The 72089-nt window shown below is 41.5% G+C and overlaps 1 protein-coding gene and 1 pseudogene across 1 annotated transcript; both read right to left on the bottom strand.

The window, feature by feature from the left end:
• Positions 1–5405: 5405 nt before the first annotated feature.
• On the bottom strand, positions 5406–10152 carry LOC147465260 (uncharacterized). The gene is made up of 14 exons (XM_086519179.1): positions 9797–10152; positions 9553–9632; positions 9319–9481; positions 9168–9247; positions 8927–9080; positions 8742–8828; positions 8471–8647; positions 8061–8349; positions 7789–7950; positions 7479–7694; positions 7304–7341; positions 7056–7219; positions 6856–6960; positions 5406–6768 (listed from the first exon to the last, which is right to left on the bottom strand). The coding sequence occupies exons 1-14, from the start codon at positions 9960–9962 to the stop codon at positions 5605–5607; spliced, it is 3045 nt and encodes a 1014-aa protein (XP_086375305.1). The 5' UTR covers positions 9963–10152; the 3' UTR covers positions 5406–5604.
• Positions 10153–67407: 57255 nt separating this feature from the next.
• On the bottom strand, positions 67408–68116 carry LOC147465259 (uncharacterized; annotated as a pseudogene).
• Between the last annotated feature and the right edge of the window lie 3973 nt (positions 68117–72089).

Here is a 72089-nt window from a genome sequence, read left to right as displayed (position 1 = left end):
ACTCAAAAGGTCAACCCCCTCTCTCTTCCCCTTGTCCTTTCTCCTTTCTCTCTCCCCTCAAGCTACCCCACCTCTCACCAATAATGCATTATAACTCACCAATAATGCACCCTAACTCACATGCAACTTACCCTATCTTCCAAAATAGTATACCCCACCCCCTCTTTCTCTCTCCTATCATATCCCATGACCCAAATACCCCCCTCTCTCTCTAAAGGGCGCCATGTCTCTTGTCTTGTAGCTAAATAACCTCCCCCACACTCACACACTCAGTTTCACTGAAAAAGGTGCCCACAGACCCATCCCCACCCGGTGGTTACCTGATTTTTCTTGTGTTCACACACATCTGCACACAGATTCACCTCTGAACACACTCCCCTCTTGTAATTACTTTATTCTCCATGTCACCTCTCACTTTTTTTCATCAACCCATCTCTCTCTCTTAGTCTCTCTCTCATGAGACTGCTGTTCTGGCACATATACACACAGCCAGACAAGTGGGGCCCACAGTCACATGGCCTATGTAGATAATGATTTCTTCATTTCTAAATTCTAGAATTTCTCCCCCCTCCTCCCCTATATAAAGAGGGGTAACCATCACACTAAACACACACACCATCACCAAAGAGTACACTATGCACTGTGTGTGCCTAGTGCACACACACACACCCACACCATCACCATCGCCGCAATCACCATGCTCGTCTTGAGCATGACCTCTACACCCTTGGGCTATGGAAGATGAAGGGAAACTAAATGAAGGATGATGGCCATAACCCTCGTGTGAGTCTTCGCCATCAACTCCCACCTATCCGCCATGTGCTCTACCACGCTCTCCCTTCTCATTCCCCTACCCTATGCTCCCCATTTCATCGCCTTATTCTCTAAATAAAGCTTGAGGTTTTGTGAGTATGTTTTCTTGCAATGTTTTGCCCATGTGAGGTGTGCGGAATCGCCACCTAGTCTTGTGTTTGGAGTGAGCTTGTGTATGTGTGAAGGGTGTGCGGATTCGCCATCTTTTTGTGGTGCCTAAGTACTAAGCCGCTATACCCCCTCCCTCACTCTCTCTCTCTCTCTCTCTCTCTCTCTCTCTCTCACTTGATCTCATTCCCTTTCCTCTTCATCATTACTCCCAAGCATCCATCTCTCTTGGATGAAAACTTTGTTATGGTGGTGTGTTGTTTGCGTCCTAGCCGCTGAAGCTAGGTGGTGCCCCATGTTTGCTTTACCATGACAGGCTCGAGGCGCGCCATTCGGTCCCCGGTGTTTTAGAGGCCGTCGGGGTTCGGGGTTCGCTTTGCTCCCATCACTGTCACAACCCCCCTTTCGTGCACGTCTCTCTCTTCCCCTGCACGTGCCATGTCGCCCCCTTTTTTCACTCAAGCCCAAAGGCAGCATCTCATGAAGACCACTTTCTAAAATTTGACAGACATACTCAATGGGATGTGAATAGATTTACTAGTCGTTGTAATGAGTGGCAATAGATTTACTAGTCTTTGTAATAAGTGGCATTTAGTCCCACCAACCAATAAAAAAATTGTCTTTAGCCAAAACATCCTTGTACTGAGTGTCTGCAAAGCTTTATCTTTATAAATCTTTATAATGAGTGTCTGGTCTGACAAGCAACCAATAAAAAAATTTACATTTTTTTTAAAACAACCTCTCCTTTTTCTTAATGAAAAAGGGAACACGTCACTATGGCCTTAGCCCTTTGGGCAGGCCAAAAATGACCAACCCCCCCCCCCCCACCTTTTTGACTTATGGTGCCAACCTTCTCGATCTACTCTCATTCGATTAGATGGAATCTCATCAAATTCGCCCCCTCCTCTCATTAGCCAAGGATGCAAAGCAGAAGTTCACGGATCTCGAGCTCACAACCTTGTGGATCCAAACCAGCCATCGTAGCTAACCAACATGCCACAACAGCGTACCTGTCTCTCAAGCGATGCATAAATTTTGTTCTTAAATCAATTTCGTGTGCTTGCTCTGCTGCACGTCTCTCATTTGCCCTTCCTTCAGCCCCCTCCCTCCCCAACAAAAAAATCATGTTTCATTAATAGGAATCTATTTATATTCCCTCCTATTGTCTTTCTGAAGTCCCAACATGTTCACTTGGATGGCGTTCATGCCCTCTCAAGACATTCCGAGCTAGAGTCTCTATGCACAGACCAAGACATCGCTTGTCTTTTTCCTTTCTTTTTTTTTTTAATTCAAACTTGATTTTCTTTTCCTTTTAAATGGAAGTAGTTTAAATGGAAGTAGAAGCAAAACTCAACTTTCCTTTTCCTTTTACAAGTCCAAAGGGATCTCCCGAGATATTACATAATACTAATGAAAAAACTTTTTGGCCACATGCTCATTTTTTGGTTTTTTTTTTTCCGGATTGTGTGGGGGTTTCTTTGGTTTTTGTTTTTTCTTTTTTTTTTGTGGTGGGGGGGGGGGGGGGGGGGGGGGGGCCTATAGAGAAAAATCAAGTAATATCAAGGCTCACGATAGCCATGACAAACTTGACAAGAGTGGAAAGAAAAAGAGCAAGAGCAACTACCTAGCCACAATAGCCTGCATAAGGATGACGAGTTAATGCCCCTTTAGAGAAAGGATTTTTCATAATTAACTTTACCACATGGCGCTAACTAGAATTCAAAGCCTGATTAAGGTTTTATGTCTAGAGTACAAGTGCATGTAGCGAGTCTCTCTCTCATTCTCTCTCATCGTGAAAGGTCATACGTTGAGAGAAATAGCCTTCATTAAAAAGAAGAGTTTATATTACATTATTTGAAGTTTAACAATGTCTTTGAATTAACTAACATTAGTTCGGCCGGCCCTCTCTCTCTCTCTCTCTTTCTCTCTCTCTCACACAGAGGAGCTTGTTTTGGACTTTAGCTTTCATTTTTTACACATGTAAAGAGCACTCGCTATGCTGTTATAGAATACATATAGATTTACAAACAATTTTCGAACAAACATTGAAAAACTAAGGCTGGCACCTCTAGGTGCCACACTTAATATCACACTTTTTTTCAAAGCATTAAAAGAGAAAAAAAAAGACACAAATGTACTAATGTGAAGTCCATCGCCTCTTTAAGTCTACCACTTCTTTATAAAAGTCCTTTGTCTTTTTACTTTTCACTTGCGTGGCTCTTTTTATTTTTTAAACTCGTCTTTTATTTATGCACTTAATAGGTTTTCACGCGGTTGGTTTCAAAACCCACGCTTACCAAATAAAAGGGGCCAGAGGGAATAAAGGAGAAGAGGATGCGTTCAAAAACTTTTGCAAATATGCAAAAGTTAGCATAGTTTAAGAACATGAAGGCTTTTTTATAATGCAAAAATAAAAAGTGAACTTTATTTTCCTTTTTACATGCCATTTGAGAATTGGGAACGCAACACCAAAAGTTTTTGGTGAGCTCACCATGTAAGCTCTCTAAGATGTTTTAAAAAGCAGTCCGCTTGAAGTCTACTACTTCTTCATATGCACACAAAAATCTTTTGAGTTTTGACTTTCCACCTTCGTGTGTTTTTTCGTTTCTTAAACTCACCCTTTATTTATGCACTAAGGATGTTTTAAAAGGCTTTAAATTTGAAAAAAGCAAGAGAATCTCAATAGATGTGAGGGGTGCGACAAGAGGCGGGCCTCGGGTGAGGTAGAGGACAGGCAAAGAGGAGATGCGAGGGGTCGTACGTAGAGGAGGTAAGGGTGAGCGTGCAGAAGTTGCCTACTACGAGCATATGCTCGGGATGATTTTCAAGCTTTTTTAAAAACATGAGGTGTTTTGTGTTTACAACATCACATGGATGGTGGATTTGCTACTTGAGCAGTCACAAATTGTTGCTTGGTGGAGCCCATCCAAGTTTGAACCTTATATCACACCTTTTAAAAGGTTAGAGATGAGATAGGTTGTGCATATGCTGACTAACGATCGTTTGCGAGTAACACAATCTCCACCGGACTGTTTAGGCCAATTCGCGCACATGCTACAGCAGTAGCTGCTCTGTCGGCCTGCCACTGGTCGTTGATCAACGCACATGCAACCCGACTAGCATTGAACTTCACCTACAACGTCTGAGTCCGCTCTACAAGCCTATTTTTGGCAATCCACCGGCGACACATCGCTGCAATCGGGGAGGGAGATGGAGTGACTTTCCGTTAGAAACGGTGGGCAAACGATACAAAAACGTCCAAGGTTGTGGTAGGCCATGCAAGAATCTCCACCGATCGCAACTCACTTTTTGAGACATGTGCGCATGCTAAGAGTTCCAAGGTTGACACACGCATGGGACCGGTTACAAGAGGAATCTTTGCAATGAATGAATATAATATGAAAGGAGCCATTTAGGAGATAGCCTCATTCAAATATCTCAAAAATTGACATTTTATTGAAGGTTGTGCCATAATGAAACAAAATAAATGTCATTAAAATATTTCAATCACGTTTAATACTTTTTGGTGTTTGAAAATGATGAATTTAGGTATGACCTTGTTTATCCACAATTTTTAAAATATACACTCTCTTCTATAATTTTGGTGAAGCTACAAAAGAAAGGCAAATACTTGCGCTAGGAATTGAAGGGCTCCCTATTCTTTCAACGATGGCCCCCAAGGCGACGTCTTCTTCCCAATGGATGGGTATAATCTCATTTTTCCTTGCTAATGACTGATTAGCAATACCTTATAACAAGTTAATTGTTGTAATTAAGCAACATTTTTGGCCTAGAGTAAAATTATGACGTGGAAGCATGAAATGGATCGTCGCTCTTCCAAGTAGCGTAAAGGGGCCAAGAAAAAACCGGGTCCCTGTTGAGGGACCCTGCTACCCGCAATTTTATAACCACCTTGCACCACTTTAAGGTCACAAAGCACGCGTTGGTAGAGTGGTTAGAGTGGGCGTTTAACTACCACCATCAGATCACGAGATCAATCACACTACTCTCGCTGGGCTGTCTCGCTTCAAACCCCCAAATTCGTTATACTACAAATCTCCGACAATGTCGTAAATCGTCGCTGTACGCTCAATCACGCTCAAAATTTTTCGATGTATAATTCTCATTTTCAGCTTCGTTTTGTGCTCCTCCACGCATAAAATGGTGCAATGAGCTCTCTGCAATCCTTGACGCAGCTTAGATGGCCTTAACTTGGTCCCTTTAGCCTAATGTGGACATTGAGAAAAATAGGGCAATCACTAGACTCTCACAAGTATATAATGCTGATGGAGACTATTCCCAAGGTTACATTATGATTAACCCTAATTACGAATGGTTAGATTGTTGACTAACGCTAAGAGGCCACATATTACACTCGAGCTTAGAAAAGCAGCCTTTCAAGACAAATATCAGGGAACTAATGGTGCCATAGACACTACCGTCTTACAAGGCCTTTCAAGTTTCAACAATCTCGAGCTCCCACATCAAGAAGAGTAACCTCTGTAAAAATTTTGTATGTGTGGAGATAGCATCCCCCAGGTGCTTTAATAGAGCTCTGAGGCATACAATTTGAAGCTAAGCTAAGCTAAGCAAAGCCAAAGTGTTTACATGACCTTAAGGCCTTTCTTTCTTTGTTCGAGCACAAAAAATGTATTGACCAAACAATTTAACTGCCTCCCTCTTCTACCTCATTAGAGTCCTTGAGACAGCACTCTTTTTGGATGATAGAGGCACACGCCGGGCTTCCCCTAGAATAGGTATGCCAACAGGAGTAGAAGCTGTGGTAGACGGCAGCAATGCTGCCCCCCAGGGATTCTCCCATTGCGAACAAGGGGTCATGCTCAAGCGTCCAGTGGAGTTCGTTGGCGGATGATGAGAATGGGGGCCTCCTCCAACCAGGACAGGAGCAGGAGTGGAAGGCAATGCACAATTCATCATTTGTGTATGAGGAGGAGGAGGGGGCGTTGCTGCGCTTAAGCGCCTCACCTTGTTCAGCGGGCGACCCATGTCGTCTCCATTCTGTCCAGTTAGAGGCCTCTTGGGTTGATACTGCAGAACCATTGTCACAGCTTGATGCGGGTGTTGTGGAGGCTTTCCTCGAGGTACATTGATGTTACCGATGCGCCTAGCTATGAATGCCCCTCCACTACAACCTGGCTGAAGGAAATAAGGAGACTGGAGATGGATCTTTTTAGGTGCTTCCATAGTTGACCTGGGAGTAGTCAGCCTGCTGTCACCCACTTCTAGCGAGGCTGGGTCAACACGACACGCCTTTGACATTCTTGTCCTAGGTTCTGCAAACTTGAGAGTGGGAGGAGCAGGGGCTACTGAAGCTGCCCATTGGGAGGGCTCTCTCTGTGGAAAAACACACAACGATGCTCTACCCTGGTGCCTTGTATTTATCTGTGGCAAAACACACAACGATGCTCTACCTCGTCGCCTTATATCCGTAAGCTCTTCAGTTGGGTCCTCTTGAAGAACAGCCCCCTTTAACGAACCTCGTCTGTGATAGTTTTTCAATGGATGTGTGCCTGCAACAACCTCATTGCAAACGTTTTCTTTCTGTAGATACCCCACTGCAGCTCGCTTTTTGGTGTGATGAACAGTTTGTTCTCTATTATCTGTCAGCCTTTCCTGCAGTGGCGGCCTTCTTGGTGTAAAGGGTAAAGGTATCTTCTGGTCTGCAGGCACTTGCGAAAGACCAGATTGTTTGGCTCTAACCTCTGTTGATAATTTTTCAATCAGCAGCCTCTGTTTATCAATAAGTGTCTGCTGCTCCTTCAGCTTTTCCTCTGCTGTTACTCTGGCTTTTTTTTCATTTGCAAGCAAGCGTTCGTTTTCTTTTACCTGTGATAGATGAAGCAGATGTTTTAATGTGCGAGTTGCTGGTTTGCTTTTCTTTCTTACTCAGTGGTACAAGCTCTATGAGCAAACCTTTACAGACAGAGCTTTGCAAGTTTGTTCCTTCACTTTTGCAGCAGCCTGTAGTTCCACAATGATGGCATCCTTTTTTAGTCCATCTTCTCGAGTTTTCTCGACCTGAAAAGGGTAGCACATGTTTATCAGATTTATGAAAGCAAAAGTGCTATCTATCATGCTCACAGCTCACAAGGTTTTCAGCGAAGGGCACAGACCATCTTCTTGTATTTAAGCAGTTCTGCAGGATCAAGCTGTTTCCTGACAGCACCCAGTTCTATGCCCCTCACTCTACTTGCGAAATTGAGTGAGCACAGCGTTTCTCCTACATCGTGCTCACAAGGGCTTATTTGGACAAACATTAAGGTCTTAGACTGCCCCCCTGCAACATCACAACCTGTGAGCTTGTGACCGAGCCTGTGACCCACAGCATCTTTAGCGAAAAATGTATCTTTGCCATACTTACCTAGAGAATCTTGCAAAAGATGTGTAATTTTCGAGTTTCTGCGCACAGAACAGGAGACAAGAAACTTTGTGTAAGCATATATCTGGCTTTTCAAGACTGATGATTTCAGAAATTGACACCTCAACTGAGGCTTAGTTAACTAAAGCGGTCAGTTTTGCATTACTATGAACGGTACCTGTATGGTATGTGACTGTTTCTACTGGCAAGAGCGTGTATGACATCACCTAAGGCTGACAAAGATTTGTTTATGTTCTGAGCCTCCTTCAATTGCTCACCACAGACATCTGTCTTTCCTATTCTTTCACTGCCTGCCAAATCTATGAGCCACAGCTTGCTCTTGGTAAACTCTCCAGTTAGGAAGTTTTCACCTTTCACCATGACACAAAGCAAGCTGCACCACATCAAGGAAATATAAGAGCTCAACCTCTTGAGAGATATGTGTCGTCTTTATTGCATGTCTTGAATCCAGCTACAGGGGCAGTTACCAATGTGATCTGCTACTATGCTTGTTGGCATTAGTGCTTCCAACCGTCCTTGCTCTACTACCAGTCTGAAGAACCTTCCAAACTTCCTTAATGCTCTGGACTGGTGCTTCCACAGCCCCAAGCACATGATGAATCCCCTCTGCACCTTGCTTTATCTCAAGTCTGGCAACAAAAACATAGGTAACAGAAGCACAAAATTTAGGGAGACGGCCGAACTAAACGTCAGGTCAAATTGCAGGCAGAAAGCAAACAGTTATGCCACTGAGAATTACTTCTTGCAATTTTGGCCCAAAGAAGACGATGAAGAGGTGAGAAGATCGCGTATTTCCTCATTGTAAACCTCCAGGACACTCACCGATATCTCATACCGGCACTGTTCCTTGCGCTGAGATGCCAACTGAAAAAGTTTTTCCAATGTACGGTAATTAATCCCTCGATTGGCCTCTGTCCCCTCCATTGTGAATGTCTTACCAGTTCCAGTTTGTCCATATGCAAAAATACAGACATTAAATCCATCCAAGACGGACACAACCAGTGGTGCTGTCTCTAAAAACACCTCCTCTGCAAGGAAAAATTGTGTTTTTAGCGTAGATCTCTTCCCATGATGCTGTCTCTGTAATACCCATTAAGAGAGTTTCTACTGTGCTGTGTTAGCGAGGTAATCAACGACCATTACGTGTACCTTGACTATGTGATGGAGTGAAAACACGATCAAACTTGAATGTTTTTCTAACCCCATCGTGTGTACACACATAAAGGTCATGATTATGCAACGGCCTGAACTCAATAACAGATGGACTTCCAGCTATCTCTTCATTTAGAGTCGGTGGGCGGCAGCGACAGAATACACGAATGTTCCCTGTTACAAAAACCAATGGTGATTACGCGCATCTCCGAAGGGAAAATTGATGAGGTCTCTTTACCTTCAGCTAAAATTAATCAGGTCTCTTTACCTTTCAGCTCTAGAACCTGATCATGGGAAGCCTTTAAATCTTTAGACTGCTGTAATAACTTTTCTCTCAGATCACCTATTTCTGTCTCTGCAGATTACAAACCTTGTATGATATGAGTGAACTGTTGCTTGTTTACCTTTTCTGGATGTTTTTTAAGCATGCAAAGCAAGTGCAAAAAGACTCACCAAGGACAGTTATTTTCCTGCTTACGTCTCTTTGAAGTTTGACATCGTTCCAGTTTTCTTTTATCATGTCATCTTGATTATAGAGCACCTCATTCTTTAGCTCTTCCAGCATCAGGTTATTATCACAAACAGAAAGCTCTTTCTCAATTTGCACCTGGTTCAGTTCAATGTAGAATGCTAGAACTCAATCACTGCAGAACATTCACCATTTAGGACTGCATTATGGAAAACAGGTACCAACCATAGTCCCTTCAGCATCATTGTCAAGGTGTTGAAAAAGTGGCATATAATTCAGCAAAAGCTTATCAGGAACAAAGTGGTCTACAATGTTATAGAAAGATTTTAGGATTGACAGGATGGCTACTGACAATTAGGAAATCTGTTATACTCACGAGTACAATAAGAAGGTGTTTTAGGGGGATAGGCTCCGCTGGATAGAAGACTTCTGGAAACACTGCATGTCAAGAGCGTAAGATCACTGCCAATGATGGACAACTTCACATCAACGAAAGCTGCACTTGCTCTACTTGTTTGAAATTGTATCTTTCCTGCCATCTGCATAAGTGCAATGATGAGTCATCACATATAAAGTTGAACAAAAGATGTACCAGAATTCTGCTTCATACCTTGCCATCTCTCCCATACACATTCAGTGTCCGTGCTGCCAGGGTGTTCCATGGAAACATCTCATGGATCCATAAACCGTCTGCATATGGACAGAAACGCAGGCATTAACAAACCCTACAAATCAAGCTTGAGATTGAATGATTCAGAAAGCAGCTAACAGTTTGGAGACTTTGAGCCAATAATACAGCATGCAAGCATAGATCCTGCTTGCAGTGGAAACCAGAAGATCATCAGATTCCTTACTTGAATTTGTTCCATTATTTGATCTAATGTCGCTTGTAGTTGGCATATGAGACGATGGAGAACTGCTGCACAGTTGACTCGAAACTGATCTTTCACGGTGCATATCACAATCTCCATCTTCATCCTCCATGGAGAGAAAATGCGCTCTCTCGACCAGCAGAGCCATCAGAAAAAGCAGCGGAACAAGAAGAAATCCTCTGTCTCGAAATATCCAGCAATTCAAGCGAGGATGAAGAGCTAGAACAAAATGTCCAAGAGAAAGGCAAACAGGAGAGCTGGTTTCAGGTTTCCCACTTGGAGACTGAGCCGTTGTAATTTCGAACTTTCTGGCCACGTAGACGTCTTGAGTTTAACAGCGAGTTCAGGTCTCCGGATTGGTCCTATGAGCCAGTTCACATGGCACCCTCAGCACTATATGGCATGGGCATGTTCAAATGGGTGGAGGTGAAATTCATGAGGTGCGTGCATTGTAGATCGTGCACCAATTTACAAGTCTCACATATCAAATTTATAAACTTCTCCCAAATTTACAAATCGGTCCACATTTACATTTTGATGCATTGAAATGTCACATCCTTTAGTGAATGCAAGCAGGCGTGGTGGTAGAGCATATGCATCGCACGAGGGAGGTCATGGGTTGGACACTCAAGGTACAGGACAACGTGAACTTAACTATCGGCAAGAATTTACTTTTACACCCTCAATTTATTCATTGACCCAAATTTACAAAAATGCATTCGATGCCCACCGTCGATCCCATTTGAACATGCTCGTGCCAGACAGTGCGGAGGGGTGGCCACTTGGTTGCAACATGTTGGCAATTTTTTGTGTTCACATGAAGTATTTCCAACAAAATATTGGCAATATGAATACTTTTTAATCTTTTGCTCTCTAGAGCTTCTTGAGCAAATCAAGAAAATGAATGCAACTCAAATAGCATTTGAAAAGACATGATGTTTTCTCTTCAAGAATTTTCAAGCTTTCTTGAGGGACACATGTCAAACAACTAAAATTGAACGACCTTCACCCATATGGATACTAAGGCCTTTAGCAGGCCAAAAAGAATTCTTTCTCCTCTTCCTCACTTGTTGCACCCTCCAGACTATTATACTTCCTCACTTGTTTGTACCCTTCACACTATAATGAAAGATCAGAGGGGACTAGATCGTGCAATTCACCTCCCAATCGTGTCCTATATAGGCACTTCGCCCAGCTAAATATAGGAACCCCCTTAATGTACGTCCGTCCTGGCCCTTGGCCTTGCCCAGTCCTACCCTTGGTATGACATTACTCCCCCCTTGGAGAAGCGTTTTCTTCTTCGAAAACAAGAGTGATGATACACTAATGTTTTCCACAGTGGCATCCTTCATGGATCCATATGTTTGCTTGACCGGAACACGATTCAGTAGGAGATTCAGTGAAACCAAGAGTAACATGTTGATTTTCCACATCGTTGTCCATTTGCAACCATTTTGTGTTACCGGTTCCTATCCAATCATAGTGTGTAGACTCCATTTATAACACACATGAGCATGAGTTATCACAACAAAAATGTATCCGAAAAAGTACCTCTTTTCACTTTCCATGAAAGTAACTTGCTAACATAACTCATCAACCGAGTTTAAGTCCTTTACTTGTTCTCAAATTTCATCAGTAAACAACCCCACCATAATTAGTGTTCAAGGTTGAGAACCTGACTTATACATGAAGTGACCAAACCTACTCGCAAGCATGCTTAAACTTATGGTAAGCAAACTCCAAGTAGAGCAATAAATGCTTACTAATTGGATTGCTTGGTGCTAACGTACGCAATTTACATATCCTTTAGCACAAGATTAGACTTTGTAATCTGCCTATCCCCTTGGATAACTGACAATATTAAGGTGTTTTTCCCCACGGTTTATAGACGGTCTTCCCAGATGACTAGTAAACAGGGATCACAATATCTTACAACATTGTTGATGAATCAACAATGTACTGAATAACCATCTTGGTTAATTGGAAAGATCCACAAGCATCCAAATCGAGCCATGACCTCTATTGGTGATTGGTAGATCCAAGCATAATCTCATAGAGATAGTGCACATAGAGTGCAAAATGGTTCATAGCACTAATGTGATGAATATGCATGCCGCTCCAAATCAGCCTTTGCTAAACAGTAGGGCCCATACACCTAGTGTGCATGCATTTAGCACAAAACAGATCCAAACCTATATATCCATGAACATCCTTGCCAATATCGATGGCAAGTGTGATGCTCCTAGCACACATTAAAGAGGAATGTAAATAGCTTTAAAAAGAAATTAAATACTTTCTGCTAGAATCTTTTGCAAGCCTTGCTGAAGCGTTTGAACCATAATAGAAGGTGAAACATTAATCACTTCTAAGTACAAACAATGAAACCTTTTCATTAACAACTCATAGCCTTGCTATATGCATTAACAACCATTCGGTAATGTTGTTTAGTAGCAATTGTACCTTAACAAGTCATTCTGAGTATCCGAAAATTTCTGGCCACTGAAATTGTTCCTAATACGACGTGCTAAAAATGGTCTAAAAAACGGATTTGACCAGCACCTAGGGATTTTGTCGTGTGACACATAATTGAAATAGTGGACACAATTGACGGTCTTAGAGACTCATATGCTCCACATGTGGAATATGTCTCATGTAAGGGTGTCTGAAAAAAGAACATCCTTCAAGTGCGATATGTACTTGTGCGTGGAGGTAACTGCAAACACTCTGCGAAGGGAGTGATAGGACCCTCATTAGCCTTGCTCCACACTGGCTAAACCGAACTCCTTGTGTTCCGAGACCATGTTGTATCCCATGTGACAACATGTGCCAAATAAAACCCTACAAGAGGGTCCATAACTATGTAAGGCAAAAGTTTATTTTGGACACTACAACCCAAATTCTTGGCTCTTACATGACCGTGTCATTTCTCTTAAGAGCAAAAATGGATGACAACCTAGTTTATGCATCCTACGTGGAAAAAGCAAACAAAAAGAAACAAAACCAAATCAAATGCGTACCTAGAGGTTGAACATAGTGTTCACTTATCTATAATGAAAGGCACCTGCCCAAATTTCTCACCGGCAAAGGCTTGGGAGCACTAATTTGAAAATTAGTAAAATGCAAGTAATATTGCACATGTAACCTTGGGTGTTGCCGTTGCAATCCAAACCCCTCGGTTAAAATCGACATTGTCAAACCCCTTGGTTAGACTTTTGTATGGAAACTGCTCAACTAGCAGCCAACAGTATCTGAATTCAACTTTGAAAGTTGAAATTATCCACTAGCCCTTGGCAGCTTATGGACTTCGTTCCTTGAAAGCGCAAGTAAAAAGGTGCCAAGAATTGATCATCAACATTTAATAAGTGAATTAGTAATCAAGACATGGGTCTTACCCCAAAATTGTACTCATATACACACTCATAGTGCTATAGATAAAATAGGAGATCCATAAAAGTTGGAATCGTATTCACAACTAGATCTTTTCTAGACCCAAAATTCCATAATCTTGGGTTTTTGAACAGCCGTGCTAGCTTCATCTATACACCTTGGTAGAGATAAACCCTTACGAGTTTAAGACGTTCAAAAAATCAACTTGATGCTCACGCTTAAAGTGTGTAGTGTTAAAATAATGCCCAAAAAATTGCTAATGGCAAGACTCTTGCTTGTCCATTAGAATCAAGGGGTACTCAACTTAATAGAATTGTTCGATCACTGATGGATTACAAACAGATGGCGCTTAGCCATTCCAAAATAGGTGGCAATAGATGGTGTGTAGCCCTTTCTGTTGGCTCTTAGCACTTCCTATTACCATATTGACATAGAAAGATGTCAATAATATCATGCCTAGTTTCATCTTTCCCACATAGAAGGTGAAAAGAGAGAGAGAGAGAGAGAGAGAGAAAATGTTGGGCTGAGGAAAACTCCGTATGTTGTATGCCCCTTGCATATGTTTTAGTGCAAACGATGTATGTGTCTTAGCTTATCCTATAAGCGTACAACAATGTACTTGTACCATGCCCTTGTAGAGAGAGGTGCCATAAGTCACATCTTGACCCACTTACCGTGTATGTGATTGTGATTGTATCAGGGTGCATATGTATAACACGTTGCCTATGAATAAACATAAAAACAAAATGTTTGAAAACATCAACAACTGAGCCCGTCCTTGATAGACTAGCTAGTGCTATAGCAGAAGCGTATGCAATGATGGGTGTTGTACATCCATCGTACTAGTATGCCATGCATACATATCGAAAAATGGAATGATAAGCCCTTGGCTTCAATGACAGTCTCAACCATGTGAGTTGTTGGTATACGTACCTTGCACGATTACACTAGCATGGATACATCAAAGTGCACCGGTGCGAAAATTGTGAGCTTATATCCACATAGTGCCAAAGATGTGTGCCATTATCATTGATCTGAAGTCAATCGATAATACCTTGGCACATAAGAGAAGTCGTGCTTCACATGAAGACATGCAAAGCACTCTGCTTTGTACAGTGGCTTCTTATGGAGTCTACCCAAGCACTTTTCTTTGCACAACAAAGAGATCTTTTCCAAAATAGAAAGTAAAACATAGACAAAAACAACAATAACTTGAAATTGACTAACCTTGTCACCCACTTGTGGGCAAGTTTCTGGTAGTGCGCTCGAATTTGGCTCATAGCCATATATGCGAATAACTTGAAAATTGTCGGATGTCACGCTCATGCCTTCTTGGCTTGGTTTAATCCAATCTCTAGTGAGAAAACATGTAGACATGTTGCAAAGACTCCCAAGTTCGTATGCTGATAGAATATTTCGAACGTTAAAAGTTGTTATGCCATATGTGAGTGAAGCCTTGCTTCCAGGAAGTCTATTAGTAAGATGAGACAGAACTGATATTGAATGCTCATAGCAAACATGTACGCTTGTTGACACACATGTGTCCAAGTAGAGAGGACTCGACCTTGTCAAAATTTTATAGAGAATCGGCCTTGCCAAATCATGCAGTGTATTGAGAATCATGAGATTGCCCAATACTAATAGAGATATCATCTATAGATTAGCTTTCAAGAGTCAACTATTGCCAAACACTATCAAATGCCCCTGGCATCGAAAGTCATAGCATCTCGTATGTGTGGTGATCACATTGATTTCAGCTCATAGCTGTGGATGTCAATGTGTCTACCACTACTTTGTATACTTATGTTGCCTACTCCTTGGCAAGCTACAACATCTAGAGGTAATTATGAATCCAATGCATGGAGCCGTGCTCCTGAAAGCCTTGCTTTCCCCCTCATCTAGATAGCACAAATGAGTCCCATTGAATGTGTCTTTGCCGACGGTCAATTGAGCTTGACCATTCTATCTCTGTGATGTCGGCATGCATCCGACTTTCCTTGAACATGGCGAATCTTTTCACTTTTTGAATTTGTTTACATGCCGATTAAGGCATCCCTTGCAAAGCTCTTCCTGCTTGCAACTTGCACACTTTGCATGGCCCATGCATGCTGGATGTACTTCTCCTAGTGTGCTCTTCGATTTCGTATTTGAGGTTGGGGTCAAAGTTATGGACACCTTCCCTAAAACCCTTTTTTAATAAAATTACCCTGAGCTAGGGTAAGGCAAGAAACAATCTCTCCATGGCGGCTGCCTGCGCTGAGCAACTAGGCCTGGCTCCGCCTGCTACATTGCTCCCCCAGCCTCACTCCAGTTTGCAGGCTTTTCTCAGCATGCCAGCGTAGAGCCAATGACCCCATCTGCGTGCAAAATGGTGGAGGTCGACTCCACTAGGGCTTCGTGTACATGAGGCGGTTCTTGCAGCTTCCAAGCAAGCCCTGCTTCTAGTTCCAAAGCTTCAAATATGACATAGAAAGCGAGCTCGAAGCTTAATCCCTCCATGCATCCTCACAATCCACGCCTCCTTGAGGAGAGAGAGAGAGAGAGAGAGAGAGAGAGAGAGTTAGCGATGCACAAGCCAGGAAAGGCCCCCTTCCTCCATAGCTCTCCCCCCTGAGCTCTGATACCAGTGAAAGACCGCAGGGGACTAGATCGGGCAATTCACCTCCCAACGTGTCCTATATAGGCCCTTGGCCTGGATAAATATAGGAACCCCCTTAACGCAAGTCCGTCCTGGCCCTTGGCCTTGCCCGGTCCTACCCTTGGCACGACATTGTACTTCCATAGAAACTTGACTTGGCATGTTGCGGGATGGGAATTAAATGCGAACCTCACCCCCACATGAACTAGTTGTATGATGTTCAAAAGTGTAAATTGGTTTTGGTAAAGAGGGGGGTGTTATTTGCCCCAAGTTTATGGGCTCAACCCCTTGTTTGTACAAGCAAGTATACATCATACATATATTGTAACTTGCCCACTCTCTCTCTCTCTCTCTCTCTCTCTCTCTCTCTCTCTCTCTCTCTCTCTCTCTCTCTCTCATAAAGGATATCTAGGTCCTCATGAAGCTCTTTCTTCCCCTCTAATAGTCCACATTTCCAAAAAGTTATCATTCCTCTCTCTCTCTCTCTCTCTCTCTCTCTCTCTCTCTCTCTCTCTCTCTCTCTCTCTCTCTCCAGTTCAGTGTAGCACACATTCCATGAGTAGTTGCCCCCTACTCGCTACACCTTCACGCAGGCGATAGATTTTTTATACGTAGATGGGATTTACAGACGCCTATCCACTGAGGAGCCAGGGCGACCTCTGGAGGAGCTTACTACTATACTGACACAGACATTACATGATGAAGCAGCAGAGGCATACCCACACACACACAGCCTGAGCAGAGACGTCATTCTGGGAGCATGCCTCAGAACAGCTGGTATGATGAGGAATGTCATCAGACTAGAGCTAAACTTCAGATGGAAGTGCTTTTGGGGGACATCACTCACAGATTGACTTTCGACGCCTAGTGTGGCGGAAGAAGAGGGCATTTTTGGCTCGACTAGGGCAAGATCTATACGAGCTATTCTTGAGTCAGGACTCGTGTGAGGCATGGCGGCTCTTTCATGAGAAGGTCCCCCCCCCCCCGCCATTACCTCTACAGAGACATGGGGTCAGTACCCATCATTTTTGTAAACAATTTGTGGATAGCAACCCCTTCTCGACACACCTAATCCATGCCCACACACGTTCTTTTTTCATCACTGAGATGGTGAAGAAGGACATTGACATGATGAGGACTGGGAGAGCATATGATCATGATGGCTTAGTAATTGAGCATTTCATGCATGCCATAGATCTACTAGCAGAGCTTCTAGCAGTTATGTTTAACCCTGCCATGTGTGAGGGCTTGCCTGATACTTGGAGCCTATCTACGATTATACCTATCTTCAAGTCAGGAGACCCTATGGAGCCTAGAAATTATCGCACTATCATGATTGGACACACATTGGCATGATTGTACGCATCCATTCTTGAGCAGCAATTGAGTAGATGGGCAGAGAGGGAGGGAATGCGTGTTACTGGGCAGGCAGGGTTCAGGGGAGGTTTTTCTACTCTTGACCATATCTTGATACTCAAGGCCATCATCAAGGAGGGCAGATCCCATGGGAGACGGATCTATTGTAGCTAGATTGATGCGCAGATTACAAGAGATGGGAGTACCCACAGAGCTCATTTGGGGGATCATGGAATTGTAAAAATCAGTAGTAGGGCATGTACGCACCTCAGAGGGTCTATCTACACCAATATTGTGTTGATCTCCGACTCTCCGGAGGGGATGCAACATCACCTGGATGCTTTGCATAGGCTTGCCCATGAGAGTGGCTTGCCTGTCAACCTTGGTAAAACCAAGGTCATGGTATTTAATACCACCCCATAGTGGATCAGGAGGTCAACGCCCGCATTCACATATGGCCATGAGACAATGGAGTATACATATGCTTACACTTACCTTGGAGTGGTTTTTATTGGACCAACATTTTCTTTGAGGAGAGCAGCAGAGACTAGATTGACCAAAGCCCATTCGGCATTGGGGATACTGGAGAGGATGTGTTCACAAGTTCAGTTTCAGGAGCCTCGAATGAAGCTCTGGCTCTTTGACACTTTGGTGTCTTCTACATTGCTCTATGGAGCTGAGATATGGGGGCCTTCATTGGATCATCACGGATGCGGGGACATGGAGAAGCCTCTAGTCTCTATGATCTTGCGGCTCATTACAGCCAAGGATTCAGTACCATGTGCCATTATCGGAGAAGAGCTATCTGCCCCCCCACTAGTAGTTGAGATGCTCACCATATGTGTTTCCTTCAGACACCGCTTGTGGGAACTTCCCAGAGACAGATACGCCCACCTTGCACTTGAGTCCTCTCGACAGTTAGCCAAGCAGGGAGACACATCATGTTGGTATGGGGAGATGACGTCATGGTTCTAGGCACATGGGTTCAGTATAGACAGATTGCCCCCCTTCCAGTACTCACTGGATGCACCCTCTCTGACTTACATAGTCCGAGACCACCAAGCTCATCCGCCAGGACCCGACTCAGCTAGACACCAGGAGGACATGGGTACATCCAGCATAGGAGTTGGGCATGAAGATGGCTTTCTATAGAGAGCATCTTCTCCAGATTACGGTGGACGGTTTTGTGATGAGGCCCATGTACATGGACTCCCACTTGTCTCATGGGATACGGTGTGCTATTGGCCAAATACGCACATATTCACACCAGCTACGGATCGAGACTTGGAGATACAACGGAGTGCCAGCAGAGGCCAGGACATGCACCCTGTGTGACACGGAGCCTGAGACAGAGTTACACTACACATGCCATTGCCCCGTCTACTATGAGATACGAGACCGCTTCCACTGCTTGTTCAAAGAGGGCTTTGGACCACTCTCTAGAGTCATGACGTACGAGGATCAAAGATGCATGCATTTGTTTCTGCTCGAGCTGCACAGACACAGAGAGAGCCTGATGATAGGAGAGGCTATCCAATCTCAGAGACACATCACAGACTTCTTTAGAGCAGACACTGGACACCTAGAGGAGCTAGTACCACAACAAATCTTGTCGCCTCACACCAAAGGCAGACTGATCGATTGAGCGACTAAGCTGGGGAGATCGAGACGCCCATGACTACGGAGGACTACACAACATCAGAGGATTCGAATCACTTTCGCCCGACATGCACGACTCCCGATCAGACTGCTGTCCATGGAGGAGATTGATGAGATCCGCCATCGACTGATGATGGATCTCTTGTGACTTGTGATTTAGCTTCCCCAGCTAGCTAGTTAGTTCGCGCCTACCAGTTTAGGATCCCATAGTACTTTTATTTTATCATTTTATCATTTTGTCATTTCATTTTCTTATACTGACTTTGTATCAGATTCACCATATTGTAACACTCTGGTCTCACAGGTCATTTTGGCCTTCTGAAGACGTTAATATAACGTTTCATTTCATTTCATCTCTCTCTCTCTCTCTCTCTCTCTCTCATTATTACCAATACCAGTTAGTGGTAGGATACGTCTTGGAGGTCTTCAAACGATGGCATTTATTATCTTCTTATCTTGATTAACAGGGTTTGAATTCATGAACACACGATAATATTTCTTCTCTTCTTCTCTTCAGTAATAGGTTTTGAATTCATGGCTTGTTGGATAGATCTTAAAGGTCTCTTGGAATTGTTTCTGTGACAATAAGATTTCTCTTCTTCTTCTTCTTCTTCTTCTTCCTCCTCTCTCTCTCTCTCTCTCTCTCTCTCTCTCTCTCTCTCTCTCTCTCTCTCTCTCTCTCTCTCCCCCCCCCCCCCCCCCCCCCCCCCCCCTGCGTTCTCATAGAGGATCAAAGGCAATTGTTTAAAGTAAAGGATTTTATTGTTGCCTTGTGGACTTGAAGAAAGATTTGTTATGGTTCCCCTAGAGAATCCTTGGATACTCATGAGCTCCGAGTGTACATGCAATTTCTCGTATTTATAGGAAGGTAATATGTCACGTGTGTACAAGAGAGGCAATTTCATAATTTTTCAGAACAACTAGTATTGGTTTCAAGCAAGGATGCTCACTTTCATCGAATCTCTTTGGACTACTCATTGATGAATTGGAACACTTGGTACTCAAGTTTATGCAGCAAGAAGGCATTGAAGAGGTTATGATGATGCTTTTGTTATATGTAGGTGATGTAGTGCTTTTGTCACATATTTTAGAAGATGCATAAAAGCTTTTGATTTTGTCTTATAAAACTTTTGCTTGCATAGTGGGCTAATTGTTAATGGCTCCAAAAGAAGGGTTATGCTTGTGAAAACTGTCAACAAGGAGAAGCCATGCATTGTGTATAGTAAAGAGCCCCTTGAAGTGGTAGAGATCTTCAAGTACCTTGGCCTTCAGGTTTTGGCCATATCATAAATGGAATGATTGGGCTACGTGATGATTGTGCCTTGCTTGATATTGTCTTGGAAAACTTTTGCTTACATAGTAACTAATTGTTGTGAATGGCTCCAAAGCAAGGGTTTTGCTTATGAAAACTCACAACAAGGAGAAGCCACTCATTGTGTATAGTAAAGAGCCCTTTGAAGTGGTAGAGAACTTCAAGTACCTTGGCCTTCAGGTTCTAGCCAAATCATAAATGGAATGATTGTTCTATCATGTAATGCTTGGAATCCAAAAAGAGAGCCTACTATGCATTTGAGAACCTATGCAATACGAGAGAGACTAAGTATTGGGTTCTCAAGTGATACCTATTTGACACCTTGGTGACACCGATGCTTCTTTACAAAGTTGAAGTATGGAGAGGTAGCATCTCTAGGTCTACTTGGAAAGCATTTGAGAATATAAAAAAAGCAATTTTCTCCAAGTGAAGACATAAACACCATACATGCTCTTAATTCTTGACTCTGGATAACTTCCCATTGAGGCTATGACTATAAAGAGAGTCATGGAGTACATGGTTAAGATGTCACAAAACCCTTCACATTGACTTTCAAAATTGCATGGGATGCAAGTAAAAAAGTCCAAAAGTGAAGGGGATCGGGGAGCACCATAAACGAAGAGTGAGAGAGAGAGAGAGAAGGAGACACACAACACGATGTGGGTGGGGAGACTCAAAGACTGAGCAGCCCCCTATACACTTATGCTATGTATAAGGTATACAAGTTAGTGGGCGCCCAGACTCTGGGCGGCCGGGCAAGGCACAGAGAGAGAGAAGGAGACACACAACACGATGTGGGTGGGGAGACTCAAAGAGTGAGCAGCCCCCTATACACTTATGCTATGTATAAGGTATACAAGTCAGTGGGCGCCCATGCTCTGGGTGGCCGGGCAAGGCACATGCGCCTATACCCCAACAACCTCCCACTTAAAGGCGACTGTGCCTTTAAGCATCCGGCTGTCCTGCTCCCGTGTAAGTCCATACACCACCAGACATACCGCACATGTACTACAAGTATGTACGCAATACCTGCATATCTCCCTCGTGCACTATGCCATCATCAGTCAACAAATGACTGACAACCCCAACTGCAAATGCTCCCACTGCAGCTGCGATATCCGGTCTCAAGATCAACATCTCATACATGAGACCACCGAATGCCGATGCAATGCTAGCGGGCCCTACTAGCTCTACGGAGCATGCATCAACATATATATCCCTGGCAATAGGCATCTCTGACTGACAAGGCGTGTCAGCCACATGCATCTCCTGACTGTCCGCAAAAGACGCATCAACCTGTCGTGCAACCTCAAAGAAAACTAGTTGCTCTAGGTGTCTGGTGGAAGACATATCCTGCACAACTATATCCCCATGCTCACTGTTGAGCATAGAAAGGAATGACTGCATAATCGCTGACATCTCAGTCTCCTCTGTAATCATCCACTGCAAACATGACCACTCAATCTGCTGTGACTCACTAGAGCTCTCATGCTCTAACTCCGTATGCATAGACTCTTGCACAACGTCCTCCTGTTGTGACTCACTAGAGCAAGACCGCTCTACCTGTCTATCCTGCATAGAAGTATCTCGCACAACTGACTCTCTGCTTTGCTCAGTCACTAGCAAAGCATGCATGTCTGACTCTGTCACCTCTCTGTGTGACTGCTCAAGTCGTGCCCCTACTGTGTGCACAACGAGCTCACTACTCTGTACTCCATGCAAAGCATCCTGCAACCCACAAGCAAAAGAGACTCTCCTGCTCTCTCGCTGTCTACCTGGCTGCATGATCACAGAGACAACATCGTCTCTCGCGTGATCCACATGCAATGGGTAACCTGTACCACTCCTGGCACCTCTCGCAATCACTAGCGAACCCAAATGCATCACAAAATCTTGCTCTCGTAGCGAAATCTGACATCCACAATCTCTAAGCTGACCAATCGAGATCAAACTCACTGTCAAATGTGGTACATAGCGCACATGTCGTAACAAGTAAGATGCACCACTCGGTAATGACAGTCTCACATCTCCTGCACCTGCTATCGCATGCACCGATCCATCGGTCAAATGTACACTGCCAAGCATCCCGCTAGAATAGCTACAAAACCATTCATGATGCGGCGTTACATGAAACATAGCATCTGCGTCTAGCAACCACTGCGAAGGGAGTGCACTATCCACATGTATAGCATCTCGTGCATAGCTCGAGGTAAAAGTGACATCCCCGTCACTAGTATACTTCGACACTACATCTGCCTCAACTGTCAAAGCAACTGAGTCCATGGCATCACTACATACATCTCTGAAACTGCCATGTCTCCTATGATGTCGCATACGACGAAAACAGCGTCGTCTAACGTGTCCAGAATGACCACAATACCAACATGTCACCTGTCGGCGTACTCGTGAATGTACATGTCTCACACGAGTCCTTGATGACTCAGATCTATCATACATATCATGTAATCTGCGCCAAAGTGCTCTCGAAGTAGTCTCATACATAACAAGAGCATATACAGATTCCGCAAGGTGCAAAGAGAGTGTAGATAGTGCCATCTCCTCTAGCTCCTACCACTGATCGTCAGACAAGCATGAAGGTCTACCTACATCACCACTCAATGGTCCATGCAACCCTCGCTGTGTCAATGCATCAAGCATACACTCTCTCCATGCCGCAAAGTCTGACCCATCAAACACGCGCATCTGTGAGAGGTCACAATCTGATCGATCACCTGTCTCTACCATGAGCACAAGTAGCAAGCTAGATAGCAAAACCACCTCACCAACAACACCTGGAAACTGTCTACAAATATGGCCAGAAACACAATGTAAAACCTGTGAGACACACTCCAAAATAGAGCTCCCGCAATGTCAACCAAATCAGCCCTAAACTGGCTCGAATCGCATCAAACAAAAGTCTACAAATATGGCTGTAAAATCTGATGCAAAGTTGCACCAATAACCGTGCAAAGCCTTGCACAAAATCACAAGTCAATATGACTCAATCGCGCATAAATATCTGACAAAATTTTGGCAGAGTCTCCTTTGTAACTGGAGCAAAATCTCAACAATAAACCTCAAAGAGACAATAATATATGCCACGATGGCCAATCCGGGAATAAACTCGATCTGGATCGGAATCACCTCACAAAGTCATACATATGAGCATACACGCTCTTGTCGGAGTACCACTCAATGGCACCGCAAATGACATACATGTGAGTGATGATTGCTGCCAAAATACCTTTCAATCGATGACCAAATGTCTGCCAGATAACTATAGCAACATTTCGCAAAACCTTGCAAGATCTGTCGCTATGCGCAATGCAAAATACGGCACACAAGGGCATATACAAGTGACTCCAAACTCCAACCAAATGATGACTGAAAATCACCTGTCAAATTGGGAGTAAACTCAACCACTAAACTGTCAAAGAGCAACCTACGGATACGTAGAAGCAATACGTAAATTGAGCCAAATCTCAAATAATCTCAGCCACAAACAAATACCCAAATCCATATATGGCATACATAAACCGCCAAGACCATGGCAACATAGCTCACTCTCGCATGAGTGTCTCTCTGGACAAATGATATCCAAAAACCTGTGTACACCTATGAATTTGCTGGTTGCTGCAGAAAATACTCCGTGTGTGTGAGATATACCAAAAACAGTGTTTTTGGGACCCTAAAGTGCACAAATAAACTTGCTGCTGTACCTACTGTAATTCAAAGCATAATTTCAGCAAATAGACATCACCATCACGTCCGAAGCGTGCCAAAACCCTGACCTAGACTCCTGGATCATGTAGATCTGACTCTGTATGACGGAGCTACGCAAAAAACTGCGTTTTAGAGCCCGAAAATGGCAAAAACGAGCTGCACACAGTCTTGAATCTACTCCTGCTCCACTCTGCATGATGCAATGTCCTCTCAATGCAAGCTCCAACGCAAGAGCTCTGCCACAACAGCATCCAAGCACTCGAATTTCAAGCTCTCCTCTGCCGAGCACTTCTCTAACGAGCTGCATTGAGCTCAAAAGCTCCTCTCACCAAGGAAGCCGCAACCGCCTCCTCGACCAAGCTTGACCACACCAAGCTCCTAAGCTCCAAAGACAATGCTCCTCAAGCTAAAATCCCTCTCCGTGAAACTCCACGATCCAACTCCATTGTCGAGAGCGAGCGAGCTATCGCGCGAGCTATAGTCTCGAAGCTCTCAAAGCCGTCGTGCTCTCCACGGTCACCATAGCTCTGATACCAATTGAAGGGGATCGGGGAGCACCACAGACAAAGAGAGAGAGAGAGAGAGAGAGAGAGAGAGAGAGAGAGAGAGAGAGAGAGAGAGAGAGAGAGAGAGAGAGAGAGAGAGAGAGAGAGAGAGAGAGAGAGAGAGATACACAACACGATGTGGGTGGGGAGACTCAAAGAGTGAGCAGCCCCCTATACACTTATGCTATGTATAAGGTATACAAGTCAGTGGGCGCCCAGACTCTGGGCGGGCGGGCAAGGCACAGGCGCCTATACCCCAACAAAAAGCGGACAAAAGAAAAATCTCAAGTTCAGGATGGTTGTAAGACATCAAGAAGTGGTTCACAAGATGGGATGCATTACACTTGATTCATGATGCCTCAATAGATCCAAAGCAAATGAGGCTTTTTTACAACACCAAAGTACCACTACTTGGAAAAATTTTGGGGGTTCATGCTTCATATATCACACCACATATATTGCAGCCGACCAAAAAACCATCTTTTTCTCAAACTGAGGGAACAACACCCAACCTTACATGCTCAATTCCATTCCCCTTAAGTGTGACCTTCACTATTGCTTCCATCATGTTCAACTCTGATTCTCTACGATTCAAGACAAGGAGTTGGGGCATTGATGAGGAGTCTCATCAACTATGTACTCTATGCACCCAAAAAGTGGACTAGTATGAACATCATACCCTACTTGAGTGCCCATATCTTGATTGCATTAGAGATTTCTTTCCCCACACTTTCAGCCATGAGCTCTTCCTACACGCGTTCCTCTCCCAACCAGGATGTGTACTCTCTATTGCGATGCTAATTTAGGCAATATTGAGCATCAAGGGTCACTTATCAGCTCCACACACCCCACATGATATGTTTCTTTGGTCCCATAGGTCATATTTGACCTTCAAAGACAATTATAAAATCTCTCTCTCTCTCTCTCTCTCTCTCTCTCTCTCTCTCTCTCTCTCTCTCTCTCTCTCTCTCTCTCTCTTAATTCCAGTTTTTCACGAGACTAATGGCGTAAAACTAGGTATGAATCAAGAGGGGCTTCGGTGTGCACACATGATTGATGCTCATGTTTAATAGATTAGGAACCCAATACCGCTTGGATTCATATAATTAGTAAACATTGAGGTTCATTGTAAAAAAAGGATCACAGTGGTGGATTAGTGCTATTTAAAGATGGTTGATTCATCTCACAAGTGTCATAAAAACTATCAAGGCTATAAGGCTACAGTTAAGGTGAGTCGTCATAGGTCTTCCACATGCCATCGTGGGCAATGCAAGAAATTGTACCAAGATGGCGAGGGGGACAACCATCAAGTTCTTCATGCAAAAATAAGAAACATAGTGCTCTATAAGAGCCATTATTTACCTACAATCATATCTTCATTGTTACTACACTACTAGGTTTGACAGTTTGTTTGGTTTATGGATTGTACATATGCTTTGTTGGCACCTATGTAATGGAGAAGTTAGGGAAAATACGAATCTTGATTTTTTTGTGTGGGAATGATCCAAGTGTGAACCCCATCTCTTTTTGCAACATTGTATTTTAGTAAAAGCTTTACTAGAATGCTAGAGTTTGGGGTTGAACCCACTCTTTAAGGAGTCATGTTTCAACCACCAAAGCTGCCAAACCCTATTTAGTTTTGGTTATTGAGTTCTTCATTATGTAGGCTCCTAAGAAGATCTGTTCCCTATATAATATAGTGTTAGGACTAGGTTGCTAGTAGCTACGACCATGAGTATATGGTAACAATGGCTAAGAGCAAGTTTTCCAAGAGTTCACACTATGTTTAGGGGTTTTGTAAGGTAGAGGTTGGGAGCTGTATAAGAGGAAGTGGTCGGGTGGAGCAATGACTGTGCTATTCCAGAGTCTGAAAGCATGGCCATGGTGCCATTTTCCTTACAATTAGCTTTCATGCACCATGGTTCATTCAATCTAGCAATTGTTTTCAAATTCTCTTTGCCATTATCTCTTGCCATTGCCAATTACCAATCGAGCTACCCCTATGGCTTTAGATCCATGTGCTTTGTCAAAATCTAAAGTTAAAATTGTCTCCCCTAATTAGGTTTTATATTTTTAAATCTCCATAATCTTATGGAGCCTTAATTGTTCTCATTAATCCGTTAGGAAACCATCTCTTACTTTAGCTCCCACAAACCCTTTGCCTCCTCCTAAAATTATGCACTAGAATTTTCATTCCTCACGTGGCCTTCTAAAGGCCAAATCAGCTTGTACCACCCAAAGAAACGTTATCCCTCATTTAGGGCACATGACCCTATTGCTTCAATTGCACTAGTTAAGGGTAGAGTCACCCAACAAGCTTGACCTCAAGCCTAGGGCTCAATTTCATCCCTCAATGATCCATTTTTCCTCGGCATTGAGTGTTATTAGAGCTTGGCCTTCTCTCAAATGAGCATTTACTCTATAGAAGTTTAACATGGATGGGGTCCAGATGGTGGACATGCCTAAATGGCTCACTTAGTGACTCGGTCTATCAATTCTAATTCTCAAATGGGGTCGTTGAATCCCTACATTAGGTGCCGACACACTTTTTTGGTGTGTCCATTTGGTGGCTTGTGGGTGGATTATTTGTTATCTCATTTAATGTGATTTTGTCAATTGATGAGCTACTAGCCAAGAAGAGCTAGCTGCCATGTCCTGTGAAGAGATAGAGAATGAGAGAACTTTAGCTTTTGCAAATATACATGCACACACAAGGCATACAATGGAGATGGAGTTTGAAAGCTAGCTCTTCTTCTTCACTACTCAAAATTATGATCATGTCTACAAATATAGTAGGAATATGACATTATAAAAGGCTATGTACAATGGTCAATGTGAAACCGCTATTGAGTGAGCTAGTATGATAAGTAGCCATCACGCTTGGTAGGTAGACCATGTTGATGAAGCCCATCTATAATATCATTGGCAATGATCCAAGACATCGTGTATGCTGCCTCATGCCAATTATACACGTAGGGCAAGAAGTCATGCATGTGTACTTTGTATTGAAGATTGGATATCTTTGTTACCATATTATGGTAGTTATGTGTGTAAACATATAGGGGTCTATTGGGGCAACTTTTTCCCTTGCTAGGATGTTCTTTTTTCCTCAGCTTGTATATATGCCCATCACTTTAAGGCAAGGCTTATCTTTGTAGTAGCACACTCAATAATACTACTTCCTATATTGTGTGCTCTTGAACTTCTCCTTCATCTTCTTCATTTTTGCATGCATTTATATAGTCGTATTTCTAATAGCTGGTATCAGAATAGGCTTTGGCATCTCAAGCAGCATTTCTAGTAGCCTCTTGATTCACTTTCTTTCATTGAGGTGATTTTTGGTGAGTGAAGGGTGATGTATCCTTTAAGAGTGCTCTCTGATCTTGATATCGTTAGAATGGTCACTATAACTCATTTTAGCCTCTGTTTTCACTACAAATTGTAGTATGCAGTCAATTTTTTCCTCTGAGCAATTTGGTTGATAACAAAACACGCACTTCGTAGTCTACCATGGGTTGTGTTATATAGCACATGTTGTTTTCGTGCAATGTTTTCTCTATCCATGCAAATTTTTCTTTAGGTGTTTTCACTTGCCATGGCTGACAACAAAAGATGTCTTCTACGTGTTGTCTCTTGAGGACAAAGTGAATGGGAACAACTACCCACTTTGGGCATACATGATGCAACATCTCCTTGTTGGAAAGGGTGTTTAGAACATTGCGGGGGTTATGATGGTTCTATGGATACTGGCTCTATGAATAATGGGCCTGATACTAGTAGTTTTGTTGATGTATATTTTTGTTAAGCGTTCCATTACTCCACACATTCATTGATCATGTACAACAAAACAAGCATGGGAAAGATTAGCTTCTCTGTATGCAGAGCCTAATTTGGTAACAACATGCTTGCTTGTGTGAGGAGCTAGAGGAGGATGATATGGACGTATTACTTCGAGAGATGAAAGATCTCAAATAGCAGTCAATTTCCATGGGTGAGGTCATTCTTGATAGTACTCTTGTCTAGATATGTAGGGAAAATGATCATCTCATCAAGAAATATCCTCAGGTTAAGGCTAAAGAGGCTCATAAAAATGAGGAAAATGCAGCCATTGTAGATGCTTATTCAAAAATTTCATTTGGAAGATGGCATCTAGATTTAGAGTGGCTTTTAGGGAGTAGGTCATTACCCATTTGTTCATATGCATGTATTGTAGAATCTACGGATTATGTGTGGCACTTTGACAACCATGCAACTAAGTAAATTACATCTCATCATGATTTTTTCACTTCTCTGAAGACTATTCCTAATGGGAATATTTCCATGTGTTTCAAAAATGCCTCTTATCTAGGGCATGATTACATAGTGCACCCCACGAGTGTAGGTTTCAAGTTATATTATAGATCAACCACTCTTTGATGCATATTTGCAATATGTATTGATGAGGATAGAGTTGAAAATGAGTAAGCTAGAGGTATGCCAAGATGTCTAGTCCAAACCTTGCATGATAGTAAATTAGGTACACCTTTTTCTAGTCTCAGCATGCCTTGTATGCATCACATTGTTAAGTTTTGGTTGTGTAGGGACTTTTGTAGTATTATTTGAGCATACAACTATTTTAGGTTGATAGATTGAGATATTAGTTTTTGGTAGTGCATTGAGACATTGTTGCATAGATTCACCCTTGAAGATTGCAAGCCTATTTCTTCTCTTATGGAGATAGGTTGGAAGCCAGATGTGGAGTATGCACGTTGGGGTAAAGGCGGTATGCCTCACCTTGGACAAATATGGTTTGGCTACCCACTTATTTCATACCTTATTTATTGTAGATATATATGCATAAGGGGCTCCTCTCATTGTAAGGTTGACTCTAGCCCATCTCTGTGTATGTGTTTCTCCTTGCTTGTGTCACACTCACACTCGCACTTGCATGCAAACAGACTCGTTTCTCCATGCCCAACAATTGGTATGAGATATGATGGTTATGGTTCTCATTCTCTTGCAACATTCCCCTCTTCTCAGCAAGGTTTTCTTTGGGTACATATGTGACAGATCAAAGTTTGAAGCTTCCATGGCTATGGAGGCACAGAGATTATGAGGTGGCTAGAGCTTGTAGGAGGCTTGTAGGAGGATACTGGGAGAGTGTAGAGCCCTACAAGAAGCAAAATAGACACATGGAAGCTTGGAGTTGTGTGTGGTTTGGCCACACACACACCACACACACTTCAGTAGTGGTGGCGTAAGGCATCACATAAGGTTTCACAAAGCCAATACCATTGGAAAAATGTAAGAAGAATTAATGCAAGGAAAACCTTGGTCGATAGTGCAAAAATGCTATAGAAAATTGATGAAATGGAATCAAGAAATAGTGCAGAGAAGCACTCAAAGCATGTATGGGGTTGGAGCTTGGCACGGACCAAAATTAATCTACAGGTTTTCTTGTAGACTTGTGTGTGTATCAAACAAAAACACACTCAAGGTCACAAGAGGCAACTGAAGAAAGGAAGAAAGGGAAGGGTGTGTGAAGAGCTGGCTCAATGCGCATACGCGCACGTGCACACACACACACACACACACACAAATTCACATTCTCCATAGCTATGAGGGAGAGGAAAGAGATTCCATAGATCTCTCTGGACACACACTTTGGCATCTAGCTTTTGACACACAGATTTTCCAACACACGAATTCACATACTGCATAGCTATGAGGGAGAGGTAGAGGGAGAGATATTCCATAGATCTCTCTTGACACACACTTTGGCATCCGATGTCTGACACATGGATTTTCTCCCCTTCTTCATCTTAGCATTGGCATTGAGATTCATATCGACATCAACATCGGCTTTTGACTTTGATGTCATGATTTTTTGATCCAAATTTGGAGATACCTCAATGACGTCCTTTGACACCTGCCACATGCATACTCCAATACTCCCTCCCCTCAATTTTTTGACACATATAATCTCTTGGGTCTAGTAGGGAGGGAAAGGGAGTACTTGGAGTTAGTGGGAGACATGGAGAGAGAGAGAGAGAGAGAGAGAGAGAGAGAGAGAGAGAGAGAGAGAGAGAGAGAGAGAGAGAGAGAGAGAGAAATAGCAGACGTCAACTCTCCTCAAACCTGCATTTGGGTCTCTTGAAATATTGTGTCATCAAAATTTAGGCTCTGCCCTCGGTTTACCATGGCCTTTCTCTCTCTGGAAATGAATGTACCAGATGGAGAAAGCACAAGAAAGCACATGTCAAAGGAAATGGGGCATGCAAGGAAGTTCAATCATGGATAAAGAAGTGTCAAAAGATGAATGCCAATTTATAATTGCATGGAAAATTCTCCTAAGATCTCACAAGAAATTTACAAGACTCAAAATGACAAAATATGTGCTATAGCCTAGTAATATTGCTATGGGCAATCTACCACAAGAGGGTCTAGTCGATAAATCATTACCTAGCCATGAGAGAATGAGGTTACCCCTCATCCACATACCCTTATATAAGTGTGGCATGTCATACACATTGGTCTGACCGCCTCGGCACTACGATTGAGCGGTCTCATCTTGAACCCCGCCAGTCCAACTCTACAGTCAACGACTTGGTCCCTGCCATTATAGGCTACCTGGCATTCCCTCCCCCCCTAAAGAGTTTTTATCCTCCAAAACAACATGGGGAAATCTCTTGGCAATTGCACTACGACATTCCCAAGTTACCAGTTCCTTGTCTAAGTTTGTCCAGTTAACTAATACCTCTTGGTACACCTTATGATGTGTTTATATATCTCGATACCCTAGAAACCTTTTCAATTCATGTGGTATCTTTGGTGGCTCTATCAAGAACCAAAATCTTAGAAGGAACAACGTTCTCCAAACCGTGAACTAATTTTTTTGATTTACTAACGTGGAAGACAGGGTGAACTTGAGACCTCTCCAGTAACGCAAGTCTATATGCTACTTCCCCAATCTTTTTAATAACTTTGAAGGGACCACAATATCTAGGAGAAAATTTGTCACACTTTCCCGTTTTCATAGCTTTTGACTTGAAAGGAACTTTTAGGAATACAAAGTGTCATAATAACTAATATGTAATTCTCCTAAATGATTTTCTCATGTTAAAGTGATCATTTAATATGGGGAAGTACCAGGGGAGAAAAAGCTAGAATATTGGTTAGGTTGGCAGACCGGTCACAGTAGGGATCCAAAGGACGGAAAATAGGGATCCGAAGGGTGGGCCATCTGCAAAAGAGCAATGTGCATCAATGGGCTTCAAAGACCCTAAGGCACCCCATTAAGTCTTCCAAAATGCTAAGGTTCCAAAATTCAAAGGTAATCTCCAATAGTCAAACTTTAGGAAAATTGGATGCTTGCGGAAAGACTCAAAAGTCTTCCCACATCCCTATCTAGAAGGGCGCGAGCCATATTAGTAGGGGATGAGAGAGAAACTCACACACACTCTTCCAAGCTCCCTTTACACAAAGGGCATAGTGGACACATGTCAGCTTCCTAGCCCAGTTGCCCCCAAGGTGCATTCAAATCCTATTGGATGGCCATAGAGGTGGACCAATGAGAATTAGGCTAGAATAAATTTAGTTTAATTCATTTAAAAACACTTGATAAAAGAACCAATATAAATTAAGCTCTCTAGAAGACTATTGGACAATCTCCCAAGGGATCCAATGAGCATTCAACAGCCCAATAGCTTACCTGATTCCTATTGGCCAGAAGACCAAGAGGTCCAATGAGAGATTTGTTGATTTATTTAAATACCTAAAGATCTCACAACAGGGGAAAGGGAGACTCATGTCACAAGGCTATCACTTATGCTTCTTAATTGTCATTGGATAAGCTTTGCAGGGGTCAATAGGATGCCAGCATGAGTAATTAGCAAGAGGGGTCGACCAAGAGAGAAGGGGGGCTGATTTTTTCAAGGAATTATCACACACACACTCACACAAGCTCATGTGTGAAGTAAAGAAGACTATCTCCTTCTCAAGTTTTAATGGAAAGCTCATCATCTACTCCAAGCTTGTGAGAAGGGAGGCCTACACCAACAACTCTTGGCTTTGTGATGCAAATCCAACCAAGAGCCAAGCTCCAATGCATGCTCATCTCCTGTACCATGCTAATTACTAAGCTATGCTAAGCTATTAAGAATGATTATGTGAGGAGACATATATCTTTCTCGTAAGAGTACTCTTTCTTCCTCTCGATCTCTCTCATACCCCACAACTCTCACCATCTTCAAAGGTGTGTGAGGTCTTGGGTCTGAAATCGTGATAGGAATAGATGTTGTGTTTTCAAGTGTGAGCTTGGTGCTTTGTTAACTGAGTCAACGTCAGTTAACAGAAGCTGCTAAAGATCGAAGACGTACGGATGCACATCGAGGATGAATATGAAGAAGCAGTAAAGATTGGAGTTACACATTTTTCACGTTTTTCCAAAATGGTTACGTATTGTAAATTCTCGAATTATTTCAAGCCATTGTAATATTTTAATGTGTTAAGGGCTCAATGGGAGTCCAAGTTGTAAAGAATAGGTCACTTACTATGCCTAGGTTGCAGATTCAGTAAGTGGTGAGCCCTAAAGGCCTTGGGCGCCTGGACATTGCATATTTTTAACTTAGGTATATAAGGCAGTGTGTAAAAGAAATTAGGGTTCTCAAGTCATTTGTTGAGAACACTCTTTGGTGAGAGCTCTTGAGGTGTGTGGCTATGGAGTCCTTGAGCTTCTCCTTGCTCATTAGACTTTATTAACACTAATCCATGATTCATTCTCTTTCACTATGCCTCTTTCTTACTTCTTATGATTGCCTATGATGCTCAGATTATCTAGATCTTAACTAATTAGTGATTAATCCCTCTCTAATCTTATGTGATTGCCCTCTTTTGCTTGTGTGTGCATGTAGGTTTGATTGGAGTGTGATGCTCGATAGATCTATGTGTGTGTGCTTGCGATTCGTGTGTTGCATTATAGGATTAGTGTTGTGTGTGTCTTGCAATCGTAGTGTGTGTGATTGGGTTGATTGGAGGTGGAGAGAAGTGGATATGGAGATTGCCCTTCATTGCGACTTAGCTCTTCCATAGGCCGAGAAGCTCACCTCGTAGAGTTAACCATTTGTGTTACCACGATTAGCTCACTAACCGTGTGAGTGTTTCCACGCCCTAGCCGGGTAGCTCATCCCTCCGGATTGATAATTTTGTTGGTTACTAGAGCTATTGCAACAATGGGACCCCCAACATTTGGCGCCGTTGCCGGGGAAGATGGCCTACGCTAGTGTAATTGTGGCATAACCGATTGCGTTCCCTCACTAATTGCACTACTAATTTCACTTGTGTGTTTATGTTTTTGTGGATTTTGAATGTGTGTGCATAAAGTGTTGTGTTCATAATTCCCTAATGTGTGACCATATCTTGCCAATTGTGTGTTTACACACTCTAATTTCAAACCAACCACTTGCTAATTTGACTAATTTTTGCTAATTTACTATTGTGCTATGAAGGATTGGAGCATTCGACCGTTCAATTGATCTTCAACGGGAAGGTAATTAAGGTGGTATTTTCAACCTCCCTAGAATCTAGAGATGTGTAGAATTGTGTAGATATCTCACCAAGATGCAATGTAATGCTATGCTATGTTGATGCAATGCAATGTTGATGTTAAGGATGAAAAATTTTGGGATTTTTCATTTTCACGCCGTCGTAATGCCGAAATTTTTAAGAATTGGCGGCGCATGAATTTGATAAGTTTCAATTGCTAATTGATGAATGCGTGTTGCTAATTGGGTGCTTAATCGAGTTAATTGCATGCTTGGATGGTCAATTTTAGGTGTGTGTGCATTAATTTCAAGTGTGTGTGCATGCTAATTTTAGGTGTGTGCGCACTATTTTGCCTATGTTTGAGCACTTAGAAATCAATGTGTGCGTTATCATTTTTGAATTGTGATGATTGATTGGTGTTGTGCTCATGCCTAACTATTGATTTGTGAAGTCACATTGCAAATCCGATAAATTTAACCCTTTTGTGTGCGCACCTAAAGATTGGTAAAAACTGCTAATTTTTTTGTGTGTGTGCAAAGTGTTTAAATTTGCATGGTTAATCAATGTTTTGATTGCATGATTGATGTGTGTAATGATGAAATTCTATGTTTTTGTGCTCAAAACAGTGATTTACACACTCTAATTGCGTCAATTTTTGTCGGTAATTTTGCCGGTTTAATTGCCTATTCTTAAATTTATTGATAAAATTGTTGGCAATTGAATTGATGTGATTTTGAAAATTTTATTTGGCTGCACCATTCCCCAATGTGTGGAAAATTTTTAGAAATTTTTTGGGTATTTTTCGGATAATTTTTGCATTAATTTTTGGATAATTCCATAAAATTTTGATTTTGCCTAACTGTTGATTTGTGAAGTCACATTGCAAATCCGACAAATTTAACCCTTTTGTGTGTGCACCTAAAGATTGGTAAAAACTGCTAATTTTTTGTGTGTGTGCAAAGTGTTTAAATTTGCATGGTTAATCAATGTTTTGATTGCATGATTGATGTGTGTAATGATGAAATTCTATGTTTTTGTGCTCAAAACAGTGATTTACACACTCTAATTGTGTCAATTATTGACATATTTTTGTCAGTAATTTTGCCGGTTTAATTGCCTATTCTTAAATTTATTGATAAAATTGTTGACAATTGAATTGATGTGATTTTGAAAATTTTATTTGGTTGCACCATTCCCCAATGCAACATCATCTCTTACATCAGACTATTCGGACCAATGAAGATGCTGCAACAAAGTGAACCTCATTGACAAATTCAGTGACAAATGAAGATGATCAGCCCATCAACATCCAATCAAAAACCTTTCACAACCTCCACGGACACCTTTCAACAGTGTCCAAGGACGGACACTAAAATAAGAAGGGGGGGAATGTTAACTGAGTCGACGTCAGTTAACAGAAGCTGCTAAAGACCGAAGACGTACGGATGCACATCGAAGATGAATACGAAGAAGCAGTAAAGATTGGAGTTACACATTTTCTATGTTTTCCGAAAATGGTTACGTATTGTAAATTCTCGAATTATTTCAAGCCATTGTAATATTTTAATGTGTTAAGGGCTCAATGGAAGTCCAAGTTGTAAAGAATAGGTCACTTACTATGCTTAGGTTGCAGATTCAGTAAGTGGTGAGCCCTAAAGACCTTGGGCGCCTGGACATTGCATATTTTTAACTTAGGTATATAAGGCAGTGTGTAAAAGAAATTAGGGTTCTCAAGTCATTTGTTGAGAACACTCTTTGGTGAGAGCTCTTGAGGTGTGTGGCTATGGAGTCCTTGAGCTTCTCCTTGCTCATGAGACTTTATTAACACTAATCCATGATTCATTCTCTTTCACTATGCCTCTTTCTTACTTCTTATGATTGCCTATGATGCTTAGATTATCTAGATCTTAACTAATTAGTGATTAATCCCTCTCTAATCTTGTGTGATTGCCCTCTTTTGCTTGTGTGTGCATGTAGGTTTGATTGGAGTGTGATGCTCGATAGATCTATGTGTGTGTGCTTGCGATTCGTGTGTTGCATGATAGGATTAGTGTTGTGTGTGTCTTGCAATCGTAGTGTGTGTGATTGGGTTGATTGGAGGTGGAGAGAAGTGGATATGGAGATTGCCCTTCATTGCGATTTAGCTCTTCCATAGGCCGAGAAGCTCACCTCGTAGAGTTAACCATTTGTGTTACCACGATTAGCTCACTAACCGTGTGAGTGTTTCCACGCCCTAGCCGGGTAGCTCATCCCTCCGGATTGATAATTTTGTTGGTCATTGGAGCTATTGCAACGATGGGACCCCCAACATGCTTGAAGCTTCCATCTTCATTGCACCAACAAGTTATTGAAAGAACACAAAGTATTGTATTGTAAAATGTCTCCCTTGATGGGGGAAACCTATAATACAAAGCCTTTTGGAGGGGGGACCAGCTCCATGAAAATTTGGTCCTCAACTATTGTCAATAGCTTAATTTGTCTCTTTTTTTGAAGTATTGTTCATGCCTATCTAACTAGGTGTTATGCGTTTGTTGCTCGAGCTCCATCCAAACACTCCTTGCTATGTTCATTAGGAATCTATTCTTAATGAAATGCTCACTATGTCTAAGTTATTTTTTGCTACAGACAAGTTACTAGACCATTAAATGTAACATTGGTGTCAGAGCACAAGGTTTCTCTTTTCTTGCTCAAGAAGAGAGGTACTCAAGCTAACTATAAATGGTTGGTATTATTAATTGCAATTAAGTAGAATAGAGTTTTTTCAGCCTTGCAGTGCGTCTACTTCGTGTAGATAACGGGGCATCACTGTCGAGAGATATGGTCTTAATAGTGGAGTCCTACCGGGCTTGCCTACGGCTTAACCACTATTGAGCTATTAGAAGCTTGACAGGAGCCGATACTATTTTGGTGGTGAAAGACCCTCTCTTCTATTCCTTGCAATTAATGATATTCAAGCCACGGGTACAGGAGCTTGAGTGCTTTTCTAAAGGGGTTAAGAGGAGTAGCAAGTAGGGCTTGAAGTGCTAAAGTACACTTAAAAAGTTTACACCTAAAAGTTTTTAGAATGGCTAACAATAGTAAGAGAGTGAGATTAATGTTGATAGCTTTGATTTTGCTCATGAACAGGCTACAAATGATGCCCCTATGCTTGTCAATTACCTTGTTACTATGCTTCAACAAGCCATGGGAAAACCATCCCTCCAAATTGAAGTGCAACGGTAGCTACGTGCCCATGGGATTCTCCAAACTCCCCACCAAGAAGAGAGAGTACCTAGGAAGCCTCCTTGTGAGACTTCCAAAAGAGGCCTCTCTCCGATAAGGAAAGAAGAAGAGGATCTGTACGAAGGGCTCAAAAATCTACTACTTGACGATGCATCTCCTTCCCAAAGGAGAACTCAAGTTTCAATGGTAGATCCCCCACCAAAAGAACGAGAAAGAAGTGAGTCTCCTACCACCTCGGCGGAGATGGCTCCACAAAGGCGACAGGCAAAAGACTCTCCAACACCCCCTAAACGGAGAAGACCATCGCACACTTCTCCGCACCATAATTCAAAGAGGGACGATAGAAAACAAGAGAAGAAAAATGCAAGAAAGAGGTCACCCTCTTCTCCAGCGATCAGAAGTCCTCCTTGCCCACATAACTTTGGACATGGAGCCTCAATTTTCCAATTAAGGGAGTGACTGAAGCTTCTCGCCCCTTGAATGCACCATCGGCAGGTAGATCTTCCATCTCATAGGCTTGGATGGATGCCTAGCTTGGTGGCCAACTCTGTGGATATGAAATTGTGAGTAGAACCAAGTCAAAGAGAATGAGAGCATCATGTTCTCTTACCTTTCCCAAGCATGGCATAGGGGAGATCCTTTGTGGTGAGCTTCCTCTTCTTAGATTTTGACCAAGGTAGCTTTAAGAGGCTCATTTCATGTATAGTTGTGGGGACAAGTACGATAGGCATACCCTTGCTCCCCACACTTGAAACAGTGGTTATCTTTACGATAACGCTCAAGCTCTTCAAGAGAGAGTTTATTTTTGCATTTATAAACTCCCTTCTCCTTAGCTTTGTTGTTGTTGGTGTTGCCTTTGGGAGACTTTTGGACATTGTCCTTCCCCTTGGGCTCGTTTTTACGGTTCTTGTTCTTCGTGGCCTTAAGACTTCTCTTAGTCCCTTGTTGGAAATTGATTTGTGAAGCCACCGTGGTATGGTGTATGACTGCAGATATGGTGCGTGGCCTTTGGGAGTTGACATACTCTGCCATATCTTCAGTAAACCCGCACAAAATCGTTGTTTTTGCTCTCCAAAATCCATCTTTGAAGACAGTGGCTTTGAGATGTAAGCCCCAAAACTTGTCTACATATTTGTGAATAGATTTGTAGGGAGAGAGCTTCAAGCTTCGCCATTCGATGAGTACTTTGTCTTTGGCATCAGTAGCCAAAAACTACTTCATGATGGAAGCTCTTAAAGTTTTCCATGTTCGTGGAGCTTCACTGTTTGTTCGTAGGCTAGACCACCATTGCCTGTCGGACTTTTGAAAATGCATGGCTATATGGTATAGCTTAGAGGACTCCGTGAAGTCCTCATCTCGATGTTCTTTCCTCCCTCTTTGAACTTTTTGAGCATGGACGACCTCTTCCAAGCGGCATATGATTTCCTATGGCCTCTTTTTTTTGGTGGTTCGAAAGCTGCACCATAACTTTCTTCAAAAGAGGAAGAATTTGAGGAAGATGGAGAAGAGGGTGACCTTACACATGGCTAGGCTACTTTTGCAACACATGAATATCCAATCACTTTGCTAGGAACATGTTCACAAAATCTTTGTTCTGCTACCTTTCCTTGCCTCCAAAAAAGGCAATTTTAAATCCTAAAGCAAAGCTAAGGCTATCTCTATGGACGACCTCGTAGGTGCCTCGGCCTGGACTCCCGTAACCACGGATGAGGCTACAAATGTTCATGTCGTGGGTGTCCTCCTACTACGAGTAAGAGGAGATGCAACTAAACTGTCAACGCATCGAGGCGTGTAGAGATGCGTGTAGAGATGCTGTGCAGCATGTGACTACATCAACTTGTACTTTCTCTACTAAGGTGGTCAACTTGGCATTAAAATATTTGAATACCATGCTCACACACAAAAGGCAAAATCGGCCGAGGAGCTGCTACAGTAGGCGCTTCCATGCCCCAGCTCAACAGCCTGCTCAGTGCTTAGGCTCGGGCCAAATTTTCCTTTTTTTTTTTTAATAGCAAAAATGTTCTTTTGAAACCCCGCTCTCAAGCTTGGTGTGTATAGGCTATCTCAAGTTTCAACCGCTCCACCTCATGTGCACTCCAACGAGCAAAGACTGAACTTGCAGCCAAATGAGGACCATGGTCCATCACCCTCAAGCTTGGTCTTCCTTTCTCACTTCCTCACACCTACACTTCAAACCATGGTCCATCACCCTCAAGCTTGGTCTTCCTTTCTCACTTCGTCTCAACGTGAGCACCACATGGTAGAAACCATCGCATGGCATGGGAGTGGGGTCAGTCCGCGGTGGTGAGTTGGCCATCTGGTGGAGCATGGCAGCCAGAGAAGTAGAGAGCGGGAACTAAAGTGGTCGAAGGAGGGAGCTTAACCATCTCTTTTTTTTTTAATTGTTTGAAGAAGTGATTGCAAGCTTGGCACAACTTTCTTACTCCTACACTCGTTGGTGCTGCTAGAATTGTTACGCTGCAATAAATTGGCTTAAACCATTTCCCATTTCTTATTCTCAGGGATAATATCAAATCCCAAATTGTGTCTTCTTTGACCTCCTGCACTCGCTGGTGCTACTATAATTGTTAGGATGCAATAAATTGACTTAAACCATTTCCCCATTTCTTATTCCTGAGGGATAATATCAAATCCCAAATTGTGTCTTCTATGACATGTTTTGATGTTTGGGTGTGGGGGGGGGGGGGGGGGGGGGGGGGGGGGGCTCAGCCTCCCCAACACTAAAGGGCACGGGCCATTTATTGAAGCCCAAGCGGTGGGATCCATAGCAGTGAAGCCAGGACACGACGATCGAGACGCGTGCAATCGTAGGATGCTGGGGTAAACTAGGAGACGAAAAAGTAAACTTGGACAAGCAGGAGGGACCTGTCCAAGTTTATTTATCATTATATGGTTTGCCCATATGTCAACTTCCCCGTCGCGGGCGTAGTGGTTAGAGCATTGGGCTCTCATGGTGGTGGCGAGGGTTCGAGTCTCTGTGCTTGTGAGATTGGCGCCCATTTTTTTCCCCCATCCATTCGTCTTGAGATTCCCCCTTTGAACCCTCACCGCGGATCCCATCTCTTTTCTCCCATGCCCTTCAGTGCTGGGGAGAGAGCGAGAGAGAGAGAGAGAGAGAGAGAGAGAGAGAGAGAGAGAGAGAGAGAGATACTTACATCTTTTAAGGGCCAAAGTTGGCCATCAAGAAAGGTCAACATATATCAGTGCTCTTTGAATAATTAGATTAAGAAAATCAATGACAAAAGATATTTAAAAAGTGAATTTTAGAAGTTGTACGATGAGGGTGGTGTAAACACTAGCCGGGAGGGAGGGTAGTAATGAAAGGGATGGAACTTTAGATTTAGGGGTATAAAAACTGTATGATTACATAGTACAATCATGAAATGGGTATAGTTAGCTAGCTCTATCTATTACCAGACTAGGTGTGTACAATATGATGCATGTGTGCATAAGGACTATGATGTAAAATTGCAAGTTCTAAGAAGGGGGCTTCTCTATTTGCTCTATTTATCTCTTGTTGTCGTGCTCAAATCTCTTAGAGCTCCTTTTGATCTATTATGTGGGCTAAGTACCCTACAGCTTTGGATCGTCAATGAGCTCAAACAATCATCGCCTAATGTAAAGAGACTCCTCTCTATGTGGAAGCAAAGGGTGCTAGAGCATCTATGTGGACTAAGTTATATGAATTGGATTGCGGTTCACTAAAGGTATGGGGGGGGGGAGAGACACTTTGCCTCCTCTTGGCTGTAGCAGGGGACCATCCTAGATCCACCTAGGAGGGAGAGAGAGAGAGAGAGAATAGAAAGGAATGTAGTAGTGTACTAAAGAAAAGTGGGCTTATAAATAGGCAATGAATTTGAAAGAAATAGAGCGATAGCCACTAGCTTGTCGATTTACTCAAAAGGTAGAGTTAAGAGGGTCTCCATGACTTTTGTACAGAGATGCCGCTCTGCCACATGAGGCAAAATTGCAAGTCTTTGGGTGCAAAAATTTAGAGATAAATTATGTCTCCGGAGTTTGTGCGCAGTGGAAAAAAATGTTAAATTTGCCTCTCTAAAGTTTATTTTTGGAATGTGGAAAAAATACAAAAGTTTAAGATTTAAGTGGTGGACATATGCCAAAATCAATGTATTTTTTGCAAGTAAATTTTAGTATACTCTATGGCTCCACCATCAAAATCTTGGCATGCAGGTGCACAATGTGTGTAACATGATGTGTGGGGCATAGCTTGGGCAATGCTTTGGCCACACTATGGGCCAAATTGTGTCAAGAGGTGGCCTTCCCCAACAACGGCCCGAGCTGTTGCATTGTGAAGAAGCGTGATGTGGTGCCCTATGTACCAAACATGTTGACATATCCAATCTTTGCCTCAGCGTATAAGCATGTGGCTCAACCCATAAAAATATATGAGGATGCACTTGGCCAAGTGTCTCCAACCTGGAAAGTTGCCATCCCAACGAGATCAACTTGGGCTTCTCTGATCATAAGAGACAACTTCTTACATAGCCTCCACGAATGCAATGCTTCAAACCACGGCCTTGCTAGCTAGCCATTGAGAAATAATTCCAACCATTGACATGTAATCTCAAAAATTGCAATGTATTTGTTGGTCTATAAGCATGCGGCCCAACCCATTAACCTATATGAGGACGTGCTTGGCCAAGTGTCTCCCACCTTGAAGGTCGCCATCCCAACGAGCTCAACTTGGGCTTCTCTGATCATAAGATACAACTTCTTACTTAGCCTCCACAAATGTGATACTTCAAATCGCGAGCTTGCTAGATAGCCATTGAGAGATAATTCTAGCCATTCTATAGCGACCATTGACATATAACTTCAACAATTGCAATGTACTTGTTTGTAAGAGCGAGCGAGACCCACCGTAGGCACGAGCTCATATTTCATAAAGAGAATGACTTTTTAAGCTCTGTGGAATCAACCAATGGCTTGAGGAGAGGTGCATATTGAGATTTTGAATGGTGGCGTGACAACGACGGTTGACAGTGGCGATAGGGTTGGTGCTCTCTGTTGGCGGCGCAAGGTAGCAGACAAGCGACGATGGAGATGCAGTGGGGTGGCAATGGCGCTGTGTTGGTGGAGGCAAATTTTGCAGAGGTCCGATAACGAGGACAACGGGTGTGGTTGTAGGCGGCACTCATGATGTTTGGGCCGAGGACGAAGGCTCTGCAGTCGGAGGCGCTATAGGGCAGAACGACATCGCTACAAAGAGGGCACAAACAACAATGATGAGCTATGTGGGTGACACCAGGGTAGTAGTAGGAGGGTGGTGGTTAGTGGGAAACATGGTGGCACTAATGGCAAGTTGGCCACCATAGACTATGGCCAATAGCAAGGGGAAGCAAGTCATTGCAATCGACGGGTAGTGGCCCCTGATGCACAACAGGGCCAACGAGAGAGATAGCATGAGCGTTTTAGTGGGAGAGGACAAAGAGACCTTGAGTAGCCAAGGATGGGAGTGAAAGAGTGAGCCACAAAAAGAGTGAATGCCCAAAGCTCCCTTCTCTACAGCTATGGCACATGCACCGTCTTCCTCGTTGTTGAAAAATGATTCCACCTTATCTTCTCAACCCCCTATTGGAGCCAATAATCATTAACTTAATGTATTGCGGACCCATTGAGCATGGAAGCATGAAGATCACTTTAGAAAAGGTGAAAAGATTGTATTCAAGGGATACACGGTGTTTCACCTTTGTACATTGTGTCAATACAATTTGCATGATCCTTCCTTGGTAGGACACACTCAACAACACAAGTATCAGCACGCTTGTGGGACAACATATAGCCTAGGAGAGTCACCATGTTCCAATGGCTCGTTGCACATCGAGCTACTACAATCGGGAATTGGTTGGTGCATAGTGGCCTCTTGACAATATGTGCCGCCTATGAGCACCCACTTAAGACCCGACGTCATTATCTGTGGGACTACTCCATGGAATAACAGGTTTGGTTTTTGATTCTTCGGTTGATGTCTGCACTTTTTACAGCCATCCAATACACTTGGGGTGCTAGAGCTTGGTCTACACTCGCGATCCCAACACTCAGCTTTGTGATTGCTTCAATTAGCAAGATGATTGTGATATATGAGGGCCCGTCTACATTCTTTACCAATTTTATAGCCTAGTAATACTGCTATGGGCAATTGTTGGAATTAGGGTTGCAGAGAAACGAACACAGCTTGGAGAAGACGAAGGAAGCTCAAGGCACACAATAGAGAGTGTGTTACTTAGTGTGCAATGGAAAAATAAATAGATAGCCCTATAGTGATGGGCGTATATACAATGCTTGGGGGAAAAAACCTCCTAAAGAGGGAAAAATTGCCCCGGCGGTCCTAGTGTGTTCACACACATCACTACCACATGTATATGGTAACAAATCCCCCCTGGAGTGATGCGGTGAAAGAGAGCTAGCACATGAGTAAAGGGAAGTGTCATGCCCTGAGGACATGATCAGTCCACAAAGGGGAGTAAGCCCAAAGCTTTGCAGAAAGCTTTGCATACAAGACACCTATGGAGGTTTTGGTTGATGAAAATGTCCCTGGTAATGCTGAGAAACCTGTTTTGGAAACAACAGAAGAAGAACAAAACTTTGAGGTAAAGGAGCAGAGTATGACTAGTGCTGAAGGGAAAACCCAGAATGAGGAAGACGATGTGTTGCTAGACACTGGCGTGCGGGTGACAAGATCAAAGACCCCGAGAAAACGAGGCCAACGTGGCAAGAGTAAGTTTTTTCATTGACTATGGCTCTAATAAGTGATCTTTTGCTGCACAGCTTTCTAAAGCTGATGGTTGTGTAGATGTCAGGCTGGAGGGAAGTCCCGAGGAGACCCTTGCTCAGCATATAAGAAAGGCAAAAAGAAAAAAAATGGAGAAGACTCGAGATGAGAAGCCTGAAATGGAGCAAAAAGCAAGGAAGAGGAAGAGACCCAGGGGCAGCCAGAAGAGGAGATGGACATAGAAGACACTAAGGAGATGCGGAATACCAGCACAAGTTCTGACCCTAAACCCAGAGCCTGCAAAAGATTATAGTTTCCCCCCCCTATGTTTCTTTTTATGTAACCACTTCTGAAATTAATATAACTTTCTTTCCCATTCGACGTTTCTTTCATCTTGTGCCTAATTTTTGAACATTGTGTATTTTTATTGTATCATTTCAATCTATAGATATGTACTAATTGCATATTTAAATTTCAGCCTTGTGTAATTTTGCATCTGCAGATATGTTTTCAATTGAAGAATGACGCCTTGCAGATAGGTTCAGGGCTGACAAGCAGAATGGCAGGGCTGACATTCGTGCAATATGGAATTGCGTGTTGTCTCCTGCAATGCTCGTGTTTCCTCTATGGTATAGACTAATTAAAAGAATCCCAATGATATGGCCAAGGCCACCACCTCCGTTGAGCGTCCAGCGTAGGGTTCTCATTTTGGACCTTAATGGATTACTGCTCAAGAAATTTGATGGAAAATATAGTGAAGAATTTCCCTACTGGCCAGAAATGCGGTATGTTATTGAAGGGGATACACAGTTTTGGGTAAGGCCCGATGCAGAAGTGTTTCTGAATTTTTGTTTCAGATGGTTCAAAGTGTGGATATGGAGCTGCTGCGAGTTTGAGAAGCTCAAATGCACGCTAGCGACAATGTTCCCTGACCACCACAAAAGATTCAATAGAGTGGTAAGTTAGGTGCAGTGCACAAGGGCCCCTTTTAAATTGGGCGTGGCAGATAAACCGGTGTTCCACAAGAATCTCAAAAATTTTCCTGACCTACCACCTGACACACTTATCTTTGATGATTCTGGATATAAGCTAATGTTTAATCCATTGGGGTCATTTCTTGTTTTTCCCAAGCTAGAAAAGCAGTCTAAAGAACTGCGCGCATGTTTTCTATCAACCACTGTCATAAACTGGCTGGCACACTGGTTATACTCTAAGGACAGAATTGAGTATACAAAGAGGATTGTAATTTGTGCAGACGGACAACCTGACAACACCAATGTGCGTCGTTTTTATTGGAAATGGCAGATTGAATTTTTCAAGAAGAAAGGAACATATTTTTTTAATACAAAAAAAGCTTCATAAAGTCTGTGAAGTGAGCGACTTTTGTCGATGTATTTTTTTGTCGATGGATGTAAATGGAGAATTACTCAGCCTTCTTGTCAATCAATGTAACAGAATTCATGTATAATACATTTACAAGCAAGTTGCACGGAAATACGTTGTATTCTATATTTGAAGGATCTTGCAAATAAAAGGAGAGAGAGAGAGAGAGAGAGAGAGAGAGAGAGAGAGACTTATACTAAGAAGTGAGTGGTATGATATCGGTATGATACTGTGAAGTGAGTGGTATGATACCGGTATGGTACTGAGAAGTGACATAGAGAGAGAGAGAGAGAGAGGGAGAGAGAGGGAGAGGGACTTTTATGATACCGCTATGATACTGAGAAGTGACAAATACAAAGAGAGACCTATGGCAGCAAGAAAACACTTCAATGGTTGTAGCCATGGCCCTATCTAGGTGGGGTGTTGTGTAAGTTGTCTCTGTTGCAGAGAGAGAGAGAGAGAGAGAGAGAGAGGGACTTGTATGATACCGGTATCATACTGAGGAGTGACTGGTATGATACTGAGAAGTGACACACACACACACACACACACACACACACACACAGAGAGAGAGAGAGAGAGAGAGAGAGAGAGAGAGAGAGAGAGAGAGAGAAAGAGAGAGAGAGGGACTTGTATGATATCGGTATCATACCGAGGAGTCACTGGTATGATACCGGTATGATACTGAGAAGTGAGAGAGAGAGAGAGAGAGAGAGAGAGAGAGAGAGGGAATGTATTATATCGGTATGATACTGAGAAATGACTGGTATGATACCGGTATCATACCGGTATGATACTAAGAAGTGACAAAGAGAGAGAGAGAGAGAGAGAGAGAGAGAGAGAGAGAGAGAGGGAGACAATTCAGTTTACAATTAAAGCCAGATATACACAAAATTATGCATTATGCATTTCTTAAGATGGTTACAACTCAAAAGGCATACTATTGTAGATAGACTCACTGACATCAAGTGATATTGTATATAGTTTTGAGTTGCTGGGATTGGGTATCATGGGGATTTTGATTACCCGAACAAGATGTGAATATATGAACACCTGTGGCTTTTTGTCCAAAAGCTCGTAGGTCTGCTCATTTATCATACGATAGTAAAACCCTTTGCTAGCATAGGATCCTCGCCCAATGATACTGCCCCAGTCATCTTCAACGTCTGAATGAAACTCCTGAATAGGTGCAGTGCATTTCACTATATAGAAATCCATTTTTTCTTCATTGTCATTTGGTGCGGGAACATCAAAATTATCACCAACAATAAGAGCTTGACTGAGGGTGTCATAGTGTCCTTCATACACTGCATCCTCATTTATTTCGTCGTCATCGTCTTCCCCTTCTTCTGTAGGCTCCAAAATAAGGTATGTTCAGAAAGGAACGTGTGACTTGCTCACACATCTCCTCCACTTTTCCTTGTTTACATGCACTACAAAAACAAGATAGTGAACGTGTTCTCAAAGCAATTGTATCATGCTATGAATATGCAGAAATAGAGTGCATTGAGCGGGTATTTTTTACAGCCTTCACATCCCAATTTTTTCCCCTTTCGACATCCCCCAATTCAATCACCCAAAAAATCCTGCTTACATAACGGGCCTGGGATGCATAGGTGGCTGTAGCACCATCTGACAAGGTCCGTCTCAATAATGCCACAACATCTGCAGCACAGTCTATCTTTGGGCAGTTTGGTTGCAATTGGTATTGAGTTAAAGACCTTTTTATCACTACTCCCGCACCGTCGTGTTCTCCCTTACCATGGCCGGATCCAAAAAAGTTCCAAGACATTTTCCATCCCGTAAAAACACTGTATCTGCATTTTATTCAATGGATAGAAGAAGATTAATATACTCTTGGCATGATAAAATTACCAAAAAAAAAAAGTATTAATATTACTGATGTCTTTAATGCCAATATTATAGGTCTCTATATTAAAACCACCTTTAGATAATGTTTGTTAGAACATGGTATACCTGGCAAGGAAATAGAATGGTCTTCTTGCCTTGAATTGTGAAGCTGCTCCATCAGACCATACCCAATAACGCCTTATGTTTAGACCAAATTGCTTTAGCCATTCCGCATGTTTCAGAAAACAGTGTTGAACAAAATGTGTGTCATGTTGCTTGTCATCTGAAATGAAGAAGTGAATTGTCTTGTGGATGTCACTTGCATAATATAAAAATAAAAAATTATTGAAGGCTTAATACAAAAGAAATAATACTGATCTAGGGTGATGTCGTTACCTGCAATTCGGAAATATGTTATGTGCACAAAAATAGTTAATTGATTTGAATACTAGTGCATGGACTGAATCTCATTTTGTTCTTTGAAACTATAATTTTCAGCAAAGTCAACAACTGACACAACAACATCTTCTGGAAAGCTTTGTATACATTCCTTATATTGTTCTGCTTGCCATCTATACACAAAATTATGCATTATGTATTTCTTAAAATGGTCTTTGAACATGACTGAGAGATCCTGGCATGATATTTCCTTGTGCAACAAGACTTTCCTTTTCTTCTTTTGACCGTCACGCGCAGTTCCTACTTCTAGGTCCTCAAAAATCTTCACCACAATCTTTTTAGCAATAAATGAAGCCTCTGCAGCACAAAAATCTAACTTATCCGAGCCACACCTTTTACATTGACCACTCAAACAGGCAAGGGCATGGAAGGTGGACGTATCTGATTTTAGACACAGTATAGAGTCCAATAAGGATGTTACACTCTTGATAGGGTTTTTTGGTGCCTTGCATCCACCATTGTCTTTGCATATGTTGCATTGACATTGACAAGCTTTTCCATGCAGACCGAATACAGAACTTCGCATGTGATTTGTGGCATCCTTTAGGAAGGACATTTGAACATGTGAAATGCAGCACCAAGTATATCGGTCTCTCAATTTCCGCACAAAATATGGCTTCATGTACTCAAACGCCCGCTGCCTTATTACAATTTCAGGGTATTGTTCTTTGAAGTTGAGAAAGAGCTCCACCTACAATGAAAGACATATATGGTTAAAGAACATTGAAGAAAACTGCAGGTTTTTATTATCTTTGAAGAAAAATGTTACATTACTATAAACCAGTATTTTTATTTCAAACCAGCATGTTTTTTTCACTTAATTGGTTAGGCAAACCAGTACATATGAACACATGTCCTTGGTACGTACCAGTGGTATATAAGTGTCAACCAGTTCAAATGTTCTTACTGTTGATGTAAACCAGTCTTTTCATTTAAAACCGGTATGTTATTTGCCTAACCAATACATGTGAGCACTTAACCACGATGTATACCAGTGAGAAATATGAACACATGCCCTTGGTACGTACCAGTGGTATATAAACCAGTTCAAATGTTCTTACTACTGATGTAAACCAGTCTTTTCATTTAAAACCGGTATGTTATTTACCTAACTAGTACATGTGAGCACTTAACCACGATGTATACCAGTGAAAAATAAGTGTTAAAAAAATGAACACATGTCCTTGGTACGTACCAGTGGTATATAAGTGTCAACCAGTTCAAATGTTCTGACTGCTGATATAAACCAGTCTTTTCATTTAAAACCGTATGTTATTTACCTAACCAGTACATGTGAGCACTTAGCCATACCAGTGAGAAATAAGTGTTAAAAAAAATGAACACATGTCCTTGGTACGTACCAGTGGTATATAAGTGTCAACCACTTCAAATGTTCTTACTGCCGATGTAAACCAGTCTTTTCATTTAAAACCGGTATGTTATTTACCTAACCAGTACATGTGAGCACTTAACCACGATGTATACCAGTGAGAAATAAGTGTTAAAAAAAATGAACACATGTCCTTGGTACGTACCAGTGGTATATAAGTGTCAACCAGTTCAAATGTTCTGACTGCTGATGTAAACCAGTCTTTTCATTTAAAACCGGTATGTTATTTACCTAACCAGTACATGTGAGCACTTAATCACACGATGTATACCAGTGAGAAATAAGTGTTAAAAAAAAATTACTGGATATGTAAACCAGTATTTTCCTTTCAAACAGATATGTTTTTTACCTATCTGACATGACAAACAGTACATGTGAACACTTAACCACGATGTATACCAGTGAAAAATAAGTGTTAAAAAATCTTTACTAGTTATGTAAACCAGTTTTTTACCTAACCAGTTTATACATATTATACGCATGTGAAAGTATGCGTCTGCAAACGTATGTTTCAACAAACATACGCGTATGATAAAAACTATGTTTCCATTTATATTCTCCTTCACATCCAATATTTATCTACTCTTAGTCTAGGACCAAATATAGATTCCCCTTATTTCCATTTATAACTTCCTTCATATCCGATTTCATATCTACTCTTATCAACCCAATTATAGTGAATATAGGTCATGAATGCAAATATTAGAAAACAAAAATGCATATAGTGAAGCAAGTTATTACCTGAGATTGTTCAAGAAGATGCACAGGATGTTTGACATATGAATTTCTTTCAATACGCTTTCTGCACACATCCTTCTTATTGGGTGAAACACGAGTGTTAGACATCCAAAAAGAGAAGATCAACTCTTTCTCAGAAGGTGTTATGAAACCACGATCCATGGGCTGTCGAGCACACAAAGAGATTGGCAAATTGCCATCACGTGCTGCCCTCAACCGATTCTTTGCAGCTATGAACTTCCTCTTGTGCAAATTTAGCAACTTAGATGCAGCTGAAACATTCACTTTTGAGGTAGATGTACACTCAACATTCATAAGCATTGTGGTGATGATGAACCTTTTAAGAAATAGCTCTTGTCCGCTCTTGGGTAATTTGATTGCATCTATTGTGTTGCGTATGGCTTCAATGAAGGTTGTTTGTGCCCTCGGCATTTCAAGGTCTCCAAAAGAAGGATGATTGACAAACTTGCACAAAATATCTGAGCGTGATGCAACATCGAGGGCCTTTGTACGCCGATTGAAGAGCATAACAAGGTCATTGCAAAGTCTTTGACGCTTTGCATCATCAGCACCATTTTGATCATTATCTTTCTCACGTGCTACCTGCTCAAGCTTTTTCTTAGCACGTTGCTCCCTCTTTCTCCTAGCATGATATTCCTTGACCGCATCAACAGCATACCTAGCACACAATTCACAGTGAGGCTGAGAGCAGTCACATAAAATGTGAGATTCTTGCTCCATGCTAGAGAGGGAGAGATTGAGCGAGGTGATAGGCCTACAGAGAGCAAGAGCGTTATATTACAGCAATAGATGTGTGATAGGCCTACAAAGTAAAACAGCAATCTGTGCTCCTACACAGAGAGTTAGAGAGAGACAGGAAAACGAGAGAACGGGAAGACAAAGAGCTGGCTAACGTGCATAGTTAAGAGGTACAGAGCCGTCTTCTATATTTAACAAAAATATTTGGAAATTCTATATTTAATTAAAAATCTGTTCAAAAGAATATATCAAATTGAAATAATATAGATGGTTTTATGTACCGGTTATAAAACCTCTGTCCGGGACAAGGTTTTTGGTCCACCTATTCATGCATCCACCCAAACCCAATTGTGAAGCCGTCATTTTTGGCTTGCTCCACACAGTGTACACTCGCTCCTAGAACCTTTTAGGGATAAGAAAATTCCAGATGGTGCGTCCGATGGGACATTCAAACCATGCTAAAACTGGCCCCCGACAAAATCTTCATCGGCCCATAACTTGCACATCCGGATTTTGATTTACGATTTGCCATCAAATCCATGTGCAATGCACCACCCCTGGGAACCAGGTCAAGGCTCCAAAACCTCCAGATGGCACATTCTCCAATACGACCAAGCGGGCAGATAAATGCCCCTTGCAACTTTTCACATGGACATAACTTTCCCTTTAGAGCCCCGAATGGTGATCCGAGAAGATTGGCATTCTCCACAATTTGAGCTCTATCAATTCTATATGCTGACGTCAACTCTGAGCATCTACCCCCATCTGCCTTGCTCGTCGGGGATCTGCAAAGGATTGTAAATTAGAACTTCAATATCTTTCACACCGGGCTCCGGTTGATGAGCCGTCTAGGCGGGACTCTAGAGCATCTTGAACACTACATTCCAAGGCACATTCCCCACATTTTGGACACCTTGATTTTCCATCTCGACTATCCCAATTTGGAGGCCCCATGGCTTAAAAACCCACCTTAAGTATACATTTTTGTTGTCAATGTCCTGCACAGGTCTCCCAGACTGGCTTTAACATCTTGCCCCACACATGTAGGCATCCTTCACACTGCTTGACACCACTTCTAGCTCGGAACAACTTTGCTTGCACCAACTCCCACAAACAACACCAAAAGGAGTCTCCTTATGCTACCCATCTCTCTTGTCCTATTGAGGTCAGTCAATTAGCTATTCAACTATGTTATACATGGTGTAGAGTTACAAATCAAAGTGCTTTTATTTTCTTTATCCGGAGTCCACTCATTTGATTTAGGTTGTGTCTTAGCACATGGTGTTTTAGCCAAGTGGAGAGTTATGGGGAGTTCTTCAACTCTCAACCTAGATAAAAAGCTACTACGAATGGCTAGAATTGAGAGCAACCTTTCTCTACTAATACAATTCTTGAGCTCTAAGAAAATGCAGACAAAATATTTTCATGAGTAGGATGCCAAAATGGCCATGTAATATGATTATACATATTATGGCGTTTGTATGTATTATGGTGTTTTTGGTGGTAGTGGAAATCAAAGAATGGATTTTGAGATTGTATACAATGAAGACAAAATATTTTCAAGTAGGATGCCAAAATTGCCAAGTAATGTGATTATACATATTATGTGTTTGTACGTATTATGGTGTTTTTGGTGGTAGTGGGAATTTCCATGTAATGTGATTGTATTATGGTGTTTGTATGTCCTATGGTGTTTTTGGTGGTAGTGGAAATCAAAGAATGGATATTGAGATTAATGGCCTCTTGGAAAGATCTAGATGAAAAGATCTTTATGTGCCCTTGATTACAAAGTCCATAACAAACCAAGAGTTTAAATGTGGGCGTGAGCATGTTAACATGTCGGGCTTTTTGTGTTAGTTAGCATGTGCCAACAAGCACATATCATTAGCATAAGGACAATATTTAGGATGAGTATATGGAATTGTGTATTTAAAATGAGTGGGGTGCAATCATGTAAGGTTGAGTGGTGGGACAATTTTCAAACTTGAATGTTAACTTGGTGAGCCAAAGCTCCCTTTTTCCATTCTCAGTGGTCAGTTTCAACGGGGACGTTACAGAGTGAAGTGTATCGATAAAGCACGCAGAGAAGTGGGGCGTGGGGGCCACATGCAAGAGACATGGGGGCTCTGCCAAGCAGCCATCAATTGCTGCTCAGCATGCTGCAAGGGGGGGGGGGGGGGGAGAGAGAGAGAGAGAGAGAGAGAGAGAGAGAGAGAGAGAGAGACTACCAAAGAGAGACCTCCAAGGACTCGTCCGACCATCCACCAACCAAGAAACACAGCAGGGCCAAGTCTACTACTGCTTCTCCTCCACCTCGCTTAAGAGTGAAGATGCTTGATTCCCAGGGATCACCAATGTCACAATTCATGCATGCAAGCAAAGGAAGGAATGACTCAAGTTCTCTCTCTCTCTCTCTCTCTCTCTCTCTCTCTCTCTCTCTCTCTCTCTCTCTCTCTCTCTCGCCCCTATGTGTGTGTGTGTGTGTGTGTGTGTTTCTCTGTTCAATGTCCCCTGCATGCAATCCTGGATCGGCTCCCCAATGAGCAGTGGATTTGCCATTCACAACCATAGAGAGAGGGGCATTACATATGTATATGTAATGTATTTTGTCAGATTCTACTCTCTTGATCATGTAACCTTTTGGTTTCTGCTAAGGTTCCTATTGCATGTGTGCAGTCCAATGTACAGCTCTCAAGGTGGAGATCCCATTGCATGAGAAATTCTGTGTAGCTATGGAAGATTCAATGTTTCTTATGGCCTCTCCATGACTGGTTCGGATCCCAAATTGGTGAGGTGGGAGCAACTCAGTGATGTGGAATGGTTCAGCTTGCAACCAAGAAACTTTCCTAAACCTGATCTGCCTTGCCCCAAATCTGTAATGCTAGGAAGCTAGTGTGCCCATAACTGATATGCCCTTACTACTGAGTGTGCCCATTCCTGTCATCATTATGCCCATACCCTCATATGTATCTTACTGCACCTATTGTGGCGTCATGTAACTATTTGAAAATTTATAATGAAGAAGGTCTTTTTGGAGTAAAATAAGTGTGCAACAGTCCAATATATTTTTCATGCCCTTTACGCTTTCTCATTTGATACCTGTGTTGTGTTGTAGGGGAAGAGAATCAGGCGTTGATTACCCTGCATGATTTAAATTTTTCCCTTGACTGCAAAAAGCTACGGAAAAGGAAAATTACCAGGGCCAAGAGTCTTAAAAGAGAAAAACTTGAGATTGAGAGGCACCTAAACCGCTACTGTCTACGACTCTCAAAAATTAAGGAGTACTTGAATTATGTTCATCCCTCTGGGGAGGTTATATATGCTGAGTGGTATCCTCTACCAGACCCAATATGGGTGTCGAAGCTTCTAGCAGATGATAAGCGGGCTGTCATACTTGATTTGAATGACCTATTGGTCAGTGTTGTAGAGGGTCAATATGGCAAAAATCCCCTTGCATATGTAGAGGAAATGGTTAAGTACAAAGGTGATGCTCAATGGACAGTGTTTTGTACAAAGGTAGCCACATATTTTTGGATTGGTGCCTCCGGTTTTTCCATGTCTTTATATGGAGCACCAACATGCCACGTAAGATGAATGCAATTCTAGATAGAGGATTCAAAGAGTAGAAGTCAAGGCTGGTAGAAGTTTTTGCATAGTACCATTGTACTGCCCCGAAGTGGAAGATTAGGGACAAGCCTATGTTCTTCAAGAATTTAAAGCTCTTTTGGAAGAACAATCTAGATTTTGGGCCCAAGAACACTATTATCGTTGATGATAGTACATACAAAGTGTGCCAGAACAATGAAGGAACTTGGCTTATTAGTTCCAAGTTAGAGCACCAGGAGCAGCGACGACAATTTTTGGGATGCACTTTGACCGACTGGCTCTTTTTATGGATGCAATCAGAGGATCGTGCTAACTATACATACCGGCCTTGACTCATTTTTTGATGCAGTCATCAACACAATAGCAACAGAAATAAGCTAGGGATGAAGCCACGTGGAAGGATGAGCTCCATCAGAAACAAAGGGGGGCTGACCTAGAAGCTGAGTGGCATGAGAGGGAAAGGCTGGACAAGGAAATATTAGAGAAGCAGATGCAGAAAGAAGAGGCTGACCAGGAGCAGGAACAATTGAAGCATAAATACAAGTGCCCTGGGCACGACAAAAAGGCTCAGAAGTAGAATGTCCTTTATGTGTATTCTTTTATAATGTAAGTTTATGGAGTTAGTAAAATCACACTCTTTGTAAAATTCAAAACTATATCAATTCATTTGATGTTGTAATATCATGACGGATTCGGATCACCGTTTCAATGTCCAAAGCTGTTCTGACTTACATTTGAGATGTTAAGTAACAACGTCTGTGGTATTTGATTCTTTTGTGACCAAATTGGGGTTTCTATGTGCTAGCATAATGGGTATGATTACTACCATCTTGGATATGCTAACTAGCATACTGGGTATAATAACTAGCATATTGGGTATGCTAACTAGCATGTTAGCTAGCATACTGGGTATGCTAACTAGCATACAAGGTATGATAGCTAGCATACATATGATTATAATAAGCATTCTGAGCACAATAGAAGTATGCTACATAGCATACAAGGTATGATAGTTAGCATATTGAACATACTAACTAGCATATTTGGTGTGCCAACTAAGCATGCTTTTAGGTATATAGGTATGCTAACTAGCATACATATATTTATAATAAGCATTCAGAACATAGTAGTAGTATGCTACATAGCATATTGGGTATGTTAGTTAGCATATTGAACATACTAACTAGCATATTTGGTGTCACAACTAAGCATGCTTTGAGGTAAACAAGATATGGTAGCTAGCATATTGGGTATGCTAACTAGCATACTTGGTATGCTAATTAGCATCCTAACTAGCATATTGGGTATGCTAACTAGCATGTTAGCTAGCATGCTGGGTATGCTAACTAACATATTGGGTATGCTAGTTAGCATATTGTACATACTAGCTAGCATACCTGGTGTGCCAGCCAAGCATGCCTGCAGGTATATTGGGTATGCTTACTAACATACTGGGTATGCTAACTAGCATACTTGGACTGCTAAATTCTAACTAGTATGATAATTAGCATACTGTGTATGCTAACTAGTATGCTAATGAGCATATTGTGTATGCTAACTAGCATACCCAATATGCTAATTAGCACAACTAGAGCATCCCCAACATACATGTTAGCTTAACTATCATAATGTCTAGCATACCAAGAGGTAGCGTAATCAGTATGGTAGTTAGGATATAGGGTATGCTTGTAAATTGACTCTCCAACAAAGTTGAGAACTTGAAAATGCTAATGTTGGTTTACTGAACATGGCTATAAAGATAGATGTAACTATCATTAAAGGCAGTTATCATTATTAGTTGCGATAAACGCCATAGCCATATACACACACAAGAGATAGGGAAATGAGAGAACTGCATTACCTGTAGCAAAAAATATGCTAAAAATCCTTAGGTTATAACTTACAAAAAACTGAAGGGCATGCTATTATAGATTGCTTCATAACTTTCTGGGGTGATTGTATATAATTGCCTTCTCTTTGGGATGTGCTGCATAGGTATTTTGATACATCATACAAGATGTGAAAGTATGTGGATGATGGCTACCCATTGTCTAGCTTGGAGGTGTATACATCCAGTTGCTTGTAATACAATCCTTGCACAACATATGAGCCTCTGTCAATTACATTGCTCCATTCATCAATGTACCCCTTCTCCACCTTCTCCCTTGCTGCAACACACTTGACTAGGTAGAAATCCACATCCTCAACATTGGTTAAAGAATCTGGATTTATCGCAAATGTGTTGCCAACACATAGAGAACTACTTAACGCATCATGATGGCCTTTGTACATGAAGTCATCATAGCCAATGGCTTCATGTACTAGAACTCCATCTGTCGGCTTAGAATCAGTCTCAACCTCATCAAGTAATGGAGTCAAAAGATGGTACTCCCAAGGTTGCACGTGAGCTTTGTTGATGCAACAATTCCAATTTGAGTGCATGCATGCATCACAGAATCGTGCCAATGGTCTTATTGCAAGGGCAGTTGGATCCTGCAAGTTGTGACCACAAAAAGCATGCAAAGAGCGAGTTTCCTTAATAGTGGCACAATTCCACTTGACTTCTCTGTTCACATCCCCTAATTTAACTTCCCAAAACAAACAGGCACATTCCCTTTCTTTTGAAGGATACGATGCAAGTGGTGCTCCCTTTGACAGGTTGGCTTGGCAATAAGTAACCATATCTGTTGCACACTTTAGAATAGCTCCATTGTCTTCAATTGTTCATGGATCGAGGTTCTTTTCACAACTACTCCTGCACCATCATGCTCTCCATTGCCATGCTCTGATCCAAAGAAGAACCATCTCATCCCAATCCCTGTCAGTCCACCATATCTTGCAAAAAAATAGAAAGGCCTAGCTCCCTTGAACTGCGAGGCCGCACCATCGGACCACACCCAGTGTTGTTTAGGAGTCACACCCTCTGGTTGTAACCAATCACGATGTAGCATGAAGCAATGTTGGACAAAAAATGTGTCATGCACCTTGTCATCTGATATGAAGAAGTGGATTATTTTGACTACCTCCCCATCCTTGCAGTAGTACGTTATGTGTACAAAAATGGTTACTTGACTAGAAAGCCAATGCATTGACTGAATATCATTTTGCTCCTTAAAGGCATAATTCTTTGCAAAATCAACAACTAAAACCATCACATCATCTGTAAACCTAAGTACACAGTCCTTGAATTATTGTGATTTCCATCGAGCTATATACTTATGAGTGACGAAGATCTTCAACTTAGAGTTCAAGAGTTGAAGGAACTCCTTTATGCAACAAATCTTTTCTCTTTTTGTTGTTACCATGCTTGTCTTTTGCTTCTATATATGCAAATAATTTCACAATAATACTCTTACCTGGCTTTACTATATCCAAGCAACATAACTCTATCTCTTCACTCCACACATCTTACAATCTCCCATCAGACTTTCCATTCTATGGAAACGTGCATCTGGTTGCTTTGGACAGAGAACCGACTCCCATAGTTGTGTGACACCTTTGAATGTGTGACGTGAAGCCTTCAACCCATGCTAATGTTGTTTCTCATAGCACAAATACTACATACACAGTTGCAACCTGCTTCATGCAGGTTGCATCAAAAGCACGAGAGTGCATGTGATTCAATGTGTCCTTTAGAACGGACATTTGCACATGGTATTCACAATAGCATGTGTATCTATCCTTCAACTGCCTACAAAAGAATGGCTTTAACATCTCAATCATTCTCATGCCAATCTTGGAATCTGGATGCTTCTCCTTGAACCTGTAAAACAACTCAACTTGCAATATCCATAAATGATCAACTTATGCTCCCAGAATGCTAACTTTGATATTTATAATGCCAACCAGGACATCCAGCATGCTCTTCAAAACAAATCAGTGTGTTAACCAGCACATTCAATATGCTAACATTGTGTTAACAAGCAAAGTTACTGGCATACAAACTATGCTAATTAGCATATACAGTACTCTGACTAGTATACCTAGAATGCTAACTAGCATACCCTGTATGTTAACAAGCACACCTTGTATGCTAGTGAGCATCTTTGAATGATCACTAGCATACAATGTGTGTTAGCTTGCATTCCCAATATGCTAATGAGAAAACGAGGTGTGCTAATTAGCATACTAGGTATGTTCACTAGCATACCATTGATAGCCGTTTTTCGGCTCTTTGTAATTGCCACAATGAGTTACCTCACCCTACCAAAATCACACAAACACTGTGGCTATCCCTACCATTTCACTGTACATAGGCGTGCGTGAGTCACGGGACTTTTCCCATATCTTCTTCAAAAACCCTCAATTAGCTAGTCATTGGGCTAGTTGAGCCAAAAAAATAAAAAAAATAAAAAAAATAAAAAAAATAAAAAAATAAAAGTATATTATGGCCTCTTTGTGTGTAAATATTTCATTGTATATATGGCCTAAATATAGGGATTTTTTATAATTATTTTGGTATTTTATTTAAATATTTCTACTTAGGTGTGTGTTTTATTAAACCTATGTACACCTTCTTTCATCCTCTTACACCATAATTATATTTTTTGCCAATATGTACATACTCTAACCTCATATTTTTCCTTTATACAAATCACTCCCACATTTTCACCCTCACCCTCGTGAAAACAAAAATTGATTTCTACTCATTGGTTACTTTTATTATATTATTTACTTGCATACCTTTTCCTCTTTCACCCAAAATAATTCAAGGAGGGACCATATCATATGATTCCAATATCTTTCCATATCCATAACTCCTCCATATTTTTATTATTATTTTTACTCATTATTCTAACACCATGTGCTCATTGAGCTAAAGTCCATGAATAGTCCATACACTAGTCCCACCATGTATATATTTCTTATTTCACCAATAATCCTCCTCCATGCATGGGTCAAGGGCAACTTGAATGCCTTGTATTATAATATGACAAAGGAGGGGCTCAGTCTTGGATGCATTGTACAAATTCAACAAAGGAGGGGGCCACTAAAAGACTTTTGCAGGCATAAAAAACAGGCTTTTTGGTGAGAATTTTGGCACCTATCTCCACTCTGAATTTGGAGCGGTGGTCAAAAGAGAAAATGTAGCCCACGCTCTGAATAATCACCTCAAATGTTTTCATGATTTTTGGAGCTACCAGCGGTGAGCTATGATTTTTTGAGTGGACCCCAGTTTGCCCACTTTTCTCACAAGTAGCCCTTAGTCTTCTCTCACCCTTCCACACACCTACTCACTCTTACACATCCCTCCCTCTCCTTCCCTCACTCAAACCTGCAATTTCCATGGCTTCTCCCACCCTCTTCACCATTACCCTTCTCTCTCATCCCTATAGTTCTTTTATGAACCTCTACATACATACACCCTCTCCATGTCTCTCTCTATTGCTTCTATGTTACAATTTCATTTACCTCTCCTAAAATATCTAAAATTCAGCATCTTAACCATGATAACTTCTGCAAATTGAGGATTTTTCATCAACAAATCCTCTTTTCATCGTGGTGGTCAACCGTGGCGGCGGCGTAAAGAAGCGAAGAAGAAGAAGAAGACCAACGGTCATTTTTTCCACAATCTACACAAGGGTGAGTTCAAGCTTCTTAAAAGCTTCACCATCTCAATGATTCTCTTTTAATTCACCCCTCTTCCTTCATCAAATCAACTCACTCTACCCATTGTAAATGTAACATTAACTTTCTAGTGATTACTAACGACTAACATACTAACACAAAATAGCATTGACCTAACCATAAAAGACACCTCACCTCAAGACATGTATAGTAACTCTCTCTCTCTCTCTCTCTCCCCTTCCTTAAAACTTACTTTCACCTTCTCTACCATCAATAATGCTCTCTTTTGAGCCCACACCCATGACTCAAGCAGACAAAGAAGGCCCGCAATGTTTTGATATTCAAAAAAATCATAATCCTGATTTGTTAGCTTGTAAATTAGGATTTTCAATAATCTTAATGAGGGGTCTCCAACCTATAAATAGGCCCCTCTCCTTCTTGTAAAACAACCTCCAATATCTCACATAGCACCCCAACACTCTATGCGTGAGGAGAGACTTAGGTGTAGCAACCACTTGTGAGCTTCACTCTTGGTGTGAGAGAAGCCTTCAAGCTACACATTGCAAGTGAGAGAGCGTGAGTTCCACAAATCTCAAAACCACTATTGTATATGCTCCTTCATCATCAATAAATTGAGGTTTGGTGCATCAGAGGAGTGATTCGACGTTCAAATCTTCGTCCTTCCATTTGTGCAATACGGTTTGGTGAATTCAAGGTGACTTGTGTATTTGAGTTTTATCGGTTGATCTTGATTTTAGAAAGTGTTTTAGTGTGTTTTTCATTGCCAGTTTTGTGTCCATTGTAAGAGGGTATTGTGGTGAGAGGTCTCCCACACCCTAAGACAGTGTGTGTGTGTTTTGGCAATGTTTAGCAATCACTAAGCATTGAGTGAGTTTATACAAGTTCTACGATAGCATCATAACGAACCATCTCCATTTGCAAGTCACAGATACGGTATTACGCAAGATCCTTTTCTCTCTCTCTTCCCTTTGCTCTAGCTCTCTCTGGTCCAGTTTGTGTGTGTCTTGGTGTGAGGTTGTTTGTGTGTGTTGTGTGGTGCATCTTCTTGGTTGTGCCAAAATCTCTCTTGCGTCCTAGTTCGCATACCATAACTAGGTGGTGCCCCTATCTTGTTTGGGTTTGGCTGTGGGTTTGTTGATGTGTTGTGCTTGTGGTTGCCCCAGCCCCAATTGAGCAGCACGGGAGCCTTGAGGGGTGTTTAGAGGTCGCCTCTCTTGTTGCCCGCCCCGGACCGCCTCACCATTTGTTAGCCATAATACCAACAATTAGGTATGCTAACTAGCATAGAGAGTGCTAGCCTCCATCCCCACTCATTATGCTAGTTAGCATATAAGAAATGCTAACTAGTAGACATATTGTGCTTACTAGCATACTATGTATGTTACCTAGCATACTCAAAGCCGACTTGCATATGAGGCTAACTTTGAATAGCATGTGTGCTAACTAGGTATGTTAATTAGCATGGTGAGTATGCTAAGTAGCATACACATTGTGTTAATTGAACACTAGTTAGCATTTAAGAAATTCTAACTAGCAGAAACATTGTGTATACTAGCATACTAGTTATGCTAACTAGCATACTCAGTGCCAACTAGCATATCATGTATGCTAAACTGAATATCATGTTTACTAATTAGGTATGTTAATTAGCATGGTGAGTATGCTAAGCAGCATACACATTGTTTTAATTGCTAGCTAGCACATTAGAAATACTAACTAGCATACTCATTTACCAACTAGCATATGAGGTATGCTAAATTGAAGAGCATGTGCACTAACTAGGTATGTTATTTAGCATGGTGCGTATGTTAAGTAGCATACACATTGTGTTAATTGCTAGTTATCATATTAGAAATGCTAACTAGCAGACACATTGTGTTTACTAGCATATGAGGTATGCTAAATTGAAGAGCATGTGTGCTAAGTAGGTATGTTATTTAGCATGATGAGTATGCTAAGTAGCATACACATTGTGTTAATTGCTAGTTAGCATATTAGAAATGCTAACTAGCAAAAACAATGTGTTTACTAGCATACTAGGTATGCTAACTAGCTTAATGAGTATGCTAACGAGCATAATCAATGGACAACTAGCATATGAGGTATGTTAAACTAAACAGCATGTGTGCTAAGAGGTTGTAGGAACAAGGAAAAATAATGGAACAATTGGGCAAGAGCATCAAATTTTCAAAAGGAATGCAAAGATTTAGGGACTAGGAGACAAAGATATGAAGAAAGAGAATGAAAACTTCAAGCTCGGGTAGAGACTAAAGCTCAAGAGATCATGGAGAAACAAACAAATCTAAGATTGAAAAATTCATGGAATTTTCAATCAAGTCTATAGGATTTGTCTTGGTAGATAAGATTTATGAACCCATAAATACAGCCCTTGAAGCATATCAAGCAGGCTTGCACACAGGGTAGAACATGGAAAGTCAATGGAAACACTATCCCCATCCTAAGCTTGAAGAAGCAAAACTTGAAACTTTTGAGGGATTAGTTTAAATTGGATGTATGCCACATCGGAGCATGATAGCCTACACAAGGAGGATTGTATCCTAGAAAGGATGTGACGAATGATTCTTATGTTCATGAACCCTTTTCGGAACATTTGCTAAAGCCATTTGGATGGATGGATATATTGGCCACCATGGATGTTTTTGTTAACAAATATCTATAAACTAAATTTTGCGATGAGAATGGGAATGAAGTCATCCCTAGCCAAATAATTTCTTTGATGCGGATGGCTTAAATAGAAAAGAGTTAGAAAAGAAACCCTATGATACTCGATGAGGAAAGAACAAAGGAGGTACCTCTATTTAGGATACAAGAAAAAGTCCCCATTAGAGATTTAACAACTCAAAAGAAAAAGAGGCATACTACGATGAACATGAGTTTGAAGAAGGTAGAGTCACCTCAATTGAGTCAAAATTAGAGAAGGGAAGATTGAGTGAAAAAACTTTAAACAAAATCAAGAAGTAGCAATTTTTTGGCTTTCCAAATCAATGACCTAGCCTCGTGCACCACATATTGCTTTGAACTGCATTGATATCAGTTGCATGCTAGAGCCAATCCAAGGTATGCATAGACACAAATTCTTAAACCATACACGCCACCACCTTGGCGGTTACTCATGATCTAGGAGAACTCCCTCTAGGATGAGGGGAGGAAGAACACATATCAACTTAGCATGATGATCAACCACGGGCATTGTTTTTGAACTTGATTTTAAAATTTTGTCATTTGTGTGTGAATAATTTCAAAATTGTTATAATTACCTATAATATGACCTAATAATGAGAATTAAGGACAAAAGTTGAATATGATCCCTGATCAAGTGTAAACATGTATATAGACGTATTAACCTTCAAGAGTACTTGTAGTTTTTGCTGGTCATAGAACCCATAAAAAGAAAAAAATTACTAGCAACTGTGAGTGAGTAAGTTATTTTAGATTTTTTTGAATTAAGTTTGGTTTTTTTGTGATTTTTAGTAATTCTCTTTATTTTTTGTAATAAAAGTCCAAAATAAATAAATAAATAAGCAGGAAGGTTTGAATCAAATTTTACTTCAATGCAAAATTTAAAAGGCAATGGAACTAGTGGAAATTTTTTGGATCCATGACATCACTAAACGGCCTAATAGACCAGCTACTCAATTTGGGGTTATTGTCAGCAGAAGGCTTTTGAGTATCAAATTTCAAATTTTTTTGTCCCAAGAGTTAGCTAACTCTCTTGTTAGCTACATAAGCTAACAAGACTAATGGGTAAGTTAGCGATTGAGGGCAATCGAGAATTCAAGATATGTATATCCAGTTGTGTGTGTGTGTGTGTGTGTGTAGCATTGTGTATGAGTAAAATGCAGCCCCTTCTCTCATCTTGGTCGACCCCTCTTGCTAAATGCTCATTTTGGCCTCCCATTGGCTCCTGTAAAGCTTAGCCAACCACAAATTAGAAGCATAGTTGATAGCCTTTTGACAAGTGTCTCCCTTTCCCCTTTTGTGAGAGCTTTAGGTATTTAAATAATTCATCTAAACTCTCATTGGACCTTTCTGTCTTCTAGCCAATAGAAATTAGCAAGCCATTGGGTTGCTGGATGCTCATTTTACCCCTTGGTAGACTGTCCATAGTCTTCTAGGGAGCTTAATTTCTATTAGTTCTTTTATCAAGCATTTTTAAATTGATTAGACTAAATTTACTCTAGCCTAATTCTCATTGGTCCACCTCTATGGCCATCCAATAGGATTTGAGGGGAGGTTGGAGGCAACTGGCCTAGGAGCTTGACATGTGTCCAGTATTCCCTTTGTGTAAAGGGGAAGCCTTGGAGTGTGTGTGTATGTGTGTGTTTCTCTCTCATCCCCTACAAAATGGTCTTGCCCCCTCCTTCCTAGGGATGTGGCCCACATGACCATCCAATTCCCCTATGCTTTGGAGCGTGCGTGTGTGTGTGTGTGTGTGTGTGTGTGTGTGTGTGTTTCTCTCTCATCCCCTACAAAATGGTCTTGCCCCCTCCTTCCTAGGGATGTGGCCCACATGACCATCCAATTCCCCTATGCTTTGGAGAGAGAGAGTGTGTGTGTTTTTCTCTCTCATCCCCTACAAAATGGTCTTGCCACCTCCTTCCTAGGGATGTGGGAAGACTTTTTAGTCTTCCCCATGACCATCCAATTCCCCTATGCTTTGCCCATTGGATAAAAGGTTTAATTTTTGGAACCTTATCCTATGCCACATGCCTCAAGAAGGTGACGAGAAAAAAGAGGGAAGAGGGAAGCAAGAAAATAGGGAAGAGGAAGGGGTTCATACTCACTTTTTTTTTTAGTTGAAAAACACTTTCTTGAGGTAAAACTATTATGAAGGTGACATTCACTTGAGGTTATCCAAAAAAATTTATGTCATCTTAGAAATTCAAAACCAATTGCCAAAATGAAGAATTTGTAGTGAAATCCATTCTTTCATTGGCGGAGAGCACTTTCTCTCTAAAAGGTGGACCTCAGATTTACCCTAAAAAAGGTCATATAAAATCTTCAATAGAGACTAAGAAGCATCAACAACCAATAAAATAAAGGCATAAATTCAATCAATACAAAAATATATCAGTCAAAAACTAGATTTCCAATTTATGACAATAATAATCCTCTCTTTGAGATCCAAACTTTGAGCTCTAAGACATTCTTTTTATTGAGAAATCATGGGCTGAAAGAAAACACTCTTAAGTCACCAAATGAATAAATAAAGCCACCAAATGAATAAATTAAGAAAATGTTGAGCATAAGTGCCTTGTGTGGTTGATAGAGGATGAGGTCAGTGTTAGAAAAAAACCGGGGTACGGTGTATTTTAACCGGATTAAATCATAAAATCTTGGTTAGATTTTGAGCTTGCCTTGAAGAAAACCGGCAAATTTACACAAGTTTTAGTGTAAATACCGGCAAAAGCTTCAAATTTTGACAAAAAAACCGGTAAAATTTCAAGTTTGCCAAAATGTATTTTTCTAGCTTTGGATGAGGTGACAATGAGGTGACAATGATAATTTGGTGGAGTGACGTAGATTCCACCATCACGCAATGCAACAAGACCCTTCTTAAGAGTTGACATCACGTTAGCTTGCTAAGGCTTGCCGTATGCATTTATAGATATTCCCCAATTTTCAGGAATCCTTTGTGTACTTTCATGAAATATAGATTTTCATCCAAGCTGTGCCATACATCACAAATGAAATGAAGATTATTAGCTATATAATGTGTTAGAATATACATCAATTTTTCCTTAACCTGGAAACATATGTACCAATATTTTGCATTTACATGAACACCTCAAGCAACAACATATAGTGTTCTTTGGATTTAAGATCTAAATGCTTGATTTTGCAACTAGATTGAGATTGAAATAATCATTCAATTAGCTAACCTTACTTTCAAAATATGCATAGGTACTTGGTATAGTTCTAAAAGTAAGTCTGAAAAAAAGAAAGGTGAAAAAGGCTCCATGTGCAATAATCTTATTAACGTGCTTACTTGCTCACAAAACAAAAAGAAAGAGACTATAATGAAATTGCGACCAGTGTCAACGGGTGCTAGCTCAGTTGGTAGAGTCATAGCTTCTGTGTCTAAGGTCTTGGGTTCAATCCTCCCTTGGCGACCTGAAGACATGTTTCAAGTTCTTAGGGATTGTTCTCATATGTGCGTGTGATGGGATGCCTCTCTCCCTACCTGTGAGGCCATTGTACATAGGGTGTGCGTGTGTTTCATGGTTCTTGTACTCTCTTTAAAAAAAAAGAAATTGCGACCAGTTAGAAAGAATATACATGCACATATTGAAAAATAATTGAAGACGGTGAAAGTTGGAACCATCATTGTATATTTTGGAGAGAGAGAGAGAGAGAGAGAGAGAGAGAGAGAGAGAGAGAGATGCGCTTAAGAAGGACTCTCATTGTATTAACAAAGCCCATTTCACATCCTTAAAATTTATCATCTAAGTAGCATACATGCATCGTATTCTTCATTATCCCCTTGCCCATCAAGCCATAGTTAGAAGAAGGGAAAAGGAGAAGAAGGGCATATTGTTACAATTTTCAGAATGGTGCCATGTGGTCCTTGCAAGCTTGGTGGTCCCACAACACTCTTTCATCTCCTCCCTCTGAAGTATGTTTTGCCACATTGAAAAGGATTCAACATCACCTAATTTTCTCCATTCTTAGAGTACAATGGGATTGCAACGATTAGGAACACCAAGATGTGGAAAAGCTCTTCTTTTCTTAAATGCAACCTATAAAAACATAGCAATGGTTAGCAAAATGAGAATCAGAGAGAGAGAGAGAGACACACACACACACACACACACAGAGAGAGAGAGAGAGAGAGAGAGAGAGAGAGAGAGAGAGAGAGAGAGATGCATCTAACACTAGCAAAATAGTTCAAGTTCACCTATCAAGGACCATGTGCATCTACATGTGGCCTTTATCTTCTCCAAGATTAAGCTTGTGTATATTGTTTATCTCAATATAAGTTACAATATCCATTGTGCAAACATGACACATGGAGACTTTGTGTTGTTGAAATAGCAAAAGGCTTGGGCCTTTGTCTCCTTATAAAGGAAAAAAATGCACGGAGACGGGGGAGAGGGCTAGGTGGGAAAGGAGAAGAAGAATTTGTAGAGCTTTGGAATCATCTACCAATTGGACACATTTGAGAGATGGAGAGAGAGAGAGAGAGAGAGAGAGAGAGAGAGAGAGAGAGAGAGAGAGCTAACAAGCACATAGCTTTTATGTGTACAGGCTAAAAGCTATGTGCTTGTTAGCTCTCTCTCTCTCTCTCTCTCTCTCTCTCTCTCTCTCTCTCTCTCTCTCACTCACACACACACACACACACACACACATAGGAGCTCATAAAGGAGGGAGCCCACGATCTTGCCCTAATCCATACGGCATTGAACCCTACCATGTGCACCATGGCTGGTACAACTACAAGCATGGCTACGATGCCTGCCAACGTTGCCCTTGCAGCAACCCATGGCAGAGCTATCTTTGAAGGCATTTTGCAGTATTTTGGGAAGGTCTCCATTGATGTTCCTCTTCCCACTAATCACAAATTCTCTCTCTCTCTCTCTCTCTCTCTCTCTCTCTCTCTCTCTCTCTCTCAGTGCCCTAGTGGTCATCCACTTGGGTAGTGAGAGAGGGAGAGATCATGTTCTCATTTGGCATTCTTGTTAGACATTAACAAAGAGGTTAGCTCTCATGTCTCTTTCAATGTACATTGACGTCGTTGGGCATGATCCTGCTTTCTCTATTCAGGCACCATTTTTCTCAAAACCTGCTCGCAAGCTTACTAGCATTGGTCCACTCTGTTGAAACCAGTGCGAGATTGCACATAAAACTAGATTTCCTCTGTCCTAAGTGGGAAAGAGCTACCACATAGTTCCTCCACCATTTTCTTTAAAACCTTGATTTCTTCATCCTTATTTAGGATCTCTTCTTGCTTCGCTCACAGCTCTTCCATGTGAGAAAAACACGTGTGGTGCTATCAAGCTCTTGAAGCACTTCCCATTGAGCACGAGTTTCTATAGCATGTTGGGCAATTTCAGTGAGTCTCTTCTCTATGTGTGCAAGCCCAACTGAGGCAATTGCAGAATCAAGCTCATTTTCTAGGGCAGAATTTTCCTTTCTTGAGGCATGATATGATGAGCTTGGTCCGCATTAGAGGAAGCTAGTGAGAAGGCCTTTTCATCCTTGTAGATTTTCTACTTGAGAAGGAGGCATTGCAACATGTCAACACCATTTTGGATCTCACCCATGTTGGCGATGGACACGTTCCAATGCTCTAGGTCTGTTGATGATGCCCCCCCTAACTTCCAATTGCTAGTAATTGCCTCTTGCATTTGACTTGTATGACCCCACCACCATCACCTTGTGTGTCATCTCATGCTTCTATGAGTCCCATTTTGGGATTTGTCCCTTTAAAAGGAACCTTTGCTTTATTTGGAAACTACTCCAATGAGAGAGAGAGAGAGAGAGAGAGAGAGATTTATTTTATTATTTTCCTCAGAGGTCAAATATGACCTATGGGACCAAAGTTACATGTGATGTAGTATGTGTATGGCTGATGAGTGACTCTTGATGCTCAAAAATTTTGGTGATGAGAGTCGCAATGGAGAGTACACACCGTGGCTAGGAGAGGAAAGTGTGTAGGTCTAAATCATGGCTGAAAATGTGAGAGAAGCAAGTTTGGATGTGAACAAAAGTTGAGCACTCTAGTGGTGTGTGGTACTCAGACTCTCCAATTTGCAGTGACCATAATGTGCACAATTTGACTCTTCTTTATTTCCCCAATGCCCTGTCTCACATCAAAGGGAATGGAAGCTAAGACAAATGGCTGCGATAGTGCATATCGCCGACAAGTGTGAGTATGGTTTCCTCTTTTTGCAAAGAACATGCTTTTGTAGTTGGGGGCAATATGGGTGGTATGAAGCGTGAGCCACCGGATTTCTCCCAAGCCGTAATACATTGGCATTGTAGAAACGCTTCATTCACTTGGGAGTCAATTGAAGCATCATGTAGCAAGTGTAATGCATCCCATCTCCCAAACCACTTCTTTATGTTTTGCATCTATCCCGTGCTCAAGATCTTGCTTTTATGCATCTTTTGAACTTTTTTACTTGCTTTCCATGCAATTGTAGAGACCCCAACTCAAGAAGTAGGAGCATATATGGTGTTTGTGTCTTAACTTGAAAAAAGTATGTAAGAAAACTCTTTTGGACATTCTCAAACTCTTTCCAAGTAGACTTTGAGATGCTCCCACCACACACTTCAACTCCATAAAGAAGAACCGGTGTCACCAATGCATCAAAAAGGTACTTCTTGAGAACCCAACACTTGATGTTCCGTGCATTACACATATTCTCAAATGCATAATATGCTCTCTTTCCCGCTTCCAAATGACGCATAGCACATTCATGCCACTTGTGATTCGAAGGAACCTCAAGGTCAAGGTACTTAAAGCTCTCAACAACTGGCAAGTGTCATTGTTGTACACAATGCATGACTTCTCCTTATGGTTGGTTTTCACAAGCATAACCTTTGTTTTGGATTCATTCACAATCAGCCCACTATGCAAGCAAAAGTTCTCAAGGACAACCATAAGATTTTGTGCATCTTCTACAGTTTGTGCTAGAAGCACTACATCATCCGCATACAACAAAATCATGATTACCGCATTGCAAATAGTGAGAGGGGGGGAGAGAGAGAGAGAGAGAGAGAGAGAGAGAGAGAGAGATTTTATTATCATCCTCAAAGGTCAAATATGACCTATGGGACCAAAGCTACATGTGACATAGTATGTGGGACTAATGAGTGATTCTTGATGCTTTAAAATTGTGGTGATGATAGTCACAATGGAGAGCGCACAGTATGGCTGGGAGAGGAAAGTGTGTAGGTTTAAATCATGGCTAAAATTTTGAGGGAAGAAAGTTTGGATGTGACCAAAAGTTGAGCACCCCTTAATCTCAATTGAGAGAGAGAGAGAGAGAGAGAGAGAGAGAGAGAGAGAGGAAGAGGAGGAAGGAAGATATATATATATGAAAGAGAGAGAGAGAGAGAGAGAGAGAGAGAGAGAGAGAGAGAGGTAGAAAGAGTGAGAGGATTGAGATAGAGAGAGATAGTTTTTATTATCAACCGTGGGGGGAAAGGGGAGAGAGAGAGAGAGAGAGAGAGAGAGAGAGAGAGAGAGAGAGGGAAAGGTAGAGGGAGACATAAGGAGAGTGATAGAGAGGATATAGAGAGAGGGGAAAGGGGGATAGAAAACAAAAAGCTCGCTCCAAAACAATTTTGAGCGAACTTTTTTTGTTAAATGTGAAACTTACACAAAAAGAGGGAAAAAGCTTTCTCTAAGAGGAAAAAATCTCCCTCCAAAAGCTTGCTCAAGTTTACCCTTGGTTATGTTTGTGTCATCTAAATGATGGCGCAACCTTATTGATGCCACATCTCTTCTTTTATTATTGATGGCACATTTGGAATTCAGCATGGATCTCATATGCACATGGGTGTAAGCATGTTAACATGTCACTGAAAATGTTGTGCGAGACAATGCTAGGTAGTAGTGCTTGTTAGCATATGTTGAAAAGCCAAGACAATGTCCATTTTCAAATTAAAATGTCCATAAACAATTATTATCCGTTCAAATGAGGCCTCTTTTCAATTTGCTCTCTCTCTCTCTCTCTCTCTCTCTCTCTCTCTCTCTCTCTCTCTCTCTCTCTAGCAAGCCCTGATCTATCCTCCTATCTGTTTTTTCCCTTCTCCTCCCATCTCCGTAGAGCTATGGAGAACCAGAAAACAATATTTCCACTAGCTTTAGTGTTGGATATGTAGAGAACATGTTCAATGTTGGTTAGTAAATTTCCAGTGTTAACTTATGATGCAAGCATATATGACATTTAAATTATTTGAAGTAATTAATTATTTATGTTTGTTTGCATTCCTCAAGAGAAACTTGCAGAAGGGAGCCATTACAGAGGAGATGAATCACAACTCCCAAGATCCAGCTCTTTCTTTGATCAAGAAAAACGAGAGAGAAAGAAAGAGGAAACACAAGGATCAAAAACAGATACAGGGTAAGCGAGGACATCATGCCCTCAATGCATTATGAGGAGAAAAAGAAAATCTCCTCCAAGATTGTGATAGCTTTCAAGAGGAGGACTGAAGGTTTTGAGGCAGAAGTAAAATGGGAAATCTAGAATCTAGTTGTTCATCCTGTTGTTCAGGAAATCCAGGTTCTAACGAGGAGTTGTTTTTTAGGAATGCAATGTTGCAGATGATGTTGAAGTCAAAGGATAACATGCCTATTGCAAAAATCTCAAGGGTTCTTAAATTTGGCCGTCACTTCTTGCACAAAAAAAAATCACGGATGAAGCCTGTTATCAATGGTGGTGGATTGTTTTCATTGGTTGCATGTCACAAGCAACACTGTCATAGCCCTATCATGGAAAAAATCAAGGAATTGGTCCACACATTTTGGAGAGAGGAGACTCACGTATCCCCTAATAAGAAGGATGCTTGTCGAAAGAGAATGGGGAGGAAAATCTACATAGCACACCCTGTGCACCTCCTAGATGAGCCTCAGGTAATAAGGCCAATTGATATGCCATTTAACTTTGATATTCTATGCATTGCACCTTTAGTGAAAAATAATTTCTATCATCTAATAAGTATCATACTATTCTATAGTCTAATAATGGTATCCACACTGTTCATGTTGGTCATCATATTGTGCAAGCAGCTCAACACACATTCTATGCTAGTTAGTACATACCTAGTATGCTTGTTAGCATACTAGTTAGCACACTGAGGATGCTGGTTAACACATTGCTTATGATAGAACTATACCATGTCAAGTATGCCATGGTAGTGTAGTTATTGTTTGCTCACCCCTTGCGTTTGACCCTTGCATCATTTTAACTGAAACAACATTACTGCTTGGTAATGGAGATTGTTTTCCCAACACAGGTTGTGGTCTTTCCATCCCTATTATTGGTAGGTGAACACCTATAGACATGTTTTCCTTGTTGTCTCATGGGCATGTATTGTACATTCCCATCATACTTTGACATGAAGTAGCACTCATGTGTCTCGTGATTGGTCCATTTTCCCTCCATGGTACACCATTTGCTATTTTGTCGTGGGGCCATAGATTGTGCTAGTGGTGGGACAAGGAGTTTCCTTTGTCCTTGCATCTTCATGGGCATTAGTTTTTGTAATTGTGCGAGGATTTATGTGATTTTTTTCAAGAATTCCTCCAAACTTGAGTTATTATTTTCAGGAGTTGTAATAGTCGGTGCAACCTGTGTAGGTAGCATAGCTATTGTTCGCTCACTCCTTGCGTTTGACCCTTCCTCTTGCT

Source organism: Adiantum capillus-veneris, chromosome 1 (assembly GCF_014529385.1).
Source record: "Adiantum capillus-veneris isolate H3 chromosome 1, ASM1452938v2, whole genome shotgun sequence".
Classification (NCBI taxonomy): Eukaryota; Viridiplantae; Streptophyta; class Polypodiopsida; order Polypodiales; family Pteridaceae; genus Adiantum; species Adiantum capillus-veneris.
This window is presented reverse-complemented; position numbering and strand designations above follow the sequence as displayed.

Excerpts from the sequence above, each read along its gene's own strand:
- LOC147465260 (XM_086519179.1), bottom strand. The coding sequence starts at position 9,962 with ATGGCTCTGCTGGTCGAGAGAGCGCATTTTCTCTCCATGGAGGATGAA. Across the intron at positions 9,081-9,167 it reads ATGATGCTGAAGGGACTATG|GTGCAAATTGAGAAAGAGCT; the intron begins GTTGGTACCTGT and ends GAACTGAACCAG. Across the intron at positions 6,961-7,055 it reads TGCTTAAATACAAGAAGATG|GTCGAGAAAACTCGAGAAGA; the intron begins GTCTGTGCCCTT and ends TACCCTTTTCAG.